This window comes from Triticum aestivum, chromosome 2A, assembly GCF_018294505.1.
Source record: "Triticum aestivum cultivar Chinese Spring chromosome 2A, IWGSC CS RefSeq v2.1, whole genome shotgun sequence".
Lineage (NCBI taxonomy): Eukaryota > Viridiplantae > Streptophyta > Magnoliopsida > Poales > Poaceae > Triticum > Triticum aestivum.
This window is the reverse complement of record NC_057797.1, coordinates 21,687,771-21,759,859: the sequence shown is the minus strand read 5'-3', so window position 1 is coordinate 21,759,859 and position 72,089 is coordinate 21,687,771. Positions and strand designations below refer to the sequence as shown.

The 72,089-nt window shown below is 40.4% G+C and overlaps 1 protein-coding gene and 4 long non-coding RNA genes across 6 annotated transcripts; 1 reads left to right on the top strand and 4 right to left on the bottom strand.

The window, feature by feature from the left end:
- Positions 1 to 1,583: 1,583 nt before the first annotated feature.
- On the bottom strand, positions 1,584 to 2,214 carry LOC123187135 (uncharacterized). The gene is made up of 2 exons (XR_006493837.1): positions 2,151 to 2,214; positions 1,584 to 2,066 (listed from the first exon to the last, which is right to left on the bottom strand). It is a non-coding gene; the product is annotated as an uncharacterized lncRNA (long non-coding RNA).
- A 10,841-nt stretch (positions 2,215 to 13,055) lies between these two features.
- On the bottom strand, positions 13,056 to 13,845 carry LOC123184387 (uncharacterized). 2 transcript variants are annotated; one of them, XM_044596525.1, is made up of 2 exons: positions 13,681 to 13,845; positions 13,056 to 13,571 (listed from the first exon to the last, which is right to left on the bottom strand). In XM_044596525.1, the coding sequence occupies exon 2, from the start codon at positions 13,564 to 13,566 to the stop codon at positions 13,303 to 13,305; it is 264 nt and encodes an 87-aa protein (XP_044452460.1). In that variant the 5' UTR covers positions 13,567 to 13,571; positions 13,681 to 13,845; the 3' UTR covers positions 13,056 to 13,302. The 2 variants fall into 2 exon arrangements, with proteins under 2 accessions (XP_044452460.1, XP_044452461.1); XM_044596526.1 differs by having other exon boundaries at positions 13,056 to 13,580; positions 13,681 to 13,734.
- A 20,539-nt stretch (positions 13,846 to 34,384) lies between these two features.
- LOC123184386 (uncharacterized) lies at positions 34,385 to 35,187 on the bottom strand. Its single transcript, XR_006492959.1, has 2 exons — positions 34,975 to 35,187; positions 34,385 to 34,890 (listed from the first exon to the last, which is right to left on the bottom strand). It is a non-coding gene; the product is annotated as an uncharacterized lncRNA (long non-coding RNA).
- Positions 35,188 to 36,436: 1,249 nt separating this feature from the next.
- On the top strand, positions 36,437 to 37,199 carry LOC123184385 (uncharacterized). The gene is made up of 2 exons (XR_006492958.1): positions 36,437 to 36,490; positions 36,633 to 37,199. It is a non-coding gene; the product is annotated as an uncharacterized lncRNA (long non-coding RNA).
- A 25,520-nt stretch (positions 37,200 to 62,719) lies between these two features.
- On the bottom strand, positions 62,720 to 63,808 carry LOC123184384 (uncharacterized). The gene is made up of 2 exons (XR_006492957.1): positions 63,466 to 63,808; positions 62,720 to 63,356 (listed from the first exon to the last, which is right to left on the bottom strand). It is a non-coding gene; the product is annotated as an uncharacterized lncRNA (long non-coding RNA).
- Between the last annotated feature and the right edge of the window lie 8,281 nt (positions 63,809 to 72,089).

Below are 72,089 nucleotides of genomic sequence, written 5' to 3'. Positions count from 1 at the left end.
AATAAGCAGCGACTTTCTTAGTTTCTTCTGGAGATCAACATGAGTTCAGACTGGAGAGCCATAGTAAAATTCCTAGACTGTGTTCTTTCGTTTGAAATAGAACAAGAATAAACCTAGCATCTCTAGCAGATCCCGTATAAAGCCGACCCGCAAAATATGTTTACAGTTTGCGGAAAACCGGATTTGCAGGTCGGCACAGGCGACGACCGAGCAGACACCGCACAGCGGACCCGCAAAACTTGCTCGGCCGTCGCCCGCAGCGGCCCACCAATCAGTAATTTGCATTTCAATTTCAGACATGAAAACACATTTTTTTTGCTTTTTTATTTTCTTCAACGGCATTGCATACATAGTAATTCACTAAATCTTTGCTAGAATTGTAAGACCAAATAAAACAAGAACCACAATTATGCATTTTAGAAGATATCCAACTTACATAACTGCTCCTACTAGTTAGACCAATATCTTCTCCATGCCTTCGTTGTTGATCTGCGGATTGTTGATCTTGCATTCTACATTCTTTTTCTTTGATTCTAAAGAAGTCGATGTTGCTTCCGCTCTAGTTTCTTCCCTAATTGCACATGCAGCCGCATCTGTAGCCTCAATTCTACTAAGAAGTGCACGAACATCTATTAAGTCTCTTTCTATCAATAAATCAATGTATTCTCCTTCCCAAAACAAAAATGAGCAGCCATCTTCCTACACACATGAGATATCCATAAGCTATCGAAATTGAACCGAATAGGGTGACAAAGCCGAATGGAAACAACAACATACCCCTTCGTTTCCGCAATTGAAGAATACCCATCCGGGGTGCTTGGGCGTGCTAGAAGATAGCCGCAGCATTGTCCGCGTGCAGTCGTCGCACTGTATGAGCGGCATCGGCGAGCCGGCGAGCCGCTGCACGAGCGCCGAGCCTGGCGGCCGGCCTACCGAATCCTTGCCGGCAAATCGACAACGGCGGCTACAGGACGAACCAGTACCTGCATCCGGCGCTGGGCTTTGCCGGGGTGCTCCCCGACCAATCCATGGCTTGGCGCAGCCACCGGTGGACGGAAACGCCAAATCCGTCTGCCGCGACGAACAGCCGCCGATCTGCTCGTCTCTGGCACGCCGACGCAGGAGGAAGTTGCGGAGGGCAAGCTCGGGCATGTGGCGGCCCTCCGGCGTGATCCCACCACCTAGTTTGGCTGGAATCGTAGGTGACGGCCCGGCGGCGAGGCGTTGGGGAGAGGGGCGGCGGTGGGTGGGGAAAAGCGCGGGCTGAAATGTCCGCGACGGGGCCAGGGGGAAACCGCGTTTTCGCGATGGGGATTATGCCACGCCCCGCAAAAACTTTTACGGGCTGTGTTTGCGTGGTCTGATCGGGCAGCATTTCCCGCGCCGACCCGTATTTTGGCGGTTATTTCGCGGGTCGCGACTTTATACGGGGTCTGCTAGAGATGCTCTAAGCATCTCTGCCCGAGGGATGCTTCGGGAAGCATAAGCATCTCTAGATGAGCGTTGAAGTGCGGTGGGAGTGCATACGCAGCACACTTTACTGTATCTTAGCTTTGAAAATATTTTACTGTATCACACAGATATGAGAGTCCGTAAATTCAACCAGTACACCAGTAGCATATAGGATAAGTACATTCCTGAGATCTTGATGGTGTGTAGCATCTAGGGAGCTACGGCCGGACTACGCAGAGACATTGACGACATGATACATATCTCATGCCACATGACTCTGTACGTGGAAGTAAAAGCAATATAAACTTAGGGTATTCATTCCATACTCATAATCCCTCAGTTTGCCTTAGTTTCCTCCAACAGCTTGAGCTGCTTCTTGGGTATTCTGGGACATCCCTTGGCAATTAGGGTAGGTTCCAAGTGGGCACTGGTGATCATTGCTCGGAGGCCCGTTCCTTCCATCAGTGCTAGACATCAGACTGCGCATTTCCATCTGTGGCACCACCGTATCGTGAGATTCATAGTTCGCCACATTTCTTGGCATGCAGGTGCATAAGTTGATAAAAATCAGCCCAACAACCATGATCACACTGATCTTCATTACGAATAGTGTACTTATGGAAATAAGAAAACAAGAAAGTTAATTAGGATAACTGCAGGAAGACGAAGCTCTTCGAAATGCAAGAAGTAGTACTTACATAATTCTGCTCAAATTGGTTGAGCTGAATGGTTTGTACAGCTCTCTCTGGTAGAGAATAAACTTAGTGTGATGTGATAAGCTACTTATAGGGGGCAAGAATGGATGTTTGCCTCTTTTTTGATCACATCTGACACTCTACCATGGAAAATGGATCCTCCACTAACTCGAGATTGTGTAGAGAAATGATGGCAGGGTGAAAACTACCCCCCCCCCCCTCTTAAACGTTTACCTTCTTTTACTCTATGGCACAATCAAGAAATTTACTTTTCAATATCCATATAGCGGCTTGAGCTATCATCTCCAGTGGTAAAAAGCAGATTGCTTTTTGAATAATGACACCATGGATGTAATTTTCAGCTGTCTTGTCTTAAAAAAGATGGTGGATTAGGTTTCTCCATTATCGTTTAACCTATGGTCATTTGAGTTGTGTCTTATCTAAAATAATTCAGTTAACTTTTTTCAGTTATCTGCATAAAAATATAGGTAATTACACAAAGTGGTAATTAGCAGGTTTGATAATATTTGAAAATAAATAGTCGACGTGCAAGAGTGCCACAATTCCCTTAATATGTCATCATAATAAACAGATATTTAGTACATAGTTTTCCCTAGTGATTCACAAACTAGAACCAAGATTACCATTTGCTTATCTTGTTTCCTTACAAACAAGGATATAATATTAGTGGGTAAGGAGAATGAATGTAGTCATTACAATTAAAATCAAATTTAACTCCATGTATGAGAACGACTAACCATATATAATTCCAAAAAGATTAGCAAGATCATAGCAAACATTTTTTTGTTTCTTCAAGAACATGGCCAATGTATTTTGGTTCCTCCCTGCGACAACATGCAAATTTCACTTCAGGGAGCGCTGAAATAGAATGATTAAAAATACCGTCAACATGCAAGGAGGGCAAATGATGAAACAAATAGTGTGGCGGTGCTGAAGAGATCAAGGAACATGACAATGTTGTGCCCTGGAGATTAATCTCAGAGAGTATGGCATGAAACATCAGTCTTTCTTGGACCAAGGCTGATATGTAGTTTCAAAGTCACCTCTAAATAAGTACACCTCGAATTGCATTTTACATTATATTTAATGGTTAAATAAGTTACTCTTTTTTCGGAGCAATAAGACAGCTGAAAAGTAGACTCATTACACCTTTCATTCCCCTGGTGTGATAATGTTGAGCAAGATAGTAAATGTCCATTCACATTGTTTAGAGACACATGATAAAGTCTAACAACTAATGCAAATTGACCTATCATATTCCAGGTACATCAAATTCACCCACTTTCAGTTGTCTAGTATCTTTTATTGGTGGAGAATCAAGTTTTTACACGAGAAGATTTACCTTGAATAGTTCAAATCGAACATCACCACTTTTATCTCCTATAAGTAGTGCATCACCATATCACATTTTTGTCTACCAGGAGAAGGTGAATGACAAGCTTTTAGCCGCACTTCAGCAATATCCTTGTTTGTTGAATATTTACAATCTTATGCATGTGCATTCGATGTTGTATTATTTCAAGAACCCTTACCATATCAATCTATGTACGTTTTTTTATACAGACTGCATAAGATGATGTTCAATGACTGACCTATGTATGTTTATTTCTTAGGGCCTGCAAGAAGTATCAACAATGAAAGTCATTGTGTTGGTGATCATGTCAATGCTTCTTACCAATTCATGCCAATGTGTCAGTTCAAGGAGCATCAAAGGGAATGCAATGCAAGTGAAGACCATGCACAAACTGACTTCTAGTTCTGTTGATGGAAGGAGTAGCCCTGCTGGTGAGGAAATTCATCATGCGTGTCCACTAGGGAACTACCCCTGCCAAGGGATGTTCCACAGTTCCATGGAGAGCACAGAAGAAGAAGGTGGAGGAAACTAACTCCCGTTATTATCATTGAAATAGCTGAAGATAAGTCATAGTGCGAGATCATGCATGTGCTTGCTATGTAACTTTTATCTTGTTTTGAAGACTTAATGTTCAAGTACGTGTATATTGTACTTCTAAAATTATTATATTTATAAATAAGAGTCTTAAAAACTCTATTGTAAGGCTACTTTTCTTGTGGTGTAGTTGATGTTAAAAACTTTTGGATGCTAGGACAATAAACTTGACCACAACATTCAGTAGCTACTTTCCTTCAAATGTGAAGGGTTAAACAAGTAACTACTTGATCGTATGTGTATGATAATACTGTAGACAAAATATCATCATACATATATCATTAATTTTCACCCACCTATACATGCTAAGTCAATTGATGTTTTTTGTGACAAAATATCTACTAATATCATAGTACTGAAATCAAGAATGAAGAGAATTTGCCATCCATATTACTAAACGGAGGATTGTAAGATAACTATGTATGTAAGTCCTATATACCTAAGAGAGTCATCCCACTAACTTACAAGCATGCCACCTCACCATACAATAGTGAATGGGATAAGGCCCACCTCAACATGCATGGGAAAAAATCAACCACAACATTCAACCTTGGATGGAAAAATGTTTTTCATTCATTTATAATACTTATATTCCATATATGTTGTTACAAATATACAAATCACATATAACAAGTCATATGTATTTTTACTTATTGTTCTCATGTTATAAACCCAATTATTCATCAACAAATTCCCATGGCAACGCGCCAGGTATCCTCTTGGCTCTAGTTTATAAAATTAACAATGGAATTTTCTTTTGTTTAATAACAGTCATTGGAAAGTGGGCATATGAAAACATGACATGATTAAAAAAATGCTAATACAACTTGGGTAAAGCAAAAAAAAAAGGAAAGATGAAACTAAATTAAGTAATTAAGGTCTAAAATTTCCAATGTAAACTCGCCAAATGTACCAACCAACAGAAGTTTCACCATCTAAGATGGCACAACATCCTAACACTACTAGGGAAAACCCTAGTAGTAGCGTGGGGTTTTTAGCTAGCGCGGGTACCTGCGCTACTGTTAGGACGCTACAACTAACTTTTAGACTAGCGCTACTGCTAAGTAGTAGCAGAGTGTGCTGTAGCCGCGCTACTACTATTCATCATATTTCATTTCTTCTGTTTCAAATTGTATTTATACACCATTATATAAATTTTGATATAGTAGCAATTAAGAGATTGTTATATCATTATGATCATAATGAGTTATTATATCAATGGGTGGAAGAAATGTGGATTAGATTCAAGTGGATTGATCAAAAGTGACCAAGTTGGATTAGCACTTGGTCACTTTGGATCCATCCACTTGAATCTAATCCGCATTTCTTTCACCCATTGACATAATAACTCAGCATGATCATAATAACAAGTCATCATCATCATTATAATAACAACTCATCATCATCATCATCATCATAGTCATATAAAAACTTATCATCGTAATAACAACTCCTCGTCATCATCATCTCATAGTCATATAGCAACTCATCATTCTAACAATTCTAGCACATAACTCATCATCATCATAATAACAACTCCTCATTATCATCATAGTCATAACCAACACTACCTAATTGTTCTTAGCACATGACGAGTACTACCTAGGACCTACTCCTCTTTCTTAGGTAAAATAGCATAAAATAGGTAAACCGGTCCATCTCCATAATGGAGAATAGAGATCCACCTGTCTCCAACTTGTGGATTGCGCACATTCATGTTGTCTCCAATTGGTTGCCTGCGCGCATTCATTATTTTGCTCCATTCTCGGGCCTTTCATCTTTTAGAGAAATCGTGTATGCACCGTGGTAAGCCGTTGGGGAGTCGGTCGTAAGCTAACCATATGCATATGACCTTCGGTAAACATCATGTCAGGCACAACCTTCTTCGGGGGCTTCTGTTGAAGAACATAATAGTAACATATATATATAGTTAGCTATGTAGTTTACTTAAGAAGAATGTATGCAACCAGAGTTAACAAAATCATACTATGTTTTTTGCAATGAAGTTACCATCATGCAACTCGTGGACTAGTGGCACATATCCATTATCATTTGGGATAATTGATAATTGTTCTTAAAAAATCTCAACATCATTTATAAATGAGACAAGATATCCTTTCTCCTCACAAGTTAGCTTAGAGCCATAGTTGTAGTACGTCTTGTCTACAGCCTTTCGAGTATTTCTTGAAGAAAAGAAATAAGCTGACAATTATAAATAAACAAGATTAGTAGGGATGAACACCAAAATTATAAATAAACAATACAAAATTACTTCACAAATTTGTTAGACAAACTCACATAGAGGCAGAACTGGAGGCATATCCACATCCACCCAAATGTCGATATTATTTTCAGTATCATCTTCAGGACGAAGGACGGATATCGAAGGTTATTTGCATATTCTCCTGCAATCCATAGGCCTTGCAGAGAGCTCTCCAATTAGAGCAACTAAAATGTGAGTGATTGAGTGCATTGTAGAGCTTAACCCGAAAAGCGTAACCATGTTTAGTCATGAGGTGCGCTCTCCTCGTCTCCATATTCCCACTCTCCTGGAAACCAAGCTTCTCCAAGATAAATAATGAATTGAAAGAAACGAAAATTGCATGTTGTAGCAAGTCATGCTTAATTACACCTTCATGCAAAGAAGCACAAGTTAATACCTACCATAAAAACATCGAAGGTCTCGTCAAGCGTTGTGGTGAAGTACCTACCGTTTTCCAGATGATACCTGTCGCACATACCTTGGTCAGTAATCGCACGCGGGGATCCTATCATCGTCAAACATTTCCTGTGTTCATAATTCAAAGATCATAAATCAATGAAAATTACCAGAAACTCAACACACAGATCACAATTTAGCACAGGTTGACTTTTGGTCTGTCGAGTCTTCCTTAAAAACTCTCATATCACGTGGTGTATATGGTGGACACTCCCTCTCTGTTATATTTAACTGTCATTGATGGTCGCTCCTCCCTTCGTTCCCGAGTGCATCACACCAAAATGTCTAGCACACAGGAACGAAGGAGAAGCGACCGCCACGACAACAGTCGGGATTCTTCCTCTCCGGTATCGTCGCTCGGCCTTTCTTTCGAAAGTGCATTACACCAAAATTTCTAACACCTGCAAAAGAACAAGTGGTCCCCATGACAATAGTCGGCATTCTTCTTCCTCACTGATGTATATGGTGGACACTCACTCACTGATTTTTCGACCATTAATGATGGTCGCTCTTCTCTTCCTTCTCGTTCGTTACCAAAAGTTCTATCACGAGAAAGAAGAGGAAGAGCGACACCATGACAATAGTCATCATTCTTCTTCTCTCATATATGGTGGACACCCTCCCTCACTGATTTTTTGACCGTCGTGTATCAAGCCCCGACAGATATAAAGTCAACCCAAAATGTCATTTAATTTTCTTTTCGGCAAATCCAGGGCACTCGATATTTCCTATGTTCTAGAACATGTCATGCTAAAATTCACGAAAATTTTCGATGACCTTTACTAAAATAGGACATATCGAGCGCCTAAAATTTATTGGAACGGGAATGAATCAACACTCCGGCAGAACATAGGCCACTCGGAGGTGTTCCCTGCAAACATATAGGCCACTTGGGCAAGCACATATCCTTCATTTTCGTATTTAAGCAACCAGATAGACCATGTTTACTCACCATAGACGATGGTTGTCGATAACGCGGGTGTCATCGGTGATCTTTTCGGCATTGTCAACCAGCTCATCGGTGATCTACCCTGCGCCACACATCAGCATTTACACATGAGCATTTACATAGAAAATATCAAACCTGGTGCTCATTGCATTTCAATGGTTCAATATTGACAAAAATTTCAATATATCTTATAACCCTAACATTTCATTTGGACAAAAAGCATAACTAAATACCCTAGTTCTTCAAGAAAGTAGGTCTCTCTCTCTCTCTCTCTAAATTTGGCAATGTGAGAATGCATATAAATAATTTGCAATATAATTGACAACAACATTTTTATATTTTAATTGATACCTAAAATACTTAAAGGTATTTGGTGCAAAATACCTACATTTACTGAACATTTTCTAATTTTCTACTCTATTCAACACTTACTATTCTATTCTATTCAAAAGACCTACATTTAATAATTTTCTATTCTATTCAAAACACCTACATTTACTGAAATTTTTTCTAATCTATTCAAGAGACCTACATTTACTGAAAATTTTATATTCCATTCAAATAATCTACATTCTATTGTATTAAAAAAACATTAAAAAAACCTACATTGTACAAGAACAGAGGAAGGATGCTGGGATGGAGGGAGGCAGGAGGGATGGAGGGAGGGAGGAGGGCGTCCAGAGGAGGACGGCGAGCGACGAGGGGATGGAGGAGAGAGGAGGGCGTCTGGAGGAGGAGGACGGTGGGTGGCAAGAGGAAGGAGGAGGGAGGAGAGAGGAGGGCGTCTTGAGGAGGAGGACGGCGGGCGGCAAGAGGTAGGAGGAGGGAGGAGGGAGGAGGGGGTGAGAGGAGGAGGTAGGGAGATACCTCGGGGGCGATGACGGGCGATGACTACGGTGGGCCACGGCGGTCGCAGAGAGAGTGAACGAGAGAGTGTGAGGGCAGAGTGAGGGAGATGTAGTGGACGGGCCACAGAGGAAGAGGATAGGGTTGGCTTAGTACGTAGTAGCGCGGGGCTCAGGACCGCGCTACTACCAAGCCTATTAGCTGTAGTGCGGGGTTAGGGCCCGCGCTGCTGCTAAGTGGGACCGGGGAGCTTGGCCCGGGTTGGCCACAGTAGCAGCGGAGGTTACTGCCCCGCGCTAGCGGGGGTTACTGCCCCGCGCTACTGCTAAGCTCGCAGTAGCGCGGGGCAGTAACCCCCGCTGCTACTGTGGCAGCCCAGGGGGGCACTGTGGAGCCCACTTAGTAGTAGCACCCATGTTGTGGGCCGGCGCTACTGCTAATGGCCACCTGCAGCGCCTGTATTAGTCCCGCGCTGCTATTACCGGTCTACCTATATGGTTTTCCCTAGTAGTGTAAGTTGTTTAAACTATAGGTTAGACATGACGGAAAGAAAACTTATAGGCTAGACCATTGAATTAATCGCTTCATTCTTGGGTTGCTACACAAATCTATACAAAAAGAAAATCATTTTGTACATGTATGCACCGAAATTCTGTATGAGTAACTAAAAGGACAAAAGGAAAGTTTGAAGAGATAATATTTGTTGGAGATCTAGGTGAAATCCACCGAAGTCAATATGAAGAGTGCGGAAGTTATCTGTTGCAATTAATCATTGTACTTTATAGGATTGCAGGTGAAAAGCAGATCTCGCACTTTGCTTTATCTGACTACTGGTGAAAACTAGATTTGTCCAAGCCATAATGAACCAATTGGATTGCTCTTTGCGTTAGCCTCTATATTTAATTATCCTGTTGTCGGAAAGGTGCATGGATTCCAGCACCATTCCCACTTACATCATAAGATAATAAACATACATAAAAACCTAACGAACATAGGACTGTTGCACGACCTTAGTTTCCATATAAAGATGTAATTAATAGTTTACAACTGATAAAGATGGGTCTTACCAAATTAATTTTACCATACTTAGTAACATCAGCAGGGAAGGCCCTTGGTTCCATCTTTTCTATACACTTACTAAAGAAAGACTCAAGGTATACCAAAGGGCGGCAAGCTAGGTATGAGTCCGTGGGTATATATTTTTATTTTATTTTTGTGCAAACAAATCTATGGATATATGTAGAGGAAATCCTGAGGAATGCATACACTACCAAACAAAAACAGCCTAGCCCGAAAGCCTGCCGTCATCACCAATATTTCGCCGCCTATGCTACCTCCCTCCCCATCCCTTCCCTTTTGTGCCCTCGTCCTGGCTGGCAGGCAGCAATGGGGACCTCCCCATCTTACGGCGCACGGTAATCTCTCTTCATCTACCTCGCCACTACTTTCGACCTTGTCGAGCAGGCGGCAGACCCTACACCCAAAGGGGTGCTTATAGCTCTTCGTACTGACGGAGCATCACCATTTGCTTGTCGTCATGTGGGGCAACATCGGCGATGCTCCGGCTGTGTGAACGATGCGTCGTCATTTCGCTTGCGCGTTACGCACAATAATTTTGTGGCGAGGTGCATGCCCATGAGAGATAGCCATCATGACGGTGGTTGTTTCGTGTTGCATGAGTATTTCCCGCGCGTATAGCGGGGGTTTGGTCTAGGGTAAATCGTAGAGGCCTGAGGGTTGGATCATGATTTGTTCAAACCTCTTCGGCAAGATAAAACTTGTGTTGGTTTGTTCATGATTTTTTTGTGGTGGATCACACGGATGCCTTTAGAAATAATTGCCTGCATGTTAATTATATTTTTTGTAGAAACACAATACAGATGCAGACACTCAGATACACGTGCATAAACTCACCTATGTGAATGCACACCTTAACCCTATGAGTACATCCGAGAGACTGAGTTGTCGGTTCTTGAGATTGAGAAAGTCACCACAGGTGGCTCGCTATCAATGGGGACGTCACCTCTCACTGAAAGAATATTTCACCTTTATAAGACACACATGTGTCAAACCTGGGGTATGATCCCTGGTGGTGCACTACAATGGTGCTTTGGTTATATAGTTCTTAACTAAGTGAAATGTTGTGCAAAACAAAACAGTGATTTTTTTAAAAGTTTAATGAGATATGACAAATATTGGATATACATTGGTGCATTTTCTATTATTATTGCAGAAGGGAATACCAATTTACGTCTGAGTTCTGTGTCAAGTATTGTTGCGAAAGGGGAATACTAATTTACGTCTGAGTTTTGTGCATTTTCTATTATTATTGTGAAAAGTTTAATTTTATTTTCCTAATTAAGTACTTCTTCCTAAACATGTGGATTCACACTATGGAGCTAAATATATTAATTTGCGTGCTTAAAAATCCAAATCTATAATAGATGGGCTATTTGCTATTATATGTAGATCCACAAAATAGTTTTTACAATTCTTTTTGAGTAGCGCATAAATGCAAATGTTTATTAATGAAAATGTACATGTATGTACTGAACATATTTATATTACTTCTAAAGATTGGTATGACTTTAAATATTTTTAAAATTCCAGGTTCCATGGACTCGGGAGACAAAATAGGCACTGGTACATACAAAGTATATTCATGCTACATATTCTCATGGGACCTTCCAAATTGAATTGAATACGTCTTCTATAACATGAGATTATTTTTAAAACATGGATGCAATCTAATTTCTTGAAGTGAAGACTTGAAAAGTAAGCCCAAACAAATGTGATCGAAAATACAATGCAAAACTCTTTTTAAACTAGCCAACAAAATTTGTCTTCATTGCCAATATATTGACGTCAGGATCTTGTCCCAACCCTAGAACATGTGCGAGTGACATTTTGCCTCGTAGCCGCCAACGATGATTAGCCACATCTCTCCTTCTATCCACCCACATTGCCCCCACCTTCCCATTCCTAGACACAAAGTTTGCTCCCCCGCCCACAAACAATGCCACTCAACATCCTGACTGTAACCGTGTAGCTATCATGGTGGCTTCTATGCCAACCGTCTGGCAGCTCCTCCACGCTGGCGAAGTTTGGCACATGTGTCGTTCCCTCGAGGTCTGGTAGCTCCACCATGCCCACAAATTCCAACAACTCCTCTGTATTTTCGGACAACTTTCCCTCTCTAGAGGCTCGATACCAAAGACTTGATGATGGCTTCGAAATCCTCCATTGAGTAAAATCTCCAACTAACGTGGCGGGAGGAGCTTGAGCGAAAAACTGGAGCATGACGGCGATGAGTCCATGGCGGAACACCTAACAATCTAGGCCCATATGGCCTTGTACCATGCCAAGTTCAACACTCACGAGGAATACGCTATTGACGAGTACCAAAAAATCTAGGTCTCCTTGTCCTCATCGTCGAGGGCCCGGGAGTCCTGGTGTGCCCCCGGTGCTACATCCGGCCGGCTACCACAATGGTGCTGGAGGCAGTGACCTCACACGTGACGGCGATGGAGGTAGTTCCCTCCCGCGCCGTTTTGTTGCTACCGCCTCCGCTTCCTTGCACTCCCACTTTCCGTCCTCTAGGCCTCGTGATGGTGATCTCAGTGAGACGGTAAGGGTGGCATCAAGACCGTGGTGGCGCATGCTGGTGGGTGGCAAGCTGGCTCGAAGGCTTCAAAACGGGCGGGTAGTGGTGTTTTCGGTGTGGGAGAAATCCCTGTCGGCTCATCCGGCACCGACGCGATGACGCCTGTGGGTGCCACCATTCCTTCCTGAACGGCGTCAGATGTACCCATTCCCCGCTCCCCTCCGCGTGCCGGGGGAAACCCTAGGACATGTTTAGGCAGCAGTGTCATCGTCGTTGCATTCCTTCTTGGAGGTGTTGATTGGTACGCGGCGATACAGAGTCTAGGAGTGTAGTGGGACGACTCTGGAGAGCGCATCAGTGGCAGGTCATCCGTGTTTCGTCGAGTTGCCGTCATTGGCATTAGTTTCTCTTCTCTTTCTCTTTTCTTTTGGGCTTGATGTGCTATTCACCCCAGTAGATGTTTTGTGATCGGTAATGGTTACTTTATAATATAAAGTGGGGGAAAACCCTTTTTCTGTAATGAGGAGGCTCGCAACTTCATCGTCATTTCCTCATCTTCCTCCGACAATACCCAGAATGTTTTTTGGATTTCAGTTTTGGTGATGGAGTTTCCGGTATTAAGTTTTAGGCATCGATTAGAGTTGCCCTTAGTACATGTAGGACAAATTTTCTTGTAACATAGAAATTGAAGCATAAGACCATGATTAATCGGTACTCAACCATAAGTATGCAGTTAATTTGGTTCTTTCCTGAACAACAGATTGCATGCATGAATTTTATTGATGACTGCCATGTTAATCATGAACGTTTCCTTACACACATGCGCGAGAATATCACATCTATTACATATATAGCTTCTTCTTTATTTTTCCAACAAAACATAGCTTTTTCCTTCTGTGAGGATGTAAATAACAAGCATATTATCTTCGACATTACTCTTCCCTTGAGCAGCTTATTTTCATGTAGGCATGAATAGTAACAATATTAGCGCTGCTGGCATCTATACAATATAACATTAGAGATCAGAATATATATCTTGGGCGAACAGAACAGTCTCAGAGAATGGCACTAGTTCTTTGTAGTATCACCACCACTGCCACCAGATCCGTCCTCTCCTCCATGGCTACTATACTGGTCCCGTGGGATTGCATGGTGGTTGTCAACGGTTGTGCTGCTGCCTGCACCGAGGGTGGTTTTTGCGCTGACAGCCTCGTCGGTGATGTCATTCCTCACCGCCCCCTTGACCCGAATCGCCAAGCCTTGAGTAACCATGGCAAAGACCAGCAAGGCAGCCAAGATCTTAATCCTGCTTGCTTTCAGTTGCTCTTTCATGGTGTCTGAATTAACTTGACAGACACACATGCATAGGAATTTCACGAAGTTAATGGTCAAAGAATAAAAGATGATCATGACCAAGAAGAAACTAGCTTGAACAAAGAATCATACCTGGGAAATCTCCACCTTGAGATTCGATTGAAGTTTGGGTAGTATTATACGTGCTGTTTCTTGAAGGCTATGGTTTGGTCAGGTCAGGTCAGGAACAGTTTATATAGTCAGAAAAAACTAGTGCACAATTCATATGTGCAGAAAACCTAACAACTAAAAGGTTATTGAATGATCCACTAGAATTAAAAAAACATCATGTGGATGTAAAAGGTACTCATGCCATGCCTTTGGGACCAGTAGAATCTTGTAGTAAAAATGGCAGCCAAATCAGAGCCCACCCATTACTATGGCCAGTGACATAAATTATTTGCAAATATCGCCAATTCTGAAGATTATGGTGATTACTTGACCCAATCACTGTCAATGTAATCATAAATTATGCGTAAATCATCAAACACTACCAATAGTATTTCCCACTAAGATAGTGGTTCATGCTTTTATTATGACGACGCGACGACGACTTCATATTTTATTTATAGGTGGAGAATAACCCTTCCTAAATTTTAACCCAACCGCTTCAGTCGGGCACTAAAAGTATCATCATCTATCTATGTAAGCGTATAGGTAGAAGGACAAATATTAGTGGAGTCATTGAGCTCTTAAACACAGTGGATTTCTTCATTTAACTGCATGTTTATCAACAATAGTACTACTCGTGACCCTTGGGCATTTGGCTCTGGGATCTCAGCTCAGCCGCTGCACATGAAAGTTCTCTTGCAGACTAGAGGGTCCAGAATAAGTACTGAGCAGAATATATCAGATAAGATAGCGTCTTTCTAGCTAGTTAGCATAGCGACCTTGTAGCTGCAGATAAATATCAGTAATTTTGTCAAGGCTTTCTATTATTGAATAAGTACAGTTACAAGAATAATAGTTAGCATTTTGCGAAAATACTGAACCAAAGGACAACATCTCTTTAATCCAGTATCCCACAGGGTGGGCACCTATATGTACACTAATGACTTGAAACTCATTCCGATCCTTTATGAAGCTATTTATGTAAGTTGTTTCAATGAAATTGTATCATATTATTGCACTCTATCAAGTGATTTATGTAAAGTGCTTTCACTGAAGTTGTTTTCAATCAAATTGTATCATATGAAAGTTATATAAACAAATTGGTTTGGTTTTAGCTTAGGTAAACAAATTGGTGTGGTTTCAGCTTACACAAACAATGCATGCCCTTTGAGGAGAGAGGACGGCTTTTCATCAAAGTGAAATATTCGCTGAAAACTTTATTTCAACAATTAAAGATCTTAACTAGTGTGCAATTGTATCATGCCAGTAGACAACAGGCGAGACTCTCGTTAACAATTGCATGCGGTATGCACATGCATGTTTCCCTTCATGTCTACATATAGTTATGGTTGTATATTTCTTTTATTTTCTCAAATCAACACTTGATTGTTTCATGGTTTCCCGGTTATTTATTAGACCATATATTAGCAAAATTATTCCTTCAACATTAATCTAATGAATCCATAGCAATATCAACTTCAAGTAAATGGTTTATTTTTTTATTCATATAACAAAGGATTCACTGTGTACCTCCCTGATATTCTTATGGTTCTTCTAGTATAAAGAAAGCTAATATTTCGGACTGATTCATCAGCTTGGTAGTACTCAAGAGCTCATACCGTAAACTATCAATGAATATAGAGAAATGTTGCTTTATTCAATATAAACAGAACATCTGTAAATATATAGACGTGATCCGGCTCGCCCTTAATTTACATATAGGTAGCACAACTAGGAACCCACGACATGGAACTACTACTATACATATGACTCAAAAGAGTATGTATACGTACCCTAGCATGCAAAGTCTGCTACGTACAAAGGCATGCATATATCAGGCTGCTTATGGCTTGGCTTCTTCGCTAGCAATGCCATGGCCACTTCCGGGCATGTTTCCAGGGCTGCTCCAGCTGCTATACTCTGTCCTCGGTATCGCATGGTGATTGTCGATCACCGTCCCCTCTCCCGTCGCTGCCATCTTCACTACTCCATCTAGTACATGGTCCCTCGGCGCGGTGCGAGAAGACACGGCGCAAGCATTAAGCATTACCATGGCAAGGACAAACAGAGGAAGAAGCTTCATCGTGCAGCTGGACGGGGAACCGTAGAAGTGTTATGGCTTGCTGGTTTTCCTATAATGATTTTGGGTCGAGACACGAGATTAAAATCAAAAAATGTTTGTGGATTTGATTTTTTTTCATGAATTTAAAAATGTTTAAACTTTGAAAGACAATCCATGAATTTGAAAAAAAATCTAATTTGAAAAACAATCCATAAGTTTAAAAATGTTTAAAAATTGTTAATTCAAAACATTTCCCCAGATTTTGAAAACAAATATTCATGATTTTTATAGATAACAATGTTTTTCAAAATGAAATCAAAAAAGAGAAAGAGTAAAAATTAAAACAAACAGAGAAAATAAGTAAAAGAATTAAAAAATAAAAAAAACAGGGGAGAACTTGCTGGAATAAACGGAGGGAACTTGTCATCTTTATGGGCTGTCCCTTTTTTACTTTTCCAGCGTGTGCTGCTTACGGAAACCCTTTATTGGGTCGCCAAGGCTATGCCTCACCCGTATTGACAGAACGATCTCACCTCTGGCGATTGCTAGTTCGGCGGGCCAAATATGGTTCCTTGAAGCGGTTTTGGAAAGCTTCTATGACAGGTTTTTTTACTGGTTTTAGAAGCTTATATAGGTTTTTTTTCTATTTTTGTGAGTTTCCTGACCGTTTTTCAATGATTATCTTTGATTTTTATATTCCACTCCCTCCGTTTACTCATATAAGCTGTATAGTTTTTTGAGAAAGTTTTCCTATTATATGGCGTACACCATTAGTCGACAATTTTACTCTTCCACTAGCTACAGCCCATGCGCATCACCTCCCTAAAAAAGGAGATGACACGGTCCCATCCCCTTCGTGTTGTGCATGCGTGTAGTTTAGTTAGGAAAAATAATAGGTGTAGTGCATATCCTGCAGGCCCTTAGCTTTAGGGGGAAAGAATCTTGTTCCATCATTTCATTCCTTTGTTCGTGTGAACAGATCCAGCCGTCTCTCTTCATTTGCTCACATGCAATGAAAACGGTAAGTATGTAAATTCCCATCCCATGGAATCGCCCGACCTCACATCCCATGCAGCCGGCGACTTCCATGGAGCCGACCCCTTTGCATCCAATGCAGCTACCAACCCCCGTTCCAAAGGAGAATGACATCAAGCCGACGTACTATGTTCCCATGGGCATGGAGGAGGCAAAGAAAGTGACCTCCGTTATATTCTCGTTCTTTTCTTTACACATGTCTAATTTCGTCAAGAAATTTTATAATATTTTATAAATTTAGAACATTTTATATACTCTTTAACGTGTTTCAAATAAATGATGAACATTTTTTTAGATACATATTTTGAACATTTTATCGAATATGTATTTAATATTTTTCAAATGCATGTTCAATATTTTTTGAATGATACGAAACATCTTTAAAAAAATATGCGAGCTTATTTTGGCAGTATATAAACTTTTCTTTTATTTCTCACTCAATACATATCTAATTGATTTCCATACAGCTTGTATATTTTTCATATAGATCAGGAAGATTAGTTTTGTACGCGATGAACATTTTTCAAATATATGTTTTTAACACTTTTCTGAATAAATGTTAAACATTTTTCAAATAGATGTTGAACATTTTGAAATGACACGAAATACTCCCTCTGTCCCATAATATAAGAGCATTTTTGACACTACACTAGTGTAAAAAAACGTTCTTATATTATGAGACGGAGGGAGTAGCTTTTTAAACTCCATGAACTACATTGTATAAATAATTTCTTAAAATGTCAGTATAAATGTCTAATTTACCGCCAAACTATGTATATTTTTCATGTACATACGGTATATTATTGTTTGTTACACATTGTACATTTTTCAAATATATGACAAACATTTCTGAGGTAAATGGTTTGAGTATTCTTTTGCATATGTGTTGAACATTTTTCGAAATTAACAATATACATTTTTTGAATGACGCATAAAATTTATTTAAGACTATAGGGACATTATCCCATTGTATATTATTTCGAAAATATTGTTAAATACATATTTTTTGAAGCGTGTGAACATTTTTAAAAATATCATGTACACTTTTGGAATGGTATATATATTTTTGCTGAATTACACGAACATTTTATTTACATTTTATAAGGTTTTTTATGTCACTAACATTTATTTAAATGCATGGCATTTTTTAATATTATCAACATTGTCTAAAAATTGTGCAAATATTTTTTTACAATGTATTAACATTTTCAAATACATGGATAATTATTTTTTAGTCAAGAAAATTAAGTTTTGAAACAAGTGTTGTCCATATAATATTTTTTAAAATAAAAAAAGAAGTTAAAATCGAATGAGTGAAGCAGAGACAAAAAACAAACGTACCTGCTGCTAGGGCCGGCCCAATAATCAGAAGTGAAGACTGTTACTTTATTTGGTGATTGTTCCCATATAATCCTATTGTATGCTCGTCCGTCAAAAAGAGGAGGCTCCGCCTGAAGCTGGAGAAAATGGGCGGGCCTATTCTGCCCAAGACCATCTTTTCTTTGCTTTTCTTCTCTTCTGTTTTTAGTCCCGTTTTCAAACAAAATACTATTTTAATAAAGTTTAGTCTATATAAAACTGGTATATGTATATTAATGTAATGTCCATCATATATTAACAAATATCAATGTATATATAGAAATTAAAAAAATCAGCATATATTAGGAGAATATTCAATTTATATCACAGAATTGGTCATTATATATCAAAATTATATATTTAGTGTGTATTTGAAAAATGTACATCATGTACTAAATTGGAGAAACGCACCATCCTTTAATATTAGGTATAGATATAGATTTGATGCTCGTCCGCCAGAGAAAATGGGCCGGCCTATTCTGCCCTTGGCGGTTTTTCTGTCTTTTACTTCTCTTTTGTTTTCAGTTTCCAACCCAAAAATATATTGCAACTATGTTTTAACAAAAGTCATAATTTTTAAAAAGAAATGTGTAGTCTATATAAAAAATGTTCTATATATGCTAAAAAATGTTCATCATATATGAACAAATATCAATATTAATATTAAAATTAAACAAAATCATCGTATATAAGAAATATATTCAATTTATATTACAGAAATGTTCATCAAATATAAAAAAAACATGTTTTCTGTTTATTTGAAAAATGTACATCATATACTAAATAATGTTCAGTGTGTATTACAAAATTTCCACCATACCTATGGAAAATATTCATGTTATATTACAAAAACTATGAAAAAGGAAAATGTGCAAAAATAAGAAAAACCAAATCTAAAAAGGGATAAGAATATTTTTTGAAGGAGAAACCCAAAATAGAGAACTGATACAAAATATCAAAAAAAAGTAGAAAAACGTAAAAAAAACTTGTAGTGAACGGACAAAAGCAAAAAAACAGACAGAAAATGTAGAGAAAAACAACCCCAAAAAACGAGCACATATCGCGCTACCGAGACAGGGTTGCCCCCTCTATTCGCCGCCCACGGGGACATAGGATTTCCCTGATTTGGTGCCTTAAACCTGGGAAAAACCTATTTAGTGCTGCAGGCGCCGGTTTCTTCGGTTTTGTGCTAACCGCTGCCTGTAGGCGCGGCCGGTTGGGCTCGGCCCAGTTGCTTTAGTCCTTTATCTTTACCTACTAATAAAACGGTTATCGCTTCTGATCGTCCGTCATTAAAATTACCCTTCGAGTTGGTAAAAATTACCCACCAATACCACCAGTAAGTGGAAAAATGATTCAACTTTTCGGTCAAAAATCACCGCCTCCTTTGTTGCTTTATAAGGCCGCGACGTACAATAGTCACAGAATGACGAGCAGCACAGTGGTCGGCCTATCCCTTCTCTAGCGACGAGACCTGGGTTCGATCTACTAACAAGCGCAGTCATGCAAACAATCTAACCTATTCATCTTTTGTTCGTTCCTTTTTCGTCTTTATTTTTTTTCGTTTTCCTTTTTTTGTTTTTTGGTTTCTATTTTTGTTTGTTTTCTTACTTTTTCCTTGACCGATAAATTGTCATCAAATACGTGAAATTTCTCTTTCAAATCAATGATTTTTTTGCATTCCTTGAATTTTTTTTCAGATTGATGAACTTTTTTTCAAAATTCATGAACTTTTTTTATTTTCGATGAAATTTTTTTGAATTTGGATGAACGTTTTTTTTCAATTTCGATGAACTATTTTAAATTTTGACGAACTTTTTTCAAAAACCGATGAACTTTTTTGAAATAGATGAACTTTTTCAGAATCAATGAATTTTTTTCAAATTCGATGAACTTTTTCCAAAATCGATGAACTTTTTTTGCAAAAATTTACGAACCTTTTTTAAAGAGAAGAACTTTTTTTCAAAATGATGAACTTTTTCTTTACATCTGTAAACCTATTTTTATTTCACATTTTTTTCGTAAGAAATAGGAAAACTGGGTGGTTTTTCAGCAAAAAAGGAAGAAAAAAACTGGCTGCTAGGGAGCGGCCGAGCGAGCGACGCATCAGCTAGCGATCGAGCTTGAGCAACGGTTTTCCTTAGCGAGCGAGCGCGCTCGTGGGCCGGCCCATGCCAGCGACACTGCAGGCGCCAGCTCGTTAACGGGCGCCTGCAGCGCTGAGTAGGGGCTCCCTTAAACCTGAAATAGTGTTTCCTTTTTTTTAGAAGACGCAAATTGTGTTTCCCGAATCAGGCTTACAGCTGTGGGCCAGAAGCAATGTCGGATTTGTTTGCTCTGGGCTAGTGCCTTTGTGCACGCACGATGCAGAGTGGGGCTGGGTATAGAACTTTTCTTGCCTCAAACAAAATAAATATGAACTTCTCTGCTTTGCTCACTCCGATATATGCTTTCATATGCTTTCAGAACTATAAATATTGAAGTCCCAGTTTCAAAATATATATACATTGAAGTCTCTATATCTTGTTATTCATATGTTGCTTATAATCAGGATAATTGTACATGTCAACGAACGCCTGATGTGAACTACGGATGCAAGTGTTCTTCTAATGAACTTTTTTGTTTTGTTATGGCAGCATAACCCTTTTATGGCATACCAGAAGGTCAGTACAGTCAAGCACAATTTATCGCTAATAAATCCATCAGAAAAGAAAAGTTAAGACTGCACAAGTTTCTCGTGTTCCTTAGAGAATCTACAGCCGCGGTCATCTAATTTCGGCTCCTATACGTCCGTGGACGCGTCCGGACGCATCCGCTGGAGGTGACCGGGCAAACCTCATTTCTTGCACTCCACATCCACATCCCTGAGATGTCCTACCTCAAATCCATACAAAACCTTGCAAATGACAATTCTACGTGTAGGTCAACGTACGAACATAGCAATCTGGCATAGATATAAACATAACACAATCTGATCCTGCATATATTATAAGAGAGAAACTTAAACAGTCTGATCCAAAAGGGCACCACTTAAGTACTAAGATAATATTAATACTAAGAGATTGGTGCCCTGGAATTTCACAACTTCCTCGACGGCACATCCCCTTGAGGTCTCGGCAGCTATCCTTGGCGTATGCGTCGGTAGCTTCGGGTGTGTCCTCGTCCTCATCGTCGCTGTCCAAAGCAGAGGAAGAGGAGGAGGAGAGAATGAGATGACGATGCTCGCCATGGGCTGGGCGGTTCGGTTTTGCTCCTCCCGGAGCCGATATGTGCGCCCCACCGATTCTCACTATACTTCAGCCGGCACGAGTACCCTGCGGCGCCGTGGAGGAGCAGCTGCGGGCGGTGCCAGCTATCGCGTGGCAGGGGAAGATGAGCTACCGCCCCAGTCTAGCCGCGACCGATAGAGGCCAATGTGAAGCACCGGCTCTTCCTCGTCGGGCGCTAACGAGCTATCGGACTCTTCTGCGAGCTTCTCCTAGTCCATGCCATCGGAGTCGCTATCGGCCATGGCGAGCGGCGATCAATTTGGGGGAGAGAGGAAGTGGGTGCAATGAAGAAGGAGCTGTGAGGTTGAGTGTGAATGAGTTTGACTAGGATTTTCTCATCAGATATTTGTGGGGACAAGAGTGGGGGCAGTGCTAGCCATAGTGCGCCGAGCTGACGTGGAGGATGCGCCGGGCTGACATGGGGGACGGGCCGGGCGCGCCCGGGCATGCCGATATCCTCCCTAGATTTGGCTGGATATGAGGGGTCCAGGAAAACTCAGTTTGTTTAGGCCCGGTTTGAGGAACCTAAGTGGATAATATGTGATTTTTGACCGGCATGTCACTGGGTCGTCGGCCTGGGCATATAGGGAGGATGTGGGGCGCCCGGCTGTAGATGATCTAAGCCACACTTGTTTCTAGCGTAGTGAACTAGTAAGATGGATAATAAGAATGCCTTTGGTGGCATGTTTGGGTTTTCCTCATGGGGCTACTCACAGCAAGGGTGATGTAACCTTCCATTTTGTTTTCTCTATAACTCATGCAAATAATCTATATATTTTGCCACATGACACAGGTGGTATGCAATCCAGATAATTTAAAAAAAATCTATATATTTGAAAACCATGAAATCACCTATTTATTTTCGCTTATTTTTCGACCATAACAAATTCGGTAGGCTGACAGGCCGAGAATCAATTCCTTCGAGTTTCATTCTTGTGAGCATCCTCCCTAAGAGGTTTCGTCAGCTTGCTTCTACCCACTACCCAGTGCCATTCTTTGCAATAATGTTAGTGTTGCACTCTCATCAAGCTGGGAATTTAGGAATCTGGTCACGCATGAACTTAGTCAACTTGCATGATACGTATTACATCAACCGGAGTTACTGCAACAACATTGCTGTGAAAACCAGCAGGTGATGTGTTTAATATGCCTCGCACTCACATCGTCTTGCACTCACATTCTTGTGAACATAGCAAGTGCAGATGACATTTGAGCTGTATCCTCAGACACCCAACAGCTTCCAGAGCAACTCGCGGACTCCGACGCCCATTGCAGAGCACCATCCCTCGAAGCATTTCAACCCAATCTATCAGACATCAGCAAACAGGTCCCCATTCTCAGCCAAAGCAAATGAAGCGGCTATACCAGAAGCCAACAACGCAAGGAGGTTTAGTGTGCCGAACACAGATAGATCTCCTCGGTCATCGGTTTACTGGGATCAGGAAGCTGGCCGGTTCATGTCTGCGCAGGCAAACATGGGACCGAGCTCTCGGGTGACCCGCCTTGACCTTCTGTACATGAGGTTTGCAGAGCATGATAGCGCAATAGCTTCTGTGTGCTCTGCAACCAAGCTGTTGCACAAATATGAGGAAGCTGTATTTACTTCAGAAACCAGTTCATGCATGAGGATGAGGTTTGCCTACAGGCTTGGCAATTGTAGCGGCGACTGGGGCACCACTAGAGTAGATAGCAGCAGGTAATGCAGGTGATGTGTTTCCATATCCCTCCCATTCCTATCGTCTTGCAGCAGTGCGACACATTCTAATAGTTATTTCTCTGTTTTCCTCACGAGTCACATACATGACATGTAGGAGACTATAAGATCTCCAAACTTCAGAGGCGACGTCTCTTTTATAGAAAAAATCATGCTTTGACAATGAAAAGGTTGGTGGGGTGCATTAGCTATCTATTACCTCCATATTGAAATAAGTACTATCTTCTAGGAGTACTATAGAAGGGAACCTTGGTACTAAGATGGTTGGAAAAAATGGTCTCTGGATTTAATAAAGCCAGAAAACATATATGGCTAGAATGATATGGTAATGAATGGTTACTACACTATGGCCTACATCATGGTGCTCGGTGGTTAATAAGATGGTGGTTTTGAAGGGAAAAGGAGGATTACTTATGAAGTGGCTTTTTTCTTTCTTTATTATCACCATTGCTTCCTATCAAGCCGCGAAAAATGTCCAGGTCTAGAAACAACACCACCCTCCAAAATGGAAATTTGGAGCAGTGCTAAGCAAAATCTAACAGAAGGAAATATCTGTAGAAAATAAATGCACCTTAGATACAGTTAACCTTGAAAGCATGCCCATAAAATTGATTGGATAATTATTTAAATCTTTCTTTGCAAAATATGATGATAGTAGCACTTGAGCATGCTACTAGCACTTCAATAAACATAAAATCCGCATCACTACCACTTTAGAGATGAGTTTTTGCAAATAACTACCGGGGTGCACTAATTACCGTTTGGACCAAAACTGATCGCGATTATGATGAGCATGGACCGCCCATCATGGCTGATGTGGCAGAAATGTCAACTCCGTTAGTTTGGACTATTAACTTGGCCGTTATGCCTGATGGGCCCACATGTCAGTCTATAAAAGAATATCAATAAAATTTCCATATTACAAATAGGTCCGCGTGAGGGGGAGTTGGTGGCCGGCCATGTGCAGATCACACCGCTGGACTTGTCAGACAAGTCAGGCATCCTGCGACAGGCGGTCATGGGGGGTTCGGGCGGGAAGCCATGCACACTATTTCCCCTCCTTATTCCCGTTCTTTCCTACCCCTATGAGCTACCCCACGCGAGCCAGTCACCATGCCCATGGACATATATAGCCGAGTTCGTCGCCCACACGCCCCAGCCCTTCCACTGCACACGCATGCACACACGCCTACCCAGCCATTCGCTCTAGCGCGCACGAGAGCCGCATGTCCTGGTGGCAACCATGGCGGCCTGTGTGAAAGGCCTCTGCTTTGGCCCTTACTTTAATTAGGGTAACAACTATCTGCTATCACAGTTCAAATAAAACTCACGCGGGTAGTGCGTGTACCTGGCACCAGCAAGATCGGAGTTCGATTTCCATTCGTGGTAAAAGCCTCCTTTGTTTGAGATTTAGCACATACTGACTGAGATGTAGGTCCCACATGTGTGCCCTCCTAAAATGCCGGCAAACATAACGGTGTTGACTATTGTGGTACACCAGCCTTGACATGTGTGCCCTTCTTGTGATAAATGTGTTTAAAACACCCAGGCCGGTAACTAACTAAATGTGGTAGGTCTTTGCGAAAAATTACCCCTAAAGTGGTATTTTTTGTTATGTCCCGCAAAAGCGATAGTTTTCATAAATAATTGCCATAAAGTGATAGTTTTTGGCTATTTACTCGTCTCTTGTCGGATGAATACCAGCCCCCAAAAACGGAGTTCTCTAACAAAAGCTTCCTAATTCCTCATACATTTTCCAATAGACCTACAACTATGGTGAGCTACATATATGTTAGAGCCAATTACACCGGTGGTGCTAGAACTTGGCGTAAACGGTCATTTTAGTGCTAGAACTTGTGGCATACATTGAAGTGGTGCAATAATTTGGCTCGTGCGTGCAAATACGGTGCTAGTCACGTTGCGTGGGGCCCGTTGTCAGTGACCAAACAATGAAGACAAGGCGTGTGTGTTTTTTCCTTTTTTCCTAGAAACCCCCATGTGTTTTATTTTTTCACCAAAAAGACCCTAACACGCGGGTCCCAGCTGTCAGCAGCAAAAATAATAATTGAACGGAAAAAGGGTGCGCTTAGGATTCAAACCAGCAACCTCCAATTTAACGTGTCCGCTGCTAACCACCTGACAAAAATCACGCTCGTTGTCTAAAGAGGATACACAACCTTATATTCTTTAATATTTTATAGGTGAATATTCTTTAATCAAACAACACAAATTTGCAAAGGTTTGTTACTCTTTACGTTTTTTTAGAAAATGCTACAATTTATGTCTATAACAGAACGTGCTCATGGACCAAAACTGACATCAGTTTGTCAGTTAGTGTGGCCATTTTCCATATGTTACTATTTTATTTTTACTTTTTGCAGTTTGTAAAAAACATTTAAATTATAACTATAAATAACATACGTATAATTTTAAATACGTATTAATTTGAGGAACAACAGTCTTCGTACATATATTTATATTTTTAGTTATATAAACAATTTTTTTGAAAACACACAAACTTTAATAAAATCATCTAACAAAAAAACCTTTATTAAAGTCGCATGAACACTTTTAAAACAACACAATTCTTTTAATGAATGGACACTTTTATATACTACTAAATTAATATATTATATAAAATATAAAAATATTTGTACTTATATAAGAATTTATTTACGTATACATATTTCTATCAATCACTTTAATTTTTTATTTAACATGTGCAAACACTTTTTAAATTATACAAATATTTTTATAATTCATAATTTAATTTATGATTTTTTATTAATTTAATAGGTGAACATTTTATGAAACTACATGAGCATTTACTTAACGTTATTTATTTTATTTATATTTATATTATTTTAAACTATAATTATATTTTTCTAATAAATTTCGTAAAAAATGAACATTTCGAAAATGTAAAAAAAAACTAACGGTATGCTCGGGGTTCGAGTCTTTGCGGCTACATCATTTTTTACGATGTTTCCCTATTTTCTGTCATTCAACTGAGGATATATAGCTTGGGTTCTTTTTTTTTCAAAAATATAGACGGTGTTTCCTTAATATACATGAATGGTGAATGGGTTGGCTGGCTAACTTCGCGAGCAGGGAACTTGAGGTTGCTCGGGTTCGAAACCTGAGCATACTTTTTCTTCATTCAATTAAAATTTGTGCTGCAGATAGCTGGGACTTGCTTGTCAGCAGCTTTTCTATGAAAAAAAATAAAAAATGCGGGGGTTCCATTCAAAAAAGCATGTCACATGCCTTGTCTTCATTGTTGGGTCAGTGACAAACGTGACCCACGCCACGCTAGCATATCTCGTCATCGTCGTGGGTGTATACAAACGCGATTAACACCTTATTTGCACGTCTTAATCAAGGTTTTGCACCGCTTCAATGTATGCCACAAGTTGTAGCACTAAATCGACCGTTTACGTCAAGTTCTAGCACCACCGATGTAATTGACTCTATATGTTATAGTTCTTTCCAACTAATTCCACCGGGCGGCCCCTTGCCCCTAATTTCGCCAACAATCCAACCACGTGCTCAGACCTCAGCCCGTCACCCAACTCACCTTGTAACACCCCTTTAGGTGTAGGCAAAGCTCTACATTTACTATCCACCCTGCTGTTGGAACTAATCTTGTTTAGTTAAAAGTTTAGCATTATTACTTCTTTGTATTATTGAGTTATGCATGCAGATTAGATCATAGTGTATGAACGGCAGGTTTGGTCATGCCAAGTTGTGTGTGTCGCATGACGCCGTGCATGTGTGGCAGTAGCACTAATGTGTGTGTGCCGTGGCATTGGCAAGTACTCTCTCTGTAAACTAATATAAGTAGTGATCTAAACACTTTTATATTAGTTTACGGAGGGAGTAGTATATATACCTGCATGGATACGTGTTAGTCAGCTGGCTGCATGCGCCCATACACTGCAGAGATGGAGCAGCCGAGTCGCGTGGCAGATCAATGGCAGAGATGGAGCAGACTTGGCCCTGAACCTCGGGATCCAAAGGTTCTGCAGACTTGGTTGTCACTTTGTACGTGCAAGCAGCTGGTTAGTGGAGTGATTCGCGGATCAAGTAGTTAGTGCCTTGACCACATGTGTGTGCGTGGAGTCAGTGGGTGAGTGGCTGGGTGTTGGCCGTGTAAGGCTGGTCATAATGAGAGGAGTATCATATACTAGTATCATGTATATGATACTAGTGTATGATACTATATTCATAATACATACTATCATAGATTAATATTATAGATAGTCTCATTATTGCCATGCATGATGCATAGTAGCATAACATTTATTATGCCACATAAATATGTTTGTGTGTCCCAAGTACATGATACCGGTTATGTTACTCTCACTATGGCCAGCCTAACTCTGGCTATTTAAGCCCATGTATCATTATGTCATTTAGAGAACAAGGAGAAAAGGCACAAGTGTGAGTGCCACAAAAATCCCTGTGCGTTCTTTTTACCTCTTGTGTGTGTGTCTTCCGTGGGGCAAACCCAACACCTGCATGCTGCGGGAGCACTAGGTAATGTTCTTTTTTCTTTGTCAAAAAAGAGGTAAAAGCCCCGGGCCTCTGCATCAATGTAATGCACATAACCATTTGATGTCTAGCTAAGAGGGATGGGGGAAGAAGGATGTATATCGAACAGATGTAGAGGCCATCGCATTCTTTATAGAATAGTGTGTGCAAAACGAAGTCCGCAAGTCCAAAATTCGATGTGCTTCATTTCAATGGTCACTACAATGATGCACTCCTAACAAGAGCAGATAATAGATCCTCCTTTCTGAACTCTATGGTTGCGATGAAAGAAATAATAAGTGTTACAGTCTTGCAGATGAGTACTGAGAGAGATAGAACTTTAATCTGGGGTACTAACTAGCTCCTACTAGCTCTACTCTAACGCGATTTCTGAACACATCTCATTTATTCTTCTCTCAGGAGTAAGTTTACAGATAAAACTTGCAACACAAGTACTCTAAAAAGGCCATAGTATCATCATTGATAATTACCTTAACTGAACGAACTTATTGGACACAAAACACCCAAATGTTCCGCCACAAGAACCAACCAAACTGAGCATGGTATAGAGAACAGGTGTGGACTGTTTAGGGGGCTTTATAGTGTGGTAGCAACAATTCCATGGAAAAACTTTGTAAGAATCTTTAGTAGTGTGCAGTCTCACCATGGAGAGACTAGAAGAGTTTAGTTCACCATTACTAAATACAAATAAAAGACCGGCTACGTAACACTGTAACAGCATGCAGCAACAAAAACTATTCTTATTTAGTGATTTCTTCTCCTTGTTCTGTATTCTCCATCGTTGGTGAAATAGGGAGATCCCAACCCAAAATCAATTCAATAAACTTAGTGGAGGACTATTATTTTGGATGAAGCAATATCCTTAACTAGGGTTGATAAAAAGTGGCACTTGCATCTGATCTCGTCTTCCCGGGGCCAAAATACATGTATCAACGATCAAGGGGGGAACGTGATTGTCCAAAGCTACATCCTACATTTACAGCGGGAGTATGAGCAGCTCGCATGGACAGTTCCGGCCCGTTCCTCGACTCCACATTTGTGGGCAACCTCCAATCCAAGTTCTACAACTGGGTTGCGCTATTGCAGCTCGAGGCCACGATGAAGCCATGGGGCTGGCCATGAGCTACACACAAGGCGACAACTTGCAGGATGTGTGGTGCACTGCAAAGGTGGCAGCACGCAATGGCCGCAACAATTGCAAGTTCAGTAGCGTGGAGGGGGACGAGTAGCCAGGCTGTGAGTTGGGGAGGAAGATAATGGAACTGTCGCCAAGGAGCAGCAGCAGAACCGCGAGGGGATGTGTTTCTGCATACCTCCTATTCATATCATCTTGTACCAGTCAAACCCATCCTAGTTGTTATTTCCCTATTTTCCTTTCTAAGTCTGATACATGGTATGCAGCCATGTATCAGTTAAATTGTCTGCTACAAAAGAACACATTTCTACTAAGATGTTTCAGTTAAATTGTCTCTCCATTATTTGAAGCTAAGGAGAGATATGTTCAAAATAATTTGCATGGAGAGGCGAGTGAATTTTTACGGGACTATAAATGCATATGGGGAGATGTGACTCATGTGACGTGATTGTGAAACACTACAGCCTGCATCATTGTGTTACAGATGGGCATACAAACCCAATTCAATCATGCCGACCCGACAACTAGAGCATACAAACCCAATCCAACTAGATGGCATTCAACACCCTGGTAAACAACAAGGGAGCACCGAAAAGAGCGGACAGAGAAAATGAGACAAGCAGTTTGCACCAACCGGGCAACCCCAACAACGTCTAATAACTGAAAAAAAAGTGGGCCGATCAGGCAACGTTAAGTAGCCGGGTAACAACAATGCGGTACCAAAAAACCTTTATAGAAAAATAGAGAAGAGGTAGATCAACTAATTGCTCAGGGTTACCCTTGTGGGAGCCTCTAAGGATCACTTTAAGTGTGCTTGGCGCGCACTCAGCCGCTGTCGCGTGTCGCATTCTGGGCACTATTAGGGGATTTTTTTATACACGTTTTCGGGTGTTACATGGGTTTTTTCGGCTTTTCACCTTTTGTCTCCTCTAGATCTTGGACCCCCCAAAAAATTGAATTTTTTTAGTGAAAACATAATTATTTTTCTTCTGCAAGAGGCACATATTTGACTCTCGTGGAGGCACAAGTTTGATTACGTGAGAAACACAATTGTGCCTCTCCGAAAAGGAAAAATTGCATTTTTTTTCCTTCCCCGAGAGGCACAAATTTGCTTCCTGTGGAGGTACAAGTTTGCGTCTTGAGAGGCACAACGAAAAAGAAAAAAGACGTGCTTTTTTTCTTCTACGAGAGGCGCACATTTGCTTCTTGTGGAGACACAGGTTTGCTTAGCTAGAGGCACAACTGTGCCTCTCAGAAAAAGGAAAAAAACATATTATTGTTTTCTCCCACGAGAGGCGCGGATTTGCATCTCGTGGAGGCACAGTTTTGCTTCCGCGAGAGACATAGTTGTGCCTCTCGGAAATGTAAAGAACACGTTTTTTTTCTTTTGCGAGAGGCACATACTTGCTTCTCATGGAGGCAGAGATTTGTTCCCGCGAGAGGCACAACTACATGCCTCTTGGAAAAGGAAAAGAATTTGTGCTTCAGAATCTTAGCTTCTTTCTTCTGTTTATTTTTTTTGGATTTTTTTGGTCAAAACTGTTAACATGAGATCGAATTTCGAAGATCTCGACGCGGTGAAAAATGTTTGCGATTTGGACAATTAGCTCAAGAGATAAAACGTTTTGGAAAAGCAAATCTATGAAAAAAGGGAAGTGCATAACTTGTCGCAACCTAGATAAATGGAATTGACCTTTACAAGGGGTACCCCTTTACTAGTGATTTCAGATAAGTGGTTATCTAAAAAAAGAATGCGAAGAGATACACTGCCCCATGATGTGCCAACTCGATAGCCTAGAACACAGTATAATCAAAGTTGCTCACATACATGAGCATACAATCATTCCTATAAACGCACACACGCACACCCTACTCCTATGGCCGCCTCTGAGAGACTGAGCGGGCTTAATAAATCCAAAAAATGCGAGCACCAATGTCAAGCCTAGGACTTGAACCCTGGTGGGCTAGAGATACAACTGTCCTAATAACCATCCAACTACAGATTGATTCTCTATAGCCTTCACCATTCTGGTAGCTTTGCCTGTATCCAATTTTCTGGTGGAAAAGAAGGTCTGACCAGGCGGTATTGAATAGCAGGGGCATTAAAAGAGCCGACACATGAAAACATAGAATAGAAGGCCGAGTCCAGCAGGAAACAAATGAGGTCCAGCGGGCCAAACGTCCGACACCCACTGGCCCTCCCCACATGTCCGTGAGTATGTCTCGCTACAAGCTAGACAGAGTCGGTTCTCGTTGAAGGAGCCTGCCTAAATGGGCCGGCCCAGCTCGTGCGAGATTACTGCCTCTTTTTTTGTCCCGTTGACCTTTTGTTTTATTTTCTTATTTCTTTTTTACTTTTGTTTACACTTCCAAAAATTCTAAACATATATATGAGGAAACAAAATGAAACCCAAAAAAGAAACAAAATAACCAAAAGAAAATCGAAGAAACAAATGAAAAAACAAAGAAGTAAAAAAAGAAAAGAAACATCCTGGAAGGAAAAAGACAAACCAAAAAACAAAACCAGTGAGACTCGGGCTCACTTTGTCTCAACTACACCCCGCCCTATTACTTGATCAGAATCCCGACACTAGCCTGGTGGCTAGCACTGTTGCAATCTATCTACGAGACCATGGTTTGAATCCCCCCGCGGCACTCCTTTTCACTATTATCTTAAAAAGTGTGCACGTGTGGCCCGGCCCATTACTGTTGAAGCTCATAGCGAGAGTTCCTACGGTCTGGCTTAATGCGAGAAACAATCGCCACTTCCCCACACACAAGAGCAAGAGACACTACATGAATGGGTGATCCAAACGACACAACCTGAGGGGGGAGGGGCACGCCTCCGCCATCCACATGTTCAACAACCGAATAAACAAAAGGGAGCACGAAAAGAGCGAACATTGAATAGAAGTAAAAGAAGAGAGAAGGGACACACCGGGCCGGTGATGTGCCTACCAGATGGCCTCACTATCTAGGTAGCCCCAACAACGTCAAATAACTGAATGGATGAAAATAGGGCCTACCAGGCACCGTTGAACAGTCGGGTACATAGGAAGGAGCATCAAAAGAGCCGAAGTGGGCACGCCCATTACTGTTGAAGATCGCAGCGGGAGTTCCGACTGTCTTGCTTAATTTAAGAAATAGCCGCCGCGTCCCCACACCCCGGAGCAAGAGATGCTGCATGAACGCGCGACCCAAAAGACACAACATGAGGGGGGGGGGGGAATGCCTCCGCGGTCCACAGTTTCAACAACCGAATAAACAAAAGGGAGCACCGAAAGAGCGGATATAGAATAGAAATAAAAGAAGAGAGAAAAGACACACCTGGCCGGTGATGTGCCAACCAGCCCCCCCTCCCCCCCCCCCCCCCCCCCCCCCCCCGCAACGCATCTGCGATCTGAATGTTGAACAACCAGGTAATGACAAAGGGTGCACCGAAAAAGCCGTACAGAAAAAGAGAAAACATTTCATCCCAAGTATAAAATAGAGAGTGGATACAATGATCCGATAACGTGCCGACATGAAGACCTCTAGCATTTTGCTAGCTCCGACATAGTCCAATAACATCTAGTGGACAGAAAGAGGGCCGACCAGGTGGCATTGATCAAACTAGTAGAAATGAAGGGAGAAGTGAAAGAGCTGGCACAAAAATAGAGAGAAGAGAAGGACTAGGACCGTCACAGAAAGCCTACACGAGAGGGGGGCCCATGCGCCCGCACCCGCATTCCACAGGTCATTTACCTCCAACGTCGCCAGGGATGTGAGACACGGGTTAACGAGATCGGACCGCAGGGAGGTCGACAGGTAGGCAGAAGGTAGTCCAGGGGAGCGATCACAGGGACAGGGTCCAGGGGCCGCTGGTGCCCCCGAATGGGCAGAGGAGGCAGGTACTCCAACATCCTTTGTAGGAGTAATACAAGAAAAAAATCAGATAGTGGTGCCTAAGATTGGGATTGAACTCCTGACCTCCTCAGGCCCAATACCTTGTGATTTATTATTGGTTTATATTCAATATTATTTGTATTTATTTGATCTGTTGCCATTTTAAAAAGAAATAGCTTAATATTCTATTTTTGTCGCCAATGGACTGGCTGAGCCAGCGGTCCGACCGGTGATAAGCTAAACTGACAAACTCTTCCGGTTGGGTCACCAGCCTGATCTTAAACTATGAGGCCCTCGCATTTTCCTTAAAAAAAGAGCTATTCTTTAAAGCATGGCAGCAAAATGTTTTTGCATCGCCACTTGTCCATTCACATTCTCAGTCTTGAAATGATGCAAAATTGGTCCTTCAGAAAAGTAACGCTGAATTTTTCTGTTCTGGAATTTAGTAGTGCAAAATTTTGCTGTTCTGAAAGTTGTTCTGCTCTCGAAGGCCTGTTTTCTGCTGTTCTTTTTCTTTTTGCGGTGTAAACCACAGTGAATTGTTACAGAACTGTACTTGGATATCCAGGTTGCTTACTTTCTTTACACATTTCTACAACCCATTATTTCAAATTTTCGTTTCTCATTTAGTTCTTATCTTCAGGAGTCAATTTGCTTAAATCAGGTAATGAAATGGGCCAATTGCTACCCGCTGCTGGTGCTTTGATCATTGTCAGTATGGTTTAAGTCTTGACATATAATGGTTTACGGATGCAACTTACTTGCCTAACAGACATTGTTTTACTACCTGATCTTTAATTTGAGTACGATGCTTCTACAGGTTCTGGTGTCCTTTTGCTATTAGACAGTTAACTAGCAGTTCTCTTATTTTACTGAAGTAATCTCTACATGGTTCTATTTGTTTGGTCTGGACTCTGTTTCTGTTTTCTGCCATCTAAATGTAGTACTTGCAGCCTTCTAATGTTAACTGAAGGTAGTTGAGTACTACTGTTGCTTATGGAGTACGTATAACATATGCATTTGACGTTTACTAGCTGGCATTTCTCAATCGTGATCCAGTAAATGTTCAGGCATGGGGCATATCCAATGGCCTTTTCGAAATGTTGTTGCTTACTTATGGGTTTCTGGCTTTCAGCATTGTTTTTCTAATTTGCATATATGCATGGATGGTCTTTTTTTTTGTTCGTTGATTAGATGCTTTCAGGCATGTGGCAACACTGTTAGGGGACAACAATTTATTTATGTAAACTTACTCTGTCTTTCGCCGACTCTTGCAAGAACAGGCTGCTGGCGACTAAAAGTATAAGAGAAACTAGTTGAGCACTGATTTTGCTTGTTTCAGTCTACGACTGCTAAGATCATTTTTTTGTTGGTATATTTCCAAGTACATCCTGAAGCCTAAGCTTTGACACGCACAAGGCTTGCTGCATTTTACGAATTTGATGAAAGATTTGTGTTCACCCTGAAATATGCAGCGACTTTCTTCTGGAGATAAACATGAGTTCAGACTTGAGAGCCATAGTAGAGTTCCAAAGGTGTGTTCTTTCCTCTGAAACGGAACAAGCATAAACCTAAGCATCTCTGCCCGAGGGATGCTTCGTTAGAAGCATAAGCATCTCTAGATGAGCGTCAAAGTGCGGTGGGAGTGCATATGCAGCACACTTCAATGCATCTTAGCTTTGAAAATATTTTACTCAAAGTATCACATCAATTCAAACAGTACATCAGTAGCATATATGATAGGTACATTCCTGAGAACTTGATGGTGTGTAGCATATAGGGTACTACGGACAGACAACACAGAAACATTGACAACATGGAACATATCTCATGCCAAATTACTCCGTATGTGGAAGTAAAAGCAACATAAACTGGGGGTATTCATTCCATCTCATAATCCCTCAGTTTGCCTTAGTTTCCTCCAACATCTTGAGCTGCTTCTTGAGTATTCTGGGACATCCCTTGGCAATTAGGGTAGGTCCCAAGTGGGCACTGGTGATCATTGCTCGGAGGTCCGTTCCTTCCATCAGTGCCAGACATCAGACTGCGCATTTCCTTCTGTGGCACCGCTGTATTGTGAGATTCATGGTTCGCAACATTTCTTGGCATGCAGGTGCATAAGTTGATAAAAATCAGCCCAACAAACATGACCGCACCGATCTTCATTACGAATAATGTACTAATGGAAATAAGAAAACAAGACTGTTAATTAGGATAACTGCAGGAAGACAATGCACTTCGAAATGCAAGAAGTGATACTTACATAATTCTGCTCAAATTGGTTGAACTGAATGGTTTCATACAATTCTCTCTAGTAGAGAATAAACTTAGTGTGATGTGATGAGCTACTTATAGGGGGCAAGAATGGATGTTTGCCTCGTTGTTTGTTCACATTTGACAATCTACCATGGAAAATGGATACTCCACTAACTGGAGATTGTGTGGGGAAATGGTGGTGGGGAGAAAACTACTCCCCCCATGACTTCAAAGCTAAGGTAAACATATACCTTCTTTTACTATTTATGGCACAATCTAGAAATTTACTTTGGAAGATCCATATGGCATCTTGCGCTAGCATCTCCAGTGGTAAAATACAAATTTCTATTTAAATAATGAAACCGTGGATGTAATTTTCAGCTGTCTTGTCTTAAAAAAGATGGTGGATTAGGTTTCTCCATTATGAACCTATGGTCATTTGAAGTGTGACTTATCTATAGTAATTCACTTAACTGCTTTCACTTATCTCATTTGCATAAAAATATAGGTACTTACACGAAGTAGTAATTAGCAGGTTTATAACATTTAAAATAAATATTCTACATGAAAGAGTGCCACAATTCCCTTTATATATCATCTTAATAAACCGACATTCAGTACACAGTTTTAGCTAGTCATTCGCAAACTAAGAACCAAGATTACCATCTGCATATCTTGGTTCCTTATGAACAAGGACATAATGTTAGTGCGTAAAGAGAATGACTGAAGTCATTACAATGAAAATCAAATACAACTCCATGGATGAGAATGGCCAACCATATATAATTCCAAAAAATGAGCAACCTCATAGGCAGCTTTTTTATTCTTTTTTCAAGAACATAGTCAATATTTTGGTTCCGCCCAGTAACAAAATGAAACTTTCACTTCAGGGAGCGCCGAAATAGAATGATCAACAATACCGTCAACATGCAAGGAGTGAAATATGCTGAAACACATACTGTGGTGGTGCTGAAGAGATGGTGGAACATGACAATGTCGTGCCATGGTGTTAATTTCAGAGAGTATGACATGGAACACCGGTCTTTCTTGAGCCAAGGCCAATATTTAGTTTCAAAGTCACCCCTAATAAAGTACATCTCGAACTGCATTGTACATTATATTTAATGGTTAAATAAGGCACTCTTTTTTCAGAGCAACCAGACAACTGAAAAAGTAGAAACATTCAATCTATCATTACACCTTTCATTCTCCTGGTGTGATAATGTTGGGCGAGAAAATATATATCCATTCACAATGTTTAGAGACACATGATAAAGTCTTACAATTAATGCAAATTGACCTATCATATTCCAGGTACATCAAATTCACCCACTTTCAGTTGTCTAGTATCTTTTCTTGGTGGAGAATCAAGTTTTTACCCCAGAAGATTTACCTTGAATAGTTCAAATCGAACATCACCACTTTTGTCTCCTATAAGTAGTGCATCACAATTTCTCATTTTTGGCTACCAAGAGAAGGTGCATTACAAGCCTTTAGCTGCACTTCAGCAATATCCTTGTTTGGTGAATATTTACAGTCTTATGCATGTGCATTCGATGTTGCATTATTTTGAAAACCCTTATTACCATATCACTCTTTATGGTTTTTTATACAGACTGCATAAAATGATGCTCAGTGACTGACCTATGTATGTTTATTTCTTAGGGCCTGCAAGAAGTATCGACAATGAAAGTCATTGTGTGTGTGATCATGGCAATGCTTCTCACCAATTCATGCCCATTTGTGCGTTCAAGGAACATCGAAGGGAATGCAATGCATGTGAAGAACATGCGCAAACTGACTTCTAGTTCTGTTGATGGAAGGAGTACCCCTGCTGGTGAGGAAATACATCATGCGTGTTCACTAGGGAACTACCCCTGCCAAGGGATGTTCCACAGTTCCAAGGAGAACACAGAAGGTGGAGGAAACTAACTCCCGCTATTATCATGGAAAAAACTGAAGATAAGTAATAGTGTGAGATCATGTATGTGCTTGCTATGTACTCCTTCCGTCCGAAAATACTTCTCATCAAAATGGATAAAAAAGGATGTATCTAGAACTAAAATATGTCTAGATACGTCTCCTTTTATTCATTTTGATGACAAGTATTTCCGGACGGAGGGAGTAACTTTTATCTTGTTTTGAAGACTTAATGTGCAAGTATGTGTATATTGTACTTCTAAAATTATTATATTTATAAATAAGAGTCTTAACAACTCTATTGCAAGGCTACTTCACTTGTGGTATAGTTGATGTTAAAAACTTTTTGATGCTAGAACAATAAACTGAACCACAACATTCAGTAACTCCTTTCCTTCAAAAGTGAAGGGTTAAACAAGTACGTACTTGATCATATGTGTATGATAATACTGTAGACATGCATCGAGCCTCTAGTACGTCGGTATTTGGTAAGTGTATATTATCTCGTTTTATGTAAACCATGCATGTTGTCTTATCTCGAAAAGAATAGCCCAAACAAGCGCTCATTAGGAAAACCTCCATATGGTTTATATGTGGTTGTCTAATGCATGGGGCTTAGGTACACATTGTATATGGATATGTTGCCGTCGTGTCGTCTCCTCCGGTTCAAGAATTTTCACATGCTTTTGTAGTATACATATGTCATTAATTGGCACTTATATCAATTCAAGCTTGATTTGTGTAATTTCTCGATGGTATAATTTTTTTGGTGTAACAAGATATACATACATGGTCATTTTGTACACCCATGCATGCATGTATGACCAGCTATATGGATGAGAATCTGTCCGAAGAGGGGTGTTTTCACCCAGCTATACATCCTAAGTCAATTGATGTTTTTTTGCAAGAAAACATCTATTAATATCACAGTACTGAAAACAGGAATGAAGAGACTATTTTTCATCCGTATTGCTAAACTGAGTCATTGTAAGATAACTATAAATCCAAATCCTATATACCTAAGAAAGTCATCCCCACTAACTTATTTATCTAAACATACAAGCATGCAACCTCACCATACAATGCCTCATTCATTTTGGAGGATTTTCATACAAAAAACATAGGAACAAGGATTCCGGAGGAAAATTTCCTATATATGCATTCGGTTTGTAGGAAATGCGTATAGGAATTTCGTAGGAATACTACTCATTTCCTATGTTTTTGGAGGAAACTTCACATCCACTCAAAGCTCATTTTGCGCATAGGAACGAGGCAAGTCAACTCCTTAGGATGGCAAGTGCCATCCTATCAAATTCCTATACTACTCATAATTCCTACGTTTTGATTTCCTCCAAACCGAATGAGCCCCAATTGTGAGTGGGATAAGGCGCACCTCAACATGCATGGGAAAATACGAACCAAAACATTCAACCATGCAAGGGAAAGTGTTTTCCATTCAATTATTATACTTATATTAGATAAATATTTTTACAACTATACAAATCAATATAATAAGCCATATGTAATTTTTAATTTTGGTGCTCATACTATTAACCCAAATTTTCATCAACCAATTCCCATGGCAACACACGCAGTATCCTCTAGGCTCTAGTTTATAAAGTTAACCATGGAATTTTCTTTTGTTTAATAGCAGTGATTTGAAAGTGGACATACGAGAAGCATGATATAATTAAAAAATGCTAATACAACTTGTGTAAAGCAAAAAAATATAAAGGAAAGATGAGAAAATGAATAAACTAATTAAGGACTAGAATTTTCCAAAGTAACTCGCCAAATGTACCATCAACAGAAGTTTCACCATCTAAGATGGCAAAATATCCTAAGTTGTTTAAATTATAGGCTAGACATTACGGGAAGAAAACTCATAGGCTAGATATTCAATTAATCCCTTCAATCTTGGGTTGGTATACAACGCTATACAAAAAATATATCATTTTGTACATGTATGCACCGGAATTCTGTATGAGTAACAAAAAGGACAAAATAAAAGTTTCAAGATATAGTTTTTGTTGGAGATCTAGGTGAAACCCAGCGAAGTCAATATGAAGTCAAGTGTGGAAGTTATATATTGTTGTTAATCATTGTACTTTATAGGATTGCAGGTGAAAAGCAGATCTCACACATTGCTTTATCTGACTACTAGTGGAAACTAGATTTGCCCAAGCCATAGTGAACCAATTGGATTGCTGGTTGCGTTTAGCCTCTAGATTTAGTTATCCTGCTGTCGGGAAAGTGCATGGATTCCAGTACCATTCCCACTAACATCATAAGATAAACATATATAAAAACCTAACGAACATAGGACTGTTGCACGACCTTAGTTTCCATATAAAGATGTGAGTAGTTTACAGCTGATAACGATGGGTCTTACCAAATTAATTTTGCCATATTTAGTAACATTCACAGGAAAAGCCCTTGGTTCCATCTTCTCTGTACACTTACTAAAGAAAGACTCAAGTAAACCAATGTGTTGGCGAGCAAGATATGAATCTATGGATGCATTTTTCAATTTTATTTTTGCGAAAACTAAACTATGGACATATAGAGGAAATCCTAAAGAATAAACACACTGCCAAACGAAAATAGCCTACCCCGAAAGCCTGCCGTCATCACCAATATTTCGCCGCCTATGACACCTCCCTCCCCATCCCAGCCCCTTTGTACCCTCATCCTGCCTGGCAGGCAGCAATGGGGACCTCTCCACCTTACGGAGCACGGTAATCTCTTTCCATCTACCTCGGCACTACTTTTGACCTTGCCGAGGAGGCGGCAAACCCTACACCCAAAGGGGTGCTTATAGCTCTTCGTATCGGTTGAGCATCACTGTTTGCTTGTCATCATTTGGGGTAATAGCGGCGACGCTTCGGTTTTGTGGATGACGGGCCATCATTTGGCTTGTGCGCTACACACAATAATTTTGTGGCGAGGTGCGTCCCTGCAAGAGATAGGCACCATGATGGTGGTGGTTTGGTGTTGCATGAGCATTTCCCACAGGGATAGCAGGGGCCTAGTCTAGGGTAAATCGTGGAGGCCTATCAGCACAGTCGGATCAGCTTTGCTCAGTAGTGGTTCATTCTTATTCATATGTGTTTTTTCTGTGGTGATGTTGTGGCATGACATGCCGCTAACACATGCGTACATACTTGTGAACCCGCGAATGAAGCTAGATCAGGAGATCCTAACGGACGTTCAATGCATCGCCCTCTCCCCTTTTCTAGCAAGTGGAGGTCTAGTGATTCGATCTAATCGTTGCTGATCTTGTCCAAGTAAGTGCACGACAGAGGGAGTTTTATGGGTGGCCTTGTTGGCTATCTTTGGAGAACGCCATGACAGATTCACTCGGAGTAATGAGTGGACCATGTGTTGAAAGATCTACTACCATCAAGATGGTGATCGACCGAAACACCACTCCATGCCTGGCCTGATGGTTGGATCAAACACCAGTTTTTTGCGGTGTCTCCTTGTTTAAGGAAGTGTATTTGTGTGGATGCCCTGCCTTTATATTGATACGTTGGACCTGGCACCTAGGATGAAAATATTTGTCTCGGCCTTTCAAGATGGACTCAGCCGAGGATATACTCTTGTTTTTACAGGAAGAGGAAAAATGAATATTGTTGTTTTCCTTACCTAACTTACTAGACTACTGTCAATTTTTAAGATGCTCTTGCTAATTAGATATATACTACTCCCACCGTCCCAAAATAAGTGTCTCAACTAGGTTGAGACACTTATTTTGGGACGGAGGGAGTACTTCGTCCCACGATATAAGATCGTTCTTCAAGCTAGCTAACATAGTTTAAAAAAGATCAACAATCTTATATTGTGGGACAGAGGGAGTACCTCTGTAACTTTTTATCAGATTTTTTTAGAGTCTATAAGAGTGTCAAAAAATGTCTTATATATAGAGGGGATATTTTTTTTGTGTGTCATCTTCACCTAATGCCCCATTTTTCTATGACAGGAAAGCACTAAAGCTAAATATTAGACTTCGGCTAGCTATATTTATATGCCTATATCGCTAGATTGTTCGACTATGACACTCGTAGTGGCATGTGTTGTGTACCTATCGAGTAATTATTTTCCGCACTGAGCACTAATAAAGAAGGACAGCTCATTTCCCCATAAAGTGGAAACCACTAGATTAGTGTGGAATGGGCTATTTCAGGTGCTCGGTGATTTTTGCATAATCAACCATTACCTGCAAACAAGTTGGCTATGGTGATAGGCACTACCACATCTTTAGAAATATATAATCTAGCAGATGATACAAAATTACTATGGGGTGGTAAAAAGCAAGTTGTGCACTTTGCTGTCATTTTTCCACCGTGAAATCAGGTTGGATCCCATTAATTTGACAAACTATTAGACATGGCAAATCAATTTATGGAAGATTCTCCACCGATCATATATAGATTTATCAGTAAAACATAAAATGCAAATTATATTTCTTTGTCACTGCTTATGTTATCACAGAATTTAAGACGGTTGCTCATCTCAAATACTTCACAGTTTAAGCTTGTTTTTCTTCTGTAGTTATACTTATGCCTTTTTTTCTTCTATTTTTTGGTAGTTTGTAGAGTATAATCTTTGTTTGAAGATATCAATTTTCATTTACATTCTCGCCTTTACATTGCATTAACCTTGTTTTTCAATTTGTCCAAGAAAATTTATGACTATTAATTCCGCGTTACAATTTCAGATCTCTTCAACAAGATAAAACTTGTGTTGGTTTGTTCATGATTTTTTTTGTGCTGGATCACACGGATGCCTTTAGAAATACTTGGTGTAAGTTATAATTTTTGTAGAAACACAATACAGATGCATACACTCAGATACACGCGCATACACTCAACCCTGTAAACGCACACCTTACCCTATGAGCAGGGCCGGGCCGGCAAAATTAGGGGCCCGGTGCGAAACTCTGAAATAGGGCCTAATCTAAGTGCATAATTTCTTTGAGAAGTTAACCAAGAAATTCCATGAAATTGAATCATAAGAACAGAAAACCAGATTGTCTCTGATTTATACCAGATAGCTTCAAGAATTATACTCTAATCATAAGCGCGTGAAAGAAAAATTATCATGAGTGAGCAAGGCATCACACCAGTTTACGTGAAGAAGATGTGCCCCTCTTGGACATACGCATCGCTACGAACCCAACTTGAACTGGAGAGTCAGTTGCACGCTGCCCCATGGCTCTTACCGAAGGAATTGGCCCTAGCCGCCCTGTTAGGTCAGATTTATGCATTGTACCATATTGTTGACCTGTCATCCTTCGAGCGCGCCATCTTGATCTCCTGCTCCATAGCGAAGTACCAGGTAGAGCTCCAAGCGGCATTCACAACACTGGTTCCTTCGGGCCACTACACCTGTGGCACCGCCCCAGTCCTCGCATAGTTTGACAAAAAGACCAGTTGCAGTCCTGCAGCGCTGAAGGACTCCACCAGGCAGGTCCGCTTTAAACTCCACAACCCATGCTTGATCGTGGCACACACAACCTCGTAGGCCTGTGATGCGAATATCGGTATTAATGGACATGTAGCCTGCGTGAGGATCTGACACGCTTGGAATTTCAGGGCCCCTAGAAAATTGGGGCCCTATGATGTTTGTGCTAATACAAGTTTTAGAGTGGTTGGGCTTTTCTAGAACCGTTCGTTGATGTCGATCTAGCGGCAAGCAAATACGAAGTACTGGGTAGTACTCCGATGAAAGTACGCGAAAGTACTAAAACGAGTGGGGACGGTACTCGTGACAAGGTGGGGACGCGTTTTAATCTAGGGGCAGTTTAGTCCTAGGAAAATTTGCACGCGCCACCCCTCTCGTCGAATGCATAACCGCCGCCATGGTGATTCACATTCCACAATTACTCATCGGCGGCCATCTCCTCCCTCTCCTCCAAGTCCACCTCAGTCATCTCCTCCTTCTTGCCGCTGTAACTTCGCTCCACTCAGGCAACCCCCCACCCACCCCCACCCCCTCTTACACGGCAGATCGAGCTGATGGCCGGCGGCGAGAACACCGACTTCGTGCAGATCGCCGACGGCGACCAGGTCAAGTTGGCCAGATTGAGGGAGATCTGTTCTTGGTTTGACAACACAAGGCAGATGAACTGGACGGCAATGGCCACTCTCAAGAATATGACGAAGAAGGAGAGGGCAAAGCTTTGCCCCCCGCCCGCACAACCGATTGACAAGATCGAGATCCTCCTCTGGGCGATGGAGCAGGCCAATTCGTCCAGCGAGTGGACCAGGCGGAGGTGGTGGGCATTCAGATCCAGGGTAGAGCATCCACTGGATCAGGAACCCACCGCGCACGAGGTGCCGTTGCAGATTGTGCAGCCTCCAACCGAGTCACCGGAGACTCCGAAGCGCAAGATGAGGAGGACAGTGGTCGCGACCTCGCTTCCCCGCCGTTCTCCACGCTTCCCTCACCGCTCTCCTCGTCTGAACGGCGGCGGTAGCTATGTTTAGAGTAAGCTTCCCCACTCCTCATCTTCCTACTGCTCGTGCTTACATTGTGGTGATACTGATCGTAATAGCTCAGAGAGGGAATGCTAGATGGCATTTTAATCTCAATGAATTGCATGAATATTTGAGTACATGGATTTGGAGGATGGATTATGATGTATGTGAACCCTAGGCATCATATGAACCCTAGGAAAAATTAGTAATGTTCTAGTGGTAGACACTGAAATATTTCGGTACACACCGGTAGGCACTGAAATATTTCGGAACTGCCCTAGGCAAAATTTGTAATGTTGTAGTGGTGGACACTGAAATATTTTGGTACACACCGGTAGGCACTGAAATATTTCGGTACTGCCCTAGGCAAAATTTGTAATGTTGTAGTGGTAGACACTGAAATATTTCGGTACACACCGGTAGGCACTGAAATATTTCGTTACTACAATTTCAGTACACACCGATGCACACTGAATTATTTCAGTACTGCAGTTTCAGTACACACTGAAATATTTCAGTACTGCAAATTCTATACAAAGTTGGCATTTTGTCATTTATATGTGAATCAATCCATGCATCATATGGCATAACTTTGTACATGAGTTTGGGCTAATTTCATGTCTATTTATTGTTAAAATTATTGTCATGCCATGAAACACAAGACAAGTCACTGACCCAAGCTTGCAAAGATGCCATATCAATGTTGCTGATATGAATATGCATGTTTTCACCAAGCCTTGTGTCTGAATTAAAACTGAGCATTTTTTCTTGATGGTATCCATGGATCTAGAACTCCTATAAATTTGCTCATGTTGGATGTTTTGTTCTGCATCATTTGTACTAGCATTCCGTGCGATTAGATGCCATGACAAGACCCCTGGCATATTTATTTTCTTGCCTCCGACATCACATGTGTGTTTTGCAGGAAAAAACCTGGAGTTCACCAGGCTGGGAGGCTGATGGTGCTGCTACTGGCTGATCCTTCTTCTTTCAGTTCATGTTCGTCATTTATCAAGCCGTTGGACCAGGGCTACTTCCCTATGTGCTGTTAATGTATTAAGTAGTTCCTTTGAATTTGTAGTATTTGTTAGTTTGAATGTGGAAGTACCTTAATTTTTGGAACGAAATGTTGCTATGTCGGACCAAGGGATTCATACCTTAATCTTTGGATAATTAATTATGTGAACTGTTGGATGTGGCGCACAACGAAACGCCTCTACCATTGATACTATAGTTCAACATGTCGGTCCAATTAGAGACCAGCCACTACCATATAGAACAGTTAGCATTTCATACTACAACCTGGCACGTACAAAATATCACACAGTGGAAGCACATCCCTAAGCACCTTGCATTGTACAAGGTCTTAGAGACCAGCCTCTACCATATATAACAGTTACCATGTCACACTACAGCATATAAAACATCGCATAGTGGAATAATCATAGCTAGTAGAGCATTAGTTACCAGTTAATAATAGTTGCAATCCATCACAAGCAATAGTACCTAGATATGAGTAGATATAGGTAGGGTACTACACGACAAGTACTCGCAAACAAGAGCTAACATAACAAGTTCATTTCACATTGATACATGGCCCACCCCAGTTCTAAATGAGGTGGATGGTGATCATCATCCCCAAGTCATGGCGACGGGTGTTCGCAACAGTGAGTAGGATGGCCTGTCCTACCCGAAGATTCTTGGCACGAAGGAACTTCTTCCACCCTGCCCTGCTCAAGACAGTGCGGCCGTCCGTGTCCACTGCATAGGCACAGCTGGTGATGGAGCCCGTTCTGGTAAGGCGTAGTCCAGCAGCCATGCCTTCTTCGCCCGGGTCGATGCCACAGCTATCAAGTAACCTCTTAGGTAATTTCTGAAAACAGTTGACATGATATATGATCATGTCACGTGCAATTATCAACAAAAGCATACACTTCAAGACACATATATCATTGGATTCAACACTGAGCATATATATCATCACATCACTACACTATACGCCAAGCATCAAATTACTACAGTATTTAGGCATATCATTAGATTACTGCGTACACTAAGCATATCATCGCGTATTACTACACTACATGCATGTCATAAAATTCTTCACTAAATGAATCCTAAACTTGGCCTCTCATCACAGTACTACAACATGCATATCATATGAACTACTACACTAACTAAGCATGCATATCATGTAATTACCACACTAAGTAACATACCATGATATGCCGTTTAACATTCATCCTTGTGAGGCGGGTCACGAATGGCTTCCCTAGGTAGTCTTCACGTAGTGAAAGCATTTCCCAGAGGTTGCCAATTTCCTCGTCGCCCAGTCTAAGTCCTTGGGCATACAGGTATTCAACAAGTGGGTTCTCATCATCATCTGAATCAGCACCATCTTCCTCCTCATGAACTTCATCCTCACTATCCGGAATCAAATTTAGATAGATAACAGAAATCCTGGGCCTATCTCTTCTGAAGGAGAAGTTGATCAATTCGCCCCCACTAAGACGCACGCGGGCAACGAAACGATCCCAATCATCTCCTCCTATCTGGGTTATCTTTCGCCCCTTCTCGACCTGCATAGTGTATGGGTCCCCAAGAGCGTCGAAGGTCACGGTGTCTGCGACGAGCTCATTGAATGCCAATCTCACATTGCATGGTACGATATGTGTAAGATAAAAACAAACAACAGACACAATACATTAGTGGAAATAGCAAAAAAAAACAAAAAGAATGTACTGTCAGAAGGTTCATATAAATTATTACCGCAGCAACAACAAAAGAAGGCTGGAAGTAGATGCCGAACAACATGGCAGTAGAAAGGCTGGTCCGGCACCGTGAGTTGCAGCGTCCACATTGTGCTTCCTCCATTCTACACAGAACATGTTGAACTCTAAGTTGAATTGTACATAGTACAATACAAAGATCATACATATAATAAATCATAGTGATAACCTATACTGGCAATGGCCAATCAATCTATTTTCTATCATATACGTAATAAAGCAATGCCAATGACAATGGCAATGCCTGTCTCATCTAAACCTGGGAATAGTTCGGCATCCAAACTAAAACCAGTCCAATCCACGGCACACATCAAAACCAAACCAATCCAGATACTTTCATTTAGAATCTAGACCAAACCGAACTATACATGCGCGTCATCCAACCCAGTCCAAACCGTTTTCAACTTTTCAATTGAATCCAAAGGTTCAAACCGTGGACAAAGCCATATGTGAGGGCACGTCATGAATCTAGATCAGACATGGCGTCAAAGCTCATGTAAGCCGACGAGCTCCCGCCGGCAACAACGGCTCTTGGATTTGAAGCAGTAGTAGGTGGTAGTGGCGGCTCAAACTAATTGATTGATTTGGTCTCAAACCATATAAACCAAATCAAGATCCAATCCAAAAAATAAGTTTCAGTCCAAACCAATCGGCTCAGATGCGCCTCCGTAGGGAGACGCGTTTGGGGAAGGGAAGAAGAGGGGAGATCTCACGTACTTGCCGGAGTTGGCAGCGGCCACGCACGGACAGCGAAGAGAGGGGTCGTCGGGAGATGGCGGCAGAGGCGGCGGTGCTGGTTGAGAAGGGGAGTAAGAAAGATGTGGAGTGGTCGAGACGGGGAGAAAGAAAAATGTGGTACATGTGGTGGCTCAGTTGTGTGGATGACAAGGGGACCCACTTGTGAGACCGAGAGTAATTGATGGCAAACCGCAGGAGGTGCACGACCACGTGCACGACCGCCACGTCCCCACGTGGAATGGGGACGGACGGGTGGGTGTGTCAAGTCAAATCGGCATCCGCGGCTTCTCGGTAACTCCAAGAGGCAGGAGCAGTGCCTTTCTTCCCCAAATCGGGTAGAAAACCCTTGTCCTCTCCCGAACCTAACCACCCTCTCTTCCTTCCTCACCACCTCACGACCCTCTCCTCCTTCCTCACCACCCTCCTGCCTTCCTACGCCTCCCTCCTCCTGTCTTTGACCGACGATGAAGCGCGGGCGTGAAGATGCGGCGGACGAGCCGGAGGCAACCATCAGAGCAGTGCAGTCTGCTGCCGTGGCTGCAGCCGTGGGTGGAGCGGCTGAGTCCGCCGTAGCGGTGGAAGCTGGCGGTGCAGCGACCTTGTGCCTGCTCCCGCTGCCATCGCAGCCGTCGAGGCACACGTCGGCGAGCACAAGGTCGGGGAAGATCTGGAGGAGGAGGAGATGAGAAGGCGTAAGCGCAAGGTGCATGACGAAATCGAAGAGCTCATGGAGGAGAACGCCATAAAGGAGTTCGACTTAGATAGCAGGAAGGGCAGCGACTTCGACGAGGATGCCATCGACGAGCTATCTGAGGTAGTACTCTGTTTTTTGCTCTGTTTTTTTCATGACATTGGGGTTTTTCTTGTTAACTAGATGAGCATCAATTTCACTTGGGCGTGCTAGTTGTACGTATGTAGGATTGTAGGGATCTAGCAAAGATCTTCATGTTGGATGTGGTTTTTTAAATCTGATTCACATTCTGATTCCAGCAGATACTCTGGTTTTTTTCATGGCATTGGGGTTTGTCTTGTTAACCAGATGAGCATAAGTTTCACAAGGGATACATTAATGAAAGAAGTGGGGTAATGAACCCAACTACAAGAAAATGTTCATGGCAGGGATACATTAATGAAAAAAGTGGGTTAAACAATGGATATATGGCAGGATTCTCCATTGGCTTCCCCAGGACAGTGACAAAATGCTGCAGTTCCTGATTCATTTTAGTTTATGTACATGAATTAATTTGCACACAAGTTCATAGATGATTAGGTTGCACACATGTTCATAGATGATCCATTTGCAAATTCTATACATATTTCCATTTTGCAAAGGAAGTGATCGCTCCCTTAATAATTATGGGCTGACAGTACATATCCACTGGATACCAAAAAATCAAAACATTTCATCTAGCGAATTTTCCACAGTATGTTATCTAGATGATCACAGCCACATCTCTCATCAATATGAGCAGTGAGACACCCCATAGCTCCTTTACCAATTTCCTTCTGAAACTTATCAGGGTCTAACAATGTTGGAGAAGCAGTATTGCCGCTGTCAGAAAGAATAATGGTTTCTTCATTTCAGTAGATAGAACAAACCCCCCTTGTGTGAAACATGGAGGAGTACAATGAAGCCATTTTTCTGATTCCAATAAGAATTACACCTGTAACAAGTATCCAATATCATTAAACCAAGCCACTTCATGAAGTCTTTCATGTGTTAATTATGTACTACTTGTGCACTAATCTATAAATGCAACTATTCCACCGTCCATATTTATGCATGTCAATTTCTTTGGCTCAATTATGTATGTGCACATACGCCTTATTTCTAGCAAATAGATAGTTGCCATGTTACACATGTGTACTTTCAAAACATTGTAATTAAGGTCAATGTACCATAATAGATTAGCTGAGTTGTTCTATGAGTACTAATTCACTAATTCACAGGAGGATGACGACGACGTGGACTACGGCATGGACAGCAGGCACAACAAGAGCCGGTACACCCTGAGGCATCTGATTGCTGTGAAGATCAAGTACCGTTTCTTTGGCAAGATTGGGTGCCCTTTCTGTTGCAAGGTGATCGGTGGCGGCATAGATGGCATGATCCAGCATGCCTTCAGCACTGGCAATGGAGATGGTAAGAATCGTAGTGCCAGTAGTCTGGCTAAACATGCTGCATACGCACGCTTCCTCGAGATTGTCAAAGTCAATGAGCCCTACAACATGCATTGAAGAAGGGACAGAAGTGATGTGCTGCTAGAGTGCTGCTGCTGCCCCAGGACCGTCGTGTCCTCTTATGTTATCTATGTTTCTTTGTTGTTCGAGTCTAAAACTGATGTCCTATGGTGTGTCTGAACCTATGCTGAGCGGTGGTTGATCTGCCGTTTATGTTAAGAGTTTGGTGCTACTCTGGTTTAGTGTTCCTAGTTGTTAATACTATTTTGGTGATGCATGTTTAAGCCTTGTACAATGCTAGATGCTTAGGGTGGTGGTTAGAAAAATAAACAGGGTTTTTCTGAAGCACCGGTGCCTATTTGTACAGGAGAGACGCCTAGTTATGCGTCTACCCTGTACAAATAAGCACATGTGCTTAAGAAAAGCCTGGTTTATTTCTATAAGCAACTCCCCTAAGCACCTTGCATTATACAAGGCCTTAGCAACTCAAGTATCGTACGGTGGTCAATGTTATGGTTGTTGTGTTATTCTGCCGTATGGTGATGCATGCTAGGAACTATAATAATATGACTATGGTAGTTATAGCTTGGCATGACTATGTTTAGTGTATAACTCAGCATGTTCCTGCCATATCTATGAGCAGTTACAACTAAACTATGCATTAATTTTTGACAAAATTAAAGCATGCAAATGATTGCCGATTCCACCTATTGCCAAATCAAGCTTTGTACTGATGATGCATTAGATATTGCAATAAGTAGAGGATGCTCATGATTGCCAAAAGTACCTATTTCCACTTTCGGATAAGAACTGAATGTGTATGAAATGATGCTAAAAGTAGAGCATGAGCATTAGAATGTATCAATGCATTAGATATTGCAATAAGTAGAGGATGCTCATGATTGCCAAAAGCACCTATTTCCACTTTCTGATAAGAAAAACAAAACGTGTATCAAATGATGCTGAAAGTAGAGCATGAGCATGAGCATGTATCAATTAATGATCAATTGATGCTACCTATTTGTGTTTGAATGGGCTCAATAAAGCTGGTGCTGGTTTATGCTCTCTGCGTGACCGTGATGGTAACGAAGACACTTGGTTGGCTATGGTCTTGCTGTGAAATTTAAGTTTCAGTTCTTTAAGACTCTTTGTTTTTGCTGCTTGCTCGGGATCGACTAGCTTTCTCGGGCGTCCACGTGCTCTCTTCCTTTTGGGGGAGTTGGGTGCACCATTTTTTGGGGAGTTGGGTTCACCGGTATCCTTCTGGGAGTTGGATGTGTCAGGTTCATTGGAACCATCAGGATTGTTGACTTATTGTACGTCCTCTTCTGAAGCATCAGGTAGAACTGGTTGCTGGGCATCGTACACCTCCTTCTGTATAAGAGAGAGTGCTGCTTTAGTTCTAATCATGAGACTTGTGAAATAAATGATATATTCTTGATGTAGTGCTAACCGTTATGGGGAACTTATATGATTCGAGACGAAGCGCATTGCAATTTGAATGCAGTAAGGCTGTACATATTTTCCACCTAAAAATATCTATCCTTTCCTATATTGGATAACCGACACTGACGTCAGCATAGCTTTCAAGCTAAACAAAGTATAAATTTAAATTAGGCATTCAATTACCTGGTTCAAAATATCGGTCATTTCATCCCCGTTCCATGACAACATGTACTGCAGTGTCCAATCCGCACAGGAAGTCCTGCGATGTTTAGTTAAAGATCAGTAATCTTATTCGTGCACGCAAATAATAATTTATGAGGCCATGCGTACCCATCGGTCTGTTGTGGTATGTTCTCATAGCGTTTTTTGGTCCATTCGGCAAAATTGATGTTCTTAGCTGGTGATATCAACCCTTTCTTGACAGCTTCGTCAATGCAGAACTGAATCGAGTCCACCTAGGGTATGACGAGTTATACATAGGGTTACGGTACTTTGGGAGCTCATGCTCCATGCGGATCAAAAGAGGCAGCAAGAGAACACTTACAAGAGAATATTCCTTGGTCTTGTCGCAATGATAATTCATGGAGTTCAGAGTCTGAATTTCTTTTTTGTCAAAATTAAACATCATTAGCATTCAATGGTTTTGGTGTACATTCAGTGGGACATGCACCTGCAGTAAAATTGTTCATCATTACAAAAGCAAACTTGTTCAACATAACAAAAGCAAACTTGTTCATCATTACAAAAGCAAACTTGTTCATCATTACAAAAGCAAACTTGTTCAACATAACAAAAGCAAACTTGTTCAGCATTACAAAAGCAAACTTGTTCAACCACATAACTGCAAACTGAGACACATAATACCACAAACAACTCAATATCCCCAGTAGTAGGGGTCATCCCAATGATCCTCCGCCTCTTGCCATTGCTTCAAACCTTCTTTGACGATTTCGATTTTCTTCCATGCCTCGTAGGTGACGTACGCATCTTTCGTTGCGTACTCAATGATGTTGTTTGGCAGTGGGCTGTCCCCCCATAGTTTGTGGTCCAATTTCTTGTTGATCTTCTGCTTCATTTCCTTGTACGATGGGTGGATGAGGCTGGCTGCAAACTCAGCCAAAGCCTGCCACTTCTTTCCATTGTTTGGAACTCTCCATTTGCGCTGCATGTCGACATACTTGTCGGGGTTGATCTCCAAACCAGACAATTTCAGCTTCTCCTAGTCACCTCCAATGGAGAAGCCAACAAAGGTGTACAACTTCTTCTCCTGCAGGAGCGGGCGGAGTTCCTTGGGCCTGCATCAAATTAATCTAGTGCATCAAATTCATCTACTTCAAAAACTTCAGAAACTACTAATTAGACATAAAATTCAGAACTAGTATTGCATCTACTCCAGAACTTTAGAACTAGTATTGCATCTACTTCAGAACTTCAGAACTATTGCATCTACTTGAGAAACTTCAGAAACTTCAGAACTATTGCATCTACTTGAGAAACTTCACAAACTACTAATTAGACAGAAACCTCAGAACTTCAGAACTAGTATTGCATCTACTTCAGAACTTCAGAACTATTGCATCTACTTCAGAAACTTTAGAAACTACAGAAACTACTAATTAGACAGAAACTTCAGAACTTCAGAACTAGCATTGCATCTACTTCAGAACTACAGAACTATTGCGTCTACTTCAGAAACTACTAATTAGACAGAAACGTCAGAACTTCAGAACCTTCAGAACTGGATGTTTTTACCATTTGGTTACCGCAGTGATGTGGTATACCAGGACGAGATCCTCCACGCATAACTGTAGAACTGCAGCCATTTGCGGAGGTTCGTCTTCCCTCGTATACTCGACATCAACGCCAATCGACCGAGAAAGCATGCCGCCGAGCCTCCTCCTGATCTCGCGGATCCTCTTGTCGGCTTCGTCTGGATTGCTGGTGCATACGACATCCAGCTTCTCCTTCTTCAGGTGGATATCAACCATGAGCGGCACGGTGTAGTCCTGCTTCTGCCCGGGGACTGGAACGTCGTCGTCGACCACCAGCGGCTCCTTGCCAGACGCCTCACCTTGGTGATGCTTGGCAGACGGAGGGGAGTTGCTCCACGATGCCTCCGCCATTCTCTTGGCAGACGGAGGGGAGTTTCTCCACGATTCATCCGCCATTGCCCTCCTGGCCAGCGATGGTGGAGGCAGAGGGGAGTTGCTTGATGGCGGAGGCAGAGGGAGGCAGAGGGAGGAAGATGGAGCGGCAATGGAGTGAGGAGGGAGGCAGAGGGAGGAAGATGGAGCGGCAATGGAATAGGAGGGGAGTTCCCTGCGTCGTGGGGAGTTGCCAGTGGAGGGGAGTCGTGGGGAGTTGCCTCGAAAACTCAAACGTCCTGTCCTTTGGCCCTCGAAAAATCTGGAGGGGAGACGTGGGCCCTTTGGTTTGTCCTGTTTCTAAAACAAAACAAAAAAATAACAGCCATATTTTGCTCTCACTGCAACCATATTAAGAGATCAAAAATGGCACCAAAAAGTCACTGCAGCCATCCAAAATGGCACCAAAACAACATCAGCCAAAACAGCAAAAAATGCATCCATCGATCGTTCTTTATTTTTACTAACGTTCCATGTTCTGTGCAGTGAGATAGACACAACGCTACAAATGCAGGCTGACAACGCCCGCGATTTCATGACCATCAGGACAGACGGCGGCTTCATCCACGCTCCGGCCCCATGAGTCGAGTCGAAAGTAGTGATGCTATGTGTAGTTCTGAAACATTGATTGGCTCATGTTGTAATTAAGGCTTCTTTTGGTTCATAGGATAGGATTATCATAGGAATAGGAATCTTGTAGGAAATGAGATGACATGTATCTCAAATCCTATGAGTAGGAATAGGAAACAAGATGTCATTTGGTTGACACCAAAGGAATTTTTCCATTGAGTCTAGGCTCTTTTTTATTTTCCTATGAAATGTGGAGGATAGGAACCAATCCTATGTAGGAATAGGAATCCATTCCTATGAACCAAAGGGCTCTAAAGGAAAAAATCCTATAAGAATCCTATCCTCTAGAATTCCTATGAAATTCCTCTAAACCAAAGGAGGCCTAAACTTTAATGAATTGTATGTCTCTTTGGTTTGGACAGTCGTTCAACTTAGATGTAATCAATGCTATTTATTACTAGGACCATGAATTGTGTTATTAATGTCTTGCTTTTCTCTTCCGATCCTTTTGTTGCATACTTATGTATTGCTTATGTATTGTCTGTTGTTTGGCTTGTGCATAGAGATGCCGTCGTATGTCGTGTACAAGGGTAAGGTTCCCGGAGTCTACGACGACTGGGAGGAGTGTCGGAGACAGGTTCACCCTTTCAGCGGTAACAGTTACAAAGGGTACACCACTAGGGCGGAGGCGGAATCTAGATACGCCCGCTATTTAGCGGGAGAGAGGAGGGAGCGTTGGAGGAACCGGATGAAGACCAGTTTCATCGTGATGACCGCAACTCTCTTCTATGTGATGGTAGTTTAGATGATCAATATCGACTTGTAATGTGAAGACAAACTCGCTACTCGCGGTCTCGAGACTTGTAATGTTCTATCTTTGTTCGGTCTTTTGAATTCGGAGACTAATATGATGAATTGTATTCGGAGAGCTATCTTCTATTGTATTGGATGAATGTGATGTTGTTGTGTGGTGCTGTCTATATTTTGTCCAATAATATATTTTGTAACCTGTGAAAATATTAGAAATGTGCATTTTTTCGACCACCTCCAAATCACCTCAGTTTTGGCACACATGATCTCTTCAACAAACAAAACTAGGTTTCCAAGTTTTTCTTTTTTTTTGAATGTTTTTGAATTTATAATGCCCTCTAGACTGACTGCTGAAAACATCGGTCTATGCCTCAAGGGGGCACTGTAAAATAATTTTTTTCAAAATTTTCTTGCATACACATGTTTTGCACATGTGGGTGACCATGTACAAGAAAATTGGGGTGATTTGGAGGTGGTGGAAAAATTCACGTTTTTTCAAAAACTGGCTTAAGTTTAGACAAAATGGTCCCTCCGGGAATGCGGGCATTTTTTCGACCACCTCCAAATCACCTCAGTTTTGGCACACATGATCTATTCAACAAACAAAACTAGGTTTCCAAGTTTTTGTATTTTTTTGAATTTTTTTGAATTTATAATGCCCTCTAGACTGACTGCTGAAAACATCGGTCTATGCCTCATGGGGGCATTGTAAAATAATTTTTTTTCAAAATTTTCTTGCATACACATGTTTTGCACATGTGGGTGACCATGTACAAGAAAATTTGGGTGATTTGGAGGTGGTGGAAAAATTCACGTTTTTTCAAAAACTGGCTTAAGTTAGACCACATGGTCCCTCCGGGAATGCGGGCATTTTTTTGACCACCTCCAAATCACCTCAGTTTTGGAACACATGATCTCTTCCACAAACAAAACTAGGTTTCCAAGTTTTTGTATTTTTTGAATTTTTTTGAATTTATAATGCCCTCTAGACTGACTGCTGAAAACATCGGTCTATGCCTCAAGGGGGCATTGTAAAATAATTTTTTTTCAAAATTTTCTTGCATACACATGTTTTGCACATGTGGGTGACCATGTACAAGAAAATTTGGGTGATTTGGAGGTGGTGGAAAAATTCACGTTTTTTCAAAAACTGGCTTAAGTAGACCACATGGTCCCTCCGGGAATGCGGGCATTTTTTGGACCACCTCCAAATCACCTCAGTTTTGGTAGACATGATATCTTCCACAAACAAAACTAGGTTTCCAAGTTTTTGTATTTTTTTGAATTTTTTTGAATTTATAATGCCCTCTAGACTGACTGCTGAAAACATCGGTCTATGCCTCAAGGGAACCTGCATGCAAGAGTCGGGGACCTGCATGTGAATAGTGATTCATCAAGGCCTTGACAGCTACTGGCACAGCGGCTGCCGCCCGATTTGCATGCAGCGAAGATGAACGTGCATGGAGGTTTTTCAAATGTTTCCAAGCACACCCAAGTGGGCCCCGCTTATTTAAAAAATACGTCAGTCATTATTGCTCTGTAAATGAAGAATATGCATGATGATTATGAATATGCATGACAACCATAGTAAGGGTGAAGAACCATAATGCCCAATTTGTCGAAATACATCATCATTCTTTAAGTTGGACATCAAATGATACGCACAGAAAATGGAAACGAAAGATGTCGAAGTAATACAGTAACATGGCAGTACAACTGCACTTCACTAAATTATTGTCACGATGAAATAGAATGTAAAGACCACGTCACACAAAGCTGAATGGCACACGACTTTCTCTGGCTCATCGTCGGTTCATGCTGTATGTAGATATCACAGTTCAGCCTCGAGATCCTACACAGAAGAATACAATAAATCACATGGACATCAATTATGAGTAAAACACATGCAAAAAAATATGAACATATTTCGTACCTCTAGCAATTTAGCGCATTTACGTCGATTGTGACCTGCTTTCTTGCAATAGCCACAAATATTCTGTGATCTTGACTTCTTTGTCTTTGCCTGCAGCCTTTTCTTCGGTGCACCTCGTCCTGGCACATGCACGGGATCCAGAACCTTATCAACTTTCTGCGAGTGCGGCATCAACGGGCCAAACCTAATGTTGTTATGCTGAGCATTAGTTGACTCCTTGCTGTCAGCTTGTTCAAAACTTGATTGCTTGCCATGATGGTGTGCTTGCAAAAGCATCTTTAGACGGTGATAGTCCTCATCAGAGTGGCATGCCTGGAAACTTGCGGCGTGACTACAATTCTGCAACTCGCGGTACCTCTGCAGGCTTACCGAATAGTCATACATCTGGTTTTTTCTGGTAGGTGCGTATGCACATTTTGCATTCATAGTCCACCTAGTGGGAACGCAACAACCAGGCAGAATTGTTTGTTTTAAAATCAATATGTAAAAAATGTGGGAACATGGCGTGCCTACGCATTCCAGCTTACGGCAAGAACAACTCACCCTGTGCAAAAGACTTCCTTGCTCTTCAGTGCGCACTCCAAACTTTGTATCCATTCTTTCCTGCTTGGACACAACATAAGTGGAATCTTCTGATCCATCTAGTATCTCTCTAATCTGACATTTGCTGACAGCATCTATGCTCCATAAGACCATCTTAAAGACACTAGGTGTGAAAACTGTTGCGGCGTGTTTCTCAAGCGGCAAAGCATTTTCCTCTGTAAATGGAATTGACTGCAAGGCTTCGACGTCATGGAGAGCTTTGTTAATCCGTCGCGACGCAAGGCAACGCTCAAAGTGCTCTAGCATTTCAAACAACGACATCTTACCCTCAAGATGCGTATGTAGCACAGAGTTCAAGCTCTCACTCCTCTGATTGCTGCTCAATCCTAGGAAACAACGCCCCTCAAGATATGGAGCACACCACAACTTTCTCATCTGATACATCTGATGCAGCCAAGACTCCTCACTGGTTACTTTATTCCGTTGTAAGAATTGTATCCATTTTATCTCATGCTCTTCAATGGAAGAAGTATCATAAATGAAAGATCTGAATTCCTCCTTTACATCGTCATCATGCAGATGGCGTACAATGTTCTGCTGAATGTGCCATATACATAGTCTATGGTTTGAGTCTGGCCAGACCACTCTTATTGCTCTCTGCATTGCAAGGTCCCCATCTGTGATCACAGATATCGGATGCTTCTGTGCCCTGCAATCAGAAAAGGTCCGCAACATCCACTCGTATGCCTGGCTTGTTTCATGAGAAATTATACCACAGCCAAATATAACAGTGCTGCAGTGGTGATTCAACCCGACAAACGGAACAAATGGCAGATTGTATTTGTTGGTTCTGTATGTGCTATCGGAAACAATGACGTCTCCGAAAGCCTCGTAGTCAAGTCGCGATTGACTATTAGCCCAGAACAGTCCCTTCAGATGGCCATGCTCGTCTACCAAGTACTTGAAGAAAAAATCCACATCTCGCTCTCGCCTCGCCATCATGTGCATGATCACCGTTTTAGCATCACCGGCACTGATTGTCTCCTGCTTATTAGCATGGCAGAAATTATAAATGTCCATCTTTATGCATCCAACCTTATCAAATCCACCGTATTGAAAGCACAAAATATCCATAATACGGTATTTGCGGATCCCACATTTTTCCATGTCCGCAATGTCCGCTTTCTGCTCATCGCTAATTCGTCTGTGCGAACGCAGCAGACAAGAAAGATCCCGTGGGGCTAGAGGATATTGGCTGTGCTCATCGATGAAATCCTTGACAAACCACCGACCGGTTTCCTCCTGTCTCGTAATGACCAATTTAGCATTACACCCAACACGAGTTAAACTTCGTGGCCTCCTCTTTCTATCTTCCATCTTTCTTTTCATGTGCTTCTCTTCGCGAAACCCTTGACGACTACACACAATTTTCCTTAAAATTATGTATTTGTTGGATCCATCCCACTCAACGTAGCTTTTCCTCACACTAAAACCTTTTTCAAGAGCATATTTTTTGTAGAATTCATAGCCTTCAGCCTCACTATCAAACATCTTGCTGACAACTTTTAAATACTTGAACATACTCTCATCACTTGCATACGCCATGTCTTCCTACATAAGACATGTGAGGGAAACCAATCATCAACATCTTTCTGTTTATCAATGTTGCAGGTGTAAAGTAGCTCATAGGAAAAGACAAGTGCATGGAAAAGACTTTGCTGGTTTGACATGTGAGGGAAACCAATCATCAACTTCCAACAAGTAGTATCTCATCTTCCTTTAAACTATATTTCATGCGTTATGCAAACCTAAAGTGATGATGACTTTAATAAACTAAATTAAGTGAAATATGGAACCAGTATCTCATCTTCCTTTAGTATATCTCATCTCAAACGTCAAGGAAGTAAGCAATGCCCTCAACATCTTACTTAAACAAACATGACGCGATTAGCTCAAGAGAAACTATGCCACGATGAAGCTTTCCATTCGTTGCTCTAGTCCGTACCCGGATCTTGTGGGGTTGAGGTTGTACTGCATGCACGGTGGAGGGGCGCAACGGCTAAGAGAACGAGCAGAACGCCAAGCCGAATTCATACCTTAAGGATGGTATGCGCGAAGAGATGGGATCGCCCGCCGCGGTCGCCGCCGATTCAGCCGGCGCAGATCCGGCCTTCTTCTTCTTCGGTGACAGCGTGGGGGCTGGGGTTGGTTGGGTGGAGGACGAGGACGATGAATTTATTCCTCTCGCTGGGCAGGTCGAGGACGGAGAAGGTCAGGAGCGGCGAGCGGCGATGAATAGATCGGAGGAGGATTCTGAACTGGATCGAGTAGACATGGATCTGGTCCTCAGGTGATCGGTTCAAGAAAAGATATTTCCCCCTGGACCATTATGCCCTTATCGCGATTAACATATTAAATTTAATCAATTAAAATTCCCCGCAAGATCTGACGGCTAATAAAAATCAGACGTGATCAGACATGTAAGTACTGCTAAGTACTCCGAGTACTAACCCACTCACCGTAAAACAGCTCTTGTGCTAATTGTAAACTGCGTTGAGTTTTTTCTTGAAGAGGAGGCGCGGAGCAGTACTATAGAGATAATAAGTATTTTCCTCAGTGAGAACCAAGGTTATCAAAACAATAGGAGAACCACGCAAATTCCCTTCTGCAGCATCTACACACAGAAAAGCAAATTGTTGCACCCAACGTGGACAAGAGGGTTGTAAATCTCCTTGAACTCGTTATGTGCAAGGATTAATTCTGATACTGATAGATAGATAAAAATAAAAGTATAATAAAAAGTATAAAATTGCAGCAAGGTGTTTTTGGTTTTAATAATATGATAAAAGTAAACCCAGGGGCCATAGTTTTCACAAGGGGCTTCTCTCTCGAACAAATAGCATACGGTGGCTAAACAAATTACTACTGGGCAATCGATATAAAAGCGCATAGTTATGACGTATTCATGGCAATGATCATGTGTATAGGCATCACGCCCGTGACAAGTAGACCGACTCCTTCCTACATCTATTACTATTACTCCATCAATCGACCGCTATCCAGCATGTATCTATGGTATTAAGTTCATGACAAACAGAGTAACGCCTTAAGCAAGATGACATAATGTAGACAAAGTAAAACCAATCAATATTAATAAACCCAGTCATTTTACCCTTATTAGAAAAAATACAATATGTGCCTCTCTACCCCATCTGTCACTGGGTGAGGACACCGCAAGATTGAATCCATTACAAAGCACATCTCCAATAGAAGATAAATCAATCTAGTTGGCCAAACCAAATGGATAGATAGGAGAGAAATACAAAGCTATAACAATCATGCATAATAAAGTTTAGAAAAGACTCAATTACTTTCAATAAATAATCTGATCATAAACCACAATTCATTAGATCCGAACAAACACACCGCAAAAGAAGATTACATAGGATAGAACTCCAAGAAGATTGAGGAGAACATGGTATTAAAGATAAGAGAGAGAGAGAGAAAAAGCCATCTAGCTACTAGCTATGGACCCGTAGGTTTGTGGTGAACTACTCACACATCAATGGAAGGCAGCAAGGATGATGTAGAAGCCCTCTGTGATCGACTCACCCTCTGGCAGAGTACCGGAAAAGGCCTCCAGATGGGATCATGGAAGAATAGAAGCTCGCAGCGGCGGATAAGTGTTTTGGGTGACTCTCTGTTGGTTTGGGAATATATATGAATTTATAGGCTTGGAATTAGGTCAAACAGAGTTGCATGGGGCCCACGAGCTCAGGGGCAGGCCCTAGCTCGTTTCTCTTTCCTAGCTCTTCGGGCCTCCTCCCGAACCTTCTAGGGCCCCTTCTAATCTAGAAAAAATCACCGTAAAGTTCCATCGTGTTTGGACTTCGTTTGGTACTGGTTTTTTTAAAAGCCAAAAACAAGCAAAAACAAGCAAAAAATAACATAAAAATGCATATAAAACATTCAAGATTGTTAATATAATAGCATAAAACAATCAAAAACTATAGATACGTTGGAGACGTATCAATATCCCCAAGCTTAATTTCTGCTCGTTTTTTAGTAGGTAAATGATAAAAACAGAAATTTTGATGTTGAATGCTACCTAACATTTGTATTATGTAACCACTTTATGGTATAATCATTGAGAAACGATGAAGTAAAGATATCAACATAATAATATTCATGAATATAAGAAACATAATCATTACTTTTTCAAAATATACGATCCTTAACGAATATTATTCCCACTCATTTTATCATGTTAGCATGGTATGACTCCGCCTTCACCGCATAAATATAAATCATGAGCACCCCGGTGTCAAACCAAGCAATTGAATCGTACTTCTAACACGCTTCAGCATTTTCAACCCCACGTAATACATGAGTGTGAGACATGGATATAGCTCTATAGGTGGAATAGAATGTGGTGATATAGATTAATAAGGATAAGTCAAAAGGAAGAAAGTCACATTTCGACGCGGCTGATCAACGGGCTATGCAGATGCCCATCAATCGATATCAATGTGAGGAGTAGGGATTGCCATGCAACGGATGCACTAAGAGTTATAAGTGTATGAAATCTCAAGGAAAACTAAGTGAGTGTGCATCCAAAAGCTCATGAAGACTTCGGGCATCTGAAGAAGCCCACCATCGGAATATAGAAGCCAAGTTCTATAACAAAAAAAACCACTAGTATATGAAAGTGATAACTCAGGAGACTCTCTATATGAAGAATGGTCTTACTATGAAGCACAAGTGTGGAAAAGGATAGTAACATTGCCTCTCTGTCTTTATCTCTAATTTTTTCAATTTATTTTATTTTTTCGTATGGAGTCTCATCCTGATTTGTGGGGGAATCATGGTCTCCATCATCCTTTCCTCACTGGAAAATGCTCTAACAATGATGATCATCACACTTTTATTTACTTACAACTCGGAAACTGAAACAATATGACTCTGTATGAATGCCTCTGACAGTGTACCATGATGTGCAATGATCTAGGGTAACATGTATAATAATGATGAATGGTGGCTCTGCCACAAATATCATGTCAGCTCTATATGATTATGAAAATGGAATGGTGGAAGTTGCATGGCAATATATCTCTGACTGGCTATGAAAATGCCATAACAGGTAGGTATGGTGGATCTTTTAAGAAAGATATAAGGAGGCTTATGTATGATAGAGCGCATCATACCGTGGGGTTTGGATGCCCCAGCAAATTTTGCACCCACTCTTGAGGTGAGAAAGCGCAATGCACAGTACCGAAGAGACTAGCAAATTGCGGAAGGATAATAGTGCGTATAATCCATGGAAACACATTAGTCATAAACAACTCACATACTTATTATGAAAGCATATTAGCCCTCGAAGCAAAGTACTACTCGCATACTCCTAGGAAATTGGTTGGTAGGAGTTAACTATCGCGTGCATCCGATTATAACATCACTCAGGAATTTCAATCGGAAATACAAATGCTCAAACCTCCCCACCATGCCATGACCAACACATAGATGAGAAGTTAATAACAAGTTTTAATACCGATATTTTTACTAACCAATGATCATGAACTTATATACCATCAATATAATTAAAGCATACATTTCATACTTAGTGATCTACATGAAGTTTTTATTATATCCCCCTTGAATACCTATCCTTTGTGGATTAGTCTTATAACCCGTGCATATTACCACTTCATATTTACAAACTCTCAAAAAGATTTAAGTGAAACATGAGAGTGCAAATATTTCTATAAAATATAAACACCGCCGTGCTCTAAAAGATATATGTGAAGCAGTAGAGCAACTGCCTAGCTCAAAAGGTATAAATGAAGCACATAAAGTATTCTAACAAATCACGAATAAATGTTTGTCCCTCTCAAAAGGTGTGTCCAGCAAACAATAATTGTGGCAAACTGAAAAGCAAACAAAGCAAAAACTAATATGGCACAAGACGCTCCAAGCAAAACTCATATCATGTGATGAATAAAAATGTAGCTCCAAGTAACATACCGATAGATTAAGTGTTGGGCATCATTTAGAAGTCACCCTCCCAATACCCAGAATGTTTTTGGATTTCAGTTTTGGGGATGGAGTTTTGGGTTTAAGTTCTGGGCATCGATTAGAGTTTCCCTTAGTACGTGTAGGGCAAATCTTCTTTTACCTTAGAAATTGAAGCATAAAACCATGATTAATCAGTACTCAACCATATGTATGCAGTTAATTTGGTTCTTTCCAGAACAACAGATTGTAGGCATGAATTTATTCATGGCTGCCGTGTACATCATAAAAGTTTCCTTACACACACACGCGCGAATGTTACATCTATTACATATATAGCTTCTTCTTTATTTTTAAAATAAAACATAGCTTTTTCCTTCTGTGAGGATGTAAATAACATGCATATTATCTTCGACATTACTCTTCCCTTCAGCAGCTTATTTTCATGTAGACATGAATAGTAATAATATTAGCGCCGCTGACATCTATACAATATGACATTAGAGATCAGAATATATATATCTTCGGCGAACAGAACAGTTTCAGAGAATGGTACTAGTTCTTTGTAGTATCACCACCACTGCCACCAGATCCGTCCTCTCCTCCATGGCTACTATACTGATCCCGTGGGATTGCATGGTGGTTGTCCACCGTTGTGCTGCTGCCTGCACCGAGGGTGGTTTTCGTGCTGATAGCCTCATCTGTCATGTCATTCCTCACTGTCCCCTTGACACGAATCGCGAAGCCTTGAGTAACCATGGCGAAGACCAGGAAGGCAGCCAAGATCTTAATCCTGCTTGCTTTCAGTTGCTCTTTCATGGTGTCTGAATTAACTTGACAGAGACACATGGATAGGAATATCATGTAGTTAATGGTCAAAGAATGAAAGATGATAATGAGCAAGAAGAAACTAGCTTGAACAAAGAGTCATACCTGGCAAATCTTCACCTTGAGATTCGATTGAAGTTTGGATATTCTACGCCCTGTTTCTTGAAGGCTATGGTTTGGTCAGATCAGGAACGGTTTATATAGTCAGAAGCAACTAGTGCACAATTCATATGGGTAGAAAACCTAACAACTAAAAGGTTATTGAATGATGCACTAGAATTAAAAAAAACCATCATGTGGATGTAAAAGGTACTCATGCCTTTGGGACCAGTAGAATCCTGTAGTAAAAATGGCAGCCAAATCAGAGCCCACCCATTACTATGGCCAGTGGCATAAATTATTTGCAAATATCGCCAATTCTGAAGATTATGGTGATTACTTGGTCAAATCACTGTCAATCTAATCATAAAATATGCGTAAATCATCAAACACTATCAATAGTATTTTTCCACTAAGATAGTGGTTTATGCTTTTATTACGACAACGCGACGACGACTTCATATTTTATTTGTAGGTGGAGATTAACCCTGCCTAAATTTTAGCCCAACCGCTTCAGTTAGGCACTAAGAGTGTCATCATCTATCTATGTAAGCACAGAGGTAGAAGGACAGATATTAGTGGAGTCATTGAGCTTTTGAACATAGTGGGTTTCTCCGTTTAACTGCATATTTATCAACAATAGTACTACTCGTGACCCTTGGGCATTTGGCTCTAGGCTCTCATCTCAGCCGCTGCAGATGAAAGTTCTCTTGCAGACTAGAGGGTCCAGAATAAAGAATATATCAGATAAGACAACTCTTTCTAGCCAGTTAGCGTAGGGACCTTGTAGCTGCAGGTAAAGCTCAGTATTTTTGTCAAGTTTTTCTATTATTGAATAAGTACAGTTACAACAATGATAGTTAGCATTTTGCAAATATACTGAACAAAAGGACAACATCTCATTATTCTAATATCCACACGGCGGCTCCTGTACACACTATGACTTAAAACCCATGTCGGGTACTTTATGAAGCTGTTTATGTAAGTTATTTTTAATGAAATTGCATCATATGAATTTATATATTCACTGATTGAGATATTCTACTTTATCAAGTGATTTATGTAAGTTTTTTATTCAATGAAATTGGTATCATATGAAATTTATATAAACAAATTGGTGTGGTTTCAGCTTAGGTAAACAAATTGGTGTGGTTTCAGCTTACATAAACAATGCATGCCCTTTGAGGAGAGAGGAATGTTTTTCATCAAAGTGAAATATTCTCTGAAAATTTTATTTCAAGAATTAAAGATCTTAACTAGTGTTCAGTTGTATCATGCCAGCAGACAACAGGCGAGACTCTCCTTAACAATTGCATGCCGTATGCACATGCATGTTTCCCTTCAAGTTTACACATAATTATGGTTATATATTTCTTTTATTTTCTCACGTCAACAGTTGATTGTTTCATGGTTTTCTGGTTATTTATTAGACTATATGTTAGCAAAATTATATGGTTCCTTCAACATCAATCTTATGAGTCCATAGCAATATCACCATCTATTAAACTTCAATTAAATGGTTTATTTTGATCTAATGAAGGATTCGATGTGTACCTATAATATAGTTAAAGATAATATTTCGGACTGATTCATCTCCTTGGTAGTACTCAAGATTTAAGATCTAAATCCAGATGAAATCTACTTCAAGAGCTCATTCTGTAAACTATCAATGAATATAGAGGAACGTTGGTTTATTCAATATAAACAGAACATCTGTAAATATATAGACGTGATCCGGCTCACCCTTAATTTACACACACACACACACACACACACACACACACACACACACACACACACACACACACACACACACACACACACACACACACACATATATATATATATATATATATATATATATATATATATATATATATATATATACTCAAAAGAGTACGTATACGTACCCTAGCATGCAAAGTGTGCTACGTACAAAGGCATGCATATCTCAGGCTTGCTCATGGCTTGGCTTCTTCGCTAGCAATGTCATGGCCACTTCCGGGCATGTTTCCAGGGCTGCTCCAGCTGCTATACTCCGTCCTCGGTATCGCATGATGATTGTCGATCGCCGTCCCCTCTCCCGTCGCTGCCATCTTCACTACTCCATCTAGTACATGGTCTCTCAGCCCCGTGCGAGAAGACACGGCGCAAGCGTTAACCATTACCATGGCAAGGACAAACAGAGGAAGAAGCTTCATCGTGCAGCTGGAAGGGAAACCCTAGAAGTGGTATAACGGCTTACTGGTTTTCCTATAATGATTTTGGGTTGAGGCACGAGATCTGGTTATGCGTTATTTATAGGCAGAGAGATAGAATAATAGAGCTTTCTGAACCACATGGAGTTTCTCTATGTTGATTTCCAATTGACAATAGGCAGTGCCTCTTTAAACAATGAACAATAGATTTCCAATTGACAATAGGCAGTGCCTCTTTAATTATCTTGTGGGCTCTCCACTTAGGTGATGCAATTTCTGGTGGGGTAAGCACATTTTCTGTCCAACTCAGTAACTTTCTGGGTGCAAAACATTTTAGTATTGTGGAATAATGCTCCAGATAGAGATAAGTGTGAAAATATGCAAGGATGCCTCACTACTGGATAGCGGTAATTTAGTGGAGAAGGCCATTATTATATCTCAAATTTTCAGCTATCTTTCAGTATGACATATGACATGTTATATTTTTTCTTCTTTATTGCAAGGAGCATGGCAGGTAATAAGTTTGGCTAAAGTTGACTATGAGAAAGAACATAGCTGTCAAAGGTGATTTTAGTTAGGTGGTAAGATCTTTAAAGCATGACTTGTGATAACCTGGTCTAGCCTCCTTTTCTTTTTTCTTTAAATCTTATATATGATTTAGTACAAAATATACCTCCTGGCCTAGATCTAACTGTAGATATTAGGGACTCGGATTATGAATCGTTGGTGCATGTCCTGCCGCCATGGTGATCGACCACGGATGAACGGTTGATCGACACCTGCTAAAATAAAAACAATGTTTGTGGATTGAAAAAATGTTCATGAATTTTTAAAAAAGTGTGCGAATTCAAAAGGATGGAAATTTAAAAACCACTAATTTGAAAAAAGAGTAATGAATTTAAAAATGTTCAAGAATTTGAAAAATTATTGAAAAGTCAAAGAATTGCCCGTTATTTTGAAAAACTATTCGAGATTTGTTTAAAAAATCCAGTTTTTAAAATGAAAAAAACAAGAGAAAAAGGTAAATAAATAAATAAAACAAACAACACAAAGAAAACCAAAACCAAAATAAACAGACAAAAAGGAGTAAAATATTAAAAATTAAAAGAAAAACATGGGAGAACGGGCTGGAAAAAACCGAGGGAACTTGTTGTCTTTATGGGCCGTCCTGTTTTTACTTTCTAGTGTGTTCGGCTTACGATAACCCTTTATTGGGTCGTCAGGGCTATGCGTTGCCGTACCGACAGAACGATCAGTCTCACCTTTGGCGATTGCTAGTTCGGCTGACCAAATATGGTTCCTCGAAGCTATTTTGGGAAGCTTCTATGACAGGTTTTCTTTTACCGGTTTTAGAAGCTTATATAGTTTTTTTTGTTTTCCTGTTTTTCTGTGTTTCCTGACCGGTTTTTCAATGATTATCTTTGGTTATATTCTACTCCTTCAGTTCCTTGATATATGGTGTATAGTTTTTTGAGAAAAATTTCAGATTATATGATATATTCCATTACTTGACAATTTTACTCTTCCACTAGCTACAACCCGCGCACATCACCTCCCTAGAAAAAAGGAGATGGCACAGCCCCATCCCGTTCGTGTTGTGTATGTGTGTAGGTTCGTTCATGTGAATAGATCCGGCTTGTTCGCATGGAGAACAAAAATGGGAAGGACTCCCATCCAATGGAATCGGCCACCTTGCATCCCATGCAGCCGGTGACCTCCATGGAGCCGGTCACTTTGCATCCCGTGCAGCTAGTGACCTCCCTTATAAACGAGAAGGAGATCAAGCCAACATACTATGTTCCCATGGGCATGGAGGAGGTAAAGCCAGTAACCTCCGTTATATATATTTTTATTTTTCATTACACAGTCTAATTTTGTCAATAATTTTATATTTTTTTTATAAATTTGAAACATTTTTCTATACACTTTCACATGTTTGAAAAAATTATGTACATTTTTCTTAAATACATATGTTGAACATGTTTTCAAATACATATTAAATATTTTTCAAATGCATCTTCAACATTTTTTAGAATGATATCAAACATCCTTAAAAAATATGCTAACAGATTTTTACAACTTATATACATTTTTTTAAATGCCACACAATATATGTTTAATTGATTTCAATACAAGTTCTATATTTTTCTTATAGATATGGATCATTTGTTTTGTACGCGATGAGCATTATTCAAATATATGTTTTCAACACTTTTTGAATACATGTTAAAAAATCAAATAAATGCTGAACATTTTTGGAATAATACGAAATGCTTTTTTAAACTGCAAGAACAATATTGTACGATGCATAAATACTTTCTTAAATGACAATATAAATGTCTACTTTTTCCAGTACACTTTTTATATTTGTTGGTTATATCGGGTATATTCAGTTTTTGTTACACATTGAACATTTTTCAAATATATGGCAAACAATTTTGGCATACATGTTTTGAATATTTTTTTCGAATATGATGAATATTTTTGGAAATAAACAACATACAATTCTTGAATGATACAAAAATTTAATTAAAACTATACATACATTATTCCATTGTATAATACTTTAAATTTTTGTTAAAAACTTATTGTTTTTAAGTGCATGAACAATTTTGCAAAATACCATACATTGAATGGTATTCTTTTTTCTTCCTGAATTAGAAAAACATTTTATTTATGTTGTATAATTTTTTTCTAATGTCATTAAGTATACTTAAACGTGTTACATCTTTTTTATTACTATCAACATTTTGTAAAAGTTGCGCAAATATTTTTTTTACACTGCATTAATTTTTTTAAATGTAGACTATATACTATTTTCAAATATTAGTTTTGAAACAGATGTAGTGCGTATCCTAGTTCTGAAAGCAAAAACAGAAGTTAAAGAAAAACCAAACAATGGAAAAGAAGAGACCACAAACGAACGCACCTGCAGCAAGGGCCAGCTCAATAAGCGCGACAGGGATGGGCTCCATCAGGCAAGACCTCTTTTGTTTTGCCTAAAAAGAGGCGGCGTCTCGTTTGGTCTCACGACAGCTATTTATCGCATTAAGCGAGTCCTTAGACTAACTCTCGCATTGAAGTTTTCCTGGTCGTGGTCATTACTGGGCTAGCCCATTATCAGGCAGATTCTAAAGAAAAATAGAATGGAAAGAGGGAGCACCAGAAAAATAGAAGGGAAAATGGGAGCACCAGGTCGCCGCGAACATAGGAAGCGCGACTAGCCACTGCATCCGCCCAACAGTTCGTGATGACAGAAAGGGCACGACCTACTTGAAGCAAGATGTGCCGGTTTTCTGCGTTTTTTCGTTTTCTTTCTTTTCTTTATTCGTTCCCTTTTTTCATTATTTGGCTTTTGTTTCATCATTATTTTATATACAAGTATTTCTTTTCTTCTCCGGTTTATTTCATTTCTTAATTCAGTTTTTTAATTTTCCTTTTCCTTTGTTTATTTTTCGGTCTTCATTTTTTGGTTTTTCATTTTTTTTTCTTGTTGTTTTTCATTCTACTCAAGATTTTCAAATAGTTGTTAAACATTTTTCAAATAATTGTTCAACATCATTTAAATACTTGTTCAATAATTTTTATATACATGATCAACATTTTTCTAGATAATTTTTCAACATTTTTCAAATACTTGTTCAACCTTTTTCAAATACTTGTTCATTTTTTCTTAAAACAATTTGCAAAGTGTTTTTATGTAACAAATATTTTTAGAATATTTTAAATGATAAAAACCCAAGGTTCGACTTTTTTTTAATAAAATCAAAATAAAGAAGATGTAACCACCCAAGCTCATGGGGCGGCCCAACATGCTCGCCCCTTCCGCAAGTCTGAAGCCAGACTCGCTTAACGCGAGATATAGGCGCGCCCGTTTGATCTCGTTTGAGGCAAGGTATAGCCGTTTCCTTATTTGGCGATTGTTCCTAGTGGATGTCGGGATATCCTATTCGGCTACCCACGAGTCGGAACAAGCCGAGCACGAACCCCCCCCCCCCCTTCCGCCCTTCCGGGCCACCTTGGTGCAGGCCGGACGTGCGCTGTTATTTTCATTTTGTTTCATTACTAATTTTATAATAATACGGGATATCAAAAAGTTCTAAATTTAATGAATATTTTAAAAATTGTTCACCAATTAAAAAAATGTTCATGTTTAAGAGAATATTTAAGAATTTGTAAAATTATATTCACTAATCTAATAATTTGCAATGAATTAAAAAAATGAGCATGATAAAAAATATGTTCACGATTTTGAAAAATTGTTCGTGAATTGAAAAAAGTGTTCATGATTCAAAATACATTCAAGATTTCAAAAGATATTCTCGAATTCAAATAATGTTCACGATTAAAGAGAATGTTCGAGAATTTTTCGATGAAATCATGATTATAAAAAATATTCATGAATTTGAAAATTGTTCGTGATTTCAATAAAATGTCCACGATTTCGAAAAATATTCTTGAATTTAAAAAGATTTTATAAATTTAAAGAAAGAAAAAGAAAGTTATAAAACAAAAAACAAAAGAAAAGAAGAAACAGAAAAAGCAGAAAATGGAGCATAAAAGAATAGAAAAAAGAGGCTGGGATGTAACCCGGAAATGCGCGAGTTTGCGGTGATTCCTATTCAGCGCAATCCTGCAAGCGGGCGCTCATGCTCGTCCCTTCCTCGCTACTGACAGGCCGCGCCATACAACATTTAACGGGAGAGATTTGTTCCTGGTTTTGGGAAGCTTCTGGAAGCTTGCGGTAGGTTTTTTTCATTCAGGTTTTTTCGGAGCCATTCTAAGCGGTTTTATCTTTTTTTCCTTTTTACTTTTTCTTTTTCTTTTGTTTTTATTTTTATTTTTCTTGTCCATGTTTCTTTTGTTCAAATTTGATTAACAAATTTTCAAAATTGATGAACTTTTTTCAAAATCGATGAAATTTCTTTTATTTTTCGAATAACTTTTTTTAAAAATCAATGTTTTTCTTGAAATTCAATGAATTTTTTCTGAAAATTGGTGAACCTTATATAAATTCGATGATTTTTTTTTCAAAATTGGTGGAATCTTTCTAAAATTTGATGAACTATTTTATAATTCAATGAACTTTTCCAAAATCGATGAATTTTTTTGTCCAACTCGATGAACTTTTGAGTTTTGATGAATTGTTTTTGAAATTTGATGTTTTTTTAAAATTTTGTGAACTTTTTGGAAATTTCATGTACATGTTTGAATTCACTTTTTTGTGATTTTTTTGTTCTTTCGGTTTTTTTGAAGTCAACTACGACCATTCAGGTGCGAACCATTTCTTTTTCTGAGGATCTACGACCAGCCAGCGAAACTGCTATCAGTCAACACCGAATCTACGCGGGCAGCCAGCGAACGCTCATGTTTTTTGGCCGGGCCCAATACTGTGCCTGTAGTAAGCACTGGGAGCCCTAGTTGGTGCCGAAGGCGCTTACTAGGAGCTCCCTGAGGTCGCTAACCGCGACCTACGCACCCAATATGATTCCCCTTGTTCGCTCGTCCGTCAAAACTTTTTTTAGGGTATTCGTTCGTCAAATTCTGGAGGCTCCGCCTGAACCAGTGAAAATGGCTGGTCCATTCTGCCGGCGACCCTTTTTCTATATTTTTCTTCTGTTCTGTTTTTTAATCCTGTTTACAACCCAAAAAATCTGATACAAATATATTTGAAAAAAAATCAGCATTTGTTTTAAAAAATGTAGTGTATATAAAAAAGTTTCAGAGTACATTAAGAAGTTGTTCACTGTGTATTAAAAAATGTTCATCATATTAACAAATATCAATATATATGAAAAAAATACAAAAAGGACATCGTATATTAGAAGAATGTTAAAGTTATATTACAAAATTGTTCATCATTTATCTACAATATATATTTGTTGTGTATTTTGAAAATTATGCGTCTTATATTAAATAATGTTTAGTTTGTATTACAAACTGTGCACCATACATGTGGAAAATATTCACCGTACATTACAAAAACTACAAAAAAAAGTGCAACAAGAAGAAAAACAGAAGAAAACCCAAATCTGAAAAGACAAAAGAAAAATGTTGAAAAGGAGAAACCCAAAACAGAGAACTGACACAAAGTATCACACAAGGAAAAAAACAACTTGCAGTGAACTAAAAAATAACAAAAAAAACTAAGCGCAGCAGCGCGAGCTGCCGGTCGGCCCCCACGGGCGGCACATAGGATTTCCCTTAATTGGTGCCTTAAGCCGCAATTAGTATTTCCTGAAATAGGCTTATAGCTTTGGGCCAGAAGCCATGTGGGATTTGTTTGCTCTGGGCTTGTGCCTTTGTGCATGCACAAGGCATTTCCTATTTGGCTCCTGTTGCGGCCGTTAACGTGTAAAACGCAAACTGGTGCACACCCCTACCTGTACTGGGTCTGCCATGTTGCCTTTTTTTTTTCCTGTTAAGATTTTT

What these genes read in the sequence shown, in the direction of transcription:
- LOC123184387 (XM_044596525.1), bottom strand. Translation starts at nt 13,566, where the DNA reads ATGAAAGAGCAACTGAAAGCAAGCAGGATTAAGATCTTGGCTGCCTTG.